Here is a 70477-nt window from a genome sequence, read left to right as displayed (position 1 = left end):
CGGGCGCGTCTGTTGCGGGAGATGGGCGGTCGACGCCTGCGGTCTCGACCAGCAAGGCGCCGGTGGGCCCGACCCCTTCGTCCGGGCAGCAGGGCCAAACGGGTGATCAGCCCGAGCAGTTAGGCCGATAGGGTAGTCTGTAGGAATAGACTAGCGTCTGCCCGTCAGGATATTTATTGTAAACTTTGTATATAAAGTTTGTAATAAAGTTTGCTTTGTCATGACTGTTATTTTGAGCGCTGTATAATTATCTGAGTGACGTGTCACCGTATTTGACTTGGTAGTCGCTAAGAGCTTCCGTTGCAGAAGGTTTGCCAAGAGTTCTGCGTGCAACAAAGTATAGGCAAAAAATAGAAAACTTTAATATTGACAATTATAAGATATTTACAAGCGAAAGTTATTAGAACTTATGGGTAAAATCGTCGCAGTTTGTCTATGTGCCAAGAGTTAGGCACGCGTGTCCCGTCTGGGTATGCCAATCTGTAGGACGTGGGTCGTGTGACTTCGGCGACCACGAAGGGTCCTTCCCAGGGAGTGGAGAGCTTGTGCATTCCCTCTTGGCTTGTTCTCCACCTAAGTACCAGGTCGCCGACCACGAAGGAACGGTCCTTGACGTTCCTGTTGTGGTATCGCCTGACTGCCGTGAGATATTTTACTGTTCGGAGACAAGAATTCAAACGCTTTTCCTCCATGCAGTTGATTTCGAGTTCTCTGGCGTTGTCGGCTGTCGCCTGGTCGAAGTGTTCAATCCTAGGAGATCCGAAGGTTATGTCAGACGGCAGGACTGCCTCGGAGCCGTAAACCATGAAGTAGGGAGATACTCCTGTGTTTCGACTGGTCTGAGTACGGAGGCCCCAAACCACGGCAGGTAACTCTTTCATCCATCGACCGGGTGCTCTGTCGTTCTCGTTGTACAGCCTTTTCTTTAGGGCGTCAATGATCATTCCGTTTGCGCGTTCAACTTGACTATTGGCCCGTGGATGAGTCACTGACACATATTTTATGACTATGCCCCTGTCATCGCAGAAGTCCCAAAATGTGGTGCCAGTAAACTGAGTACCCAGGTCGGTGATTATGCTGTTCGGGATGCCGAATCTGTGTATGATTTGATTGAGGAACTCCACAGCCTTCTCGGAGGTTGCTTTGACCAGAGGCATGTATTCGATCCACTTGGAGAACTTGTCGATTAACACGAAAACAAACTTGAAGTTGCCGGGAGCTGGTTTAAATGGCCCGATCATGTCAAGCCCCCAGCAAGCGAAGGGCCAGGACGACGGGATGGTTTGAATTTCGTGAGCGGGTACGTGGGTCCTCTTAGCGAAAAACTGACATCCCTCGCAGTGTCGAACCAGTTTTTCTGCGTCGTTGACCGCGGTTGGCCAATAAAAACCTGCCTGGAAGGCTTTTCCGACCAACGTTCTGGATGCGGTGTGATTGCCGTAGGATCCAGCATGTATGTCTTCTAGGAGCTTGGTACCATCATCCTGGGATATGCACTTGAGCAATACTTCAGAGCTTGCATTTTTTCGCATGAGTTTACCGTCGACCAGGATGTAGTTCTTTAACCGTCGAATGAGGCGCTCGTTCTCTGTTTTGTCCTGAAAGCCTGTCCCGTCCGATATATACTTGATGAACGGTGTACGCCAATCACGACCACCGGTTGTCGGAGTGGCATCGTCTATGAGCATTGCCTCGGTAGGTTGCTTTTCGACCAGGGTGGAGCCTATGCTAGGCTCGTGGATGTCCTGGACGAAAATACCCCGTGGGATCTAGGCCCGAGATGACCCTAACTTCGACAACGCATCTGCTGCCTGGTTCTTATCTCGGACCACGTGGATGTACTCTATGCCGTAGAAGTTGGTTTCCCATTTGCGAATTTCTTTGCAGTAGAGATCCATCTTCTCGTGGGTTGCGTCCCACTCCTTGTTGAGCTGGTTGATAACCAAAGCGGAGTCGCCATAGACATAAAGGCGTTTGACTCCCAGCTCAACGGCGAGCCTTATGCCGTGCAGGCATGCTTCGTATTCGGCGACATTGTTTGACGCTGGAAATAGGATCCTAAGGACGTAACGCAGTTTGTCCTTGTTAGGTGACACGAACAGTATCCCAGCGCCGGCACCGTTGATGTTTAAGGATCCGTCGAAGAACATTGACCAGTGGTCGGAGACATCGGGAACGGGAGGCTCGTTGAGATCCGTCCATTCAGCAATGAAATCGACCAGGGCCTGAGACTTGACTGTGGTGCGGCTCTGGAACTCTAGGGAAAATGGGCATAATTCCATCGCCCATTTCACGATTCTGCCGTTGGCGTCTTTATTGCGCAGAATGTCCCCGAGAGGGAAACTGGTGGTTACCAAGACTCGATGGCCGTCGAAGTAGTGCTTCAGCTTTCTTGATGTTATTAGAATGGCGTATATGAGCTTCTGTATTTGTGGGTACCTGGCCTTGGACTCGTTTAAGACTTCACTTATGAAGTAAACGGGTCTCTGGACTTTATAGGCATGACCTGGTTCATCTCGCTCGACCACTATTGCTGTGGAAACAACCCTGTCGGTTGCAGCAATGTAAAGGAGTAGGTCTTCATCGGGCGGAGGCGCTGTAAGGACAGGTGGTGAAGTGAGGAAAGCCTTAAGCTGAGTGAACGCGGCGTCGGCTTCTTCTGTCCAAGAGAATTTTTCCGACGCTTTCAAGAGTTTGAAGAAAGGGAGGCCTTTTTCTCCTAGCCTTGAGATGAAGCAACTGAGGGCGGCCATACATCCGGTAAGCTTCTGAATATCCTTGACGTTCTTGGGTGGTCGCATGTCGAGTACTGCTTTTACTTTTGAAGGGTTTGGTCGTATGACGTCGCGACTGACAACGTTGCCGAGCAGTAGACCGGAAGGAACACCGAAGATGCACTTTTTGGGGTTGAGCTTCCACTTGTACCTATTAAGCGCCTTGAAAGTTCGGTCTAAGTTGTCGATTAGGGTGCTCGCGTCCCTTGTTTTTACGACCACGTCGTCTACATAGGCCTCGACGAGGTCATCACGAATCTCGTCGTGGAGGCACTGCTGGATGGCCCGTTGATAAGTGGCTCCAGCGTTTTTGAGTCCGAATGACATGGTCGTGTAGCAGTATGCGCCGAAAGGGGTAATGAAAGATGTTTTGATCTGATCGCCTTCCTTTAGCGAAATCTGGTGGTAACCAGAGTAGCAGTCTAGAAAAGAGAGGAGTTCGCATCCGGCCGTTGAGTCGACCACCTCGTCGATGCGAGGGAGACCAAAAGGATCTTTAGGACAGTGTTTATTGAGATCTGTGTAATCAACGCACATTCTCCATTCATTATTCTTTTTGCGTACAAGAACCGGATTGGCGAGCCAATCGGGGTGATACACTTCTTTTATGAATCCGGCTGCTAGAAGCCGTGTTATTTCTGTCCTAATAGCCTCCTTTTTGTCACGAGCGAACCGTCGCAGCTTTTGCTTGATTGGTCTTGCGGTCTTCGAGACGTTTAAGGAGTGCTCGATCAGGTTTCGTGGGACGCCGGGCATGTCTGCGGGTTTCCATGCGAAAACGCTGACGTTGTCCCTTAGAAACCTGACGAGCGCGTCTTCCTATTTTGGATCCAGATTGGCCCCGATGAGGGCCGTCTTCTCGGAGCTGCCGTCGACCAGCTGCACTTCTTTGTACTCCTTGGATTTTGAATTCTTCCTGGCTGTCTCTTGTTCGGGCAATCGGAGCTGGTCGGGAGGTAGCTGCGCGGCTTGGGTTGCTGTTTCTGCCATGCGGATTGAGAGGTCGATTGCTTCGGTGATCTTGAAGCTCTCTTCTTCGCAGGTATACGCGGTGTAGACATTGCCTCTGACGGTTAGGACACCCTTCTCCGTAGGCATCTTAAGGACCAGGTATGAGTAGTGCGGGACTGCCATGAACTTTGTCAGCGATGGTCGGCCCAGTATAGCGTGGTAGGTCCCGTCGAAGTCCGTGACCACGAAGTTGATGAACTCCGTCCGAAAGTGTTCGGGTGTGCCGAATTGGACAGGCAATGTTATCTGTCTGAGGGGCACTGAACTCTGACCTGGCAAAACCCCCCAGAATTGGGCATCGTAAGGTTTTAGTTGTGCCGGAGATATCTTGAGAGCGGGCAGGCTGTTGCGGAAGAGGATGTCGATGGAGCTTCCTCCGTCCACGAGCACGCGCTCGAATCTGATGCTGTTGATGCAAGGGTCCAGGATCAGAGGGAAACGACCTGGCTCTGGGATGGCGGCCCACTGGTCCTTCCTGCTGAATGAGATCTCTCTGTGCGACCACGTTGGAAATTTCGGGTCTGCGATCAGCCCGTCCGTGCTGTCTATGTTGAGGCAGGCTCTCTTCAATAGCTTTCTTTCCCGCTTAGATTCGATGGAGACCTTGCCCCCGAAGATGGAGTGGACCACGTCAGTGGGGCTGACGTATTGGTGTCGGAGGTCCCTATCTTGGTCCTCATCCTCGTCTTCGTGGTCGTGCCCGTCTCGCTTGCCGTTTTTCTTAGCGGAGTCGTCTTGGGCGGCCCGCCGTGTATAGATGCTTTTGAGGATGCGGCATTCCTCCATGGTATGATTAGACTTTGGATGTAGTTAGCACGGTCCCTTCAACGTTTTGTTGTAGTCTTCTTGGTAGTCCCGCCGCCCGTTGGGGCGCTTGACCGTATTTACTTCGTGGTCGTAGTCGTGGGGGCGCTTTCCTCTGAAATCGTCGCGGTTGTCGCGCCGCCGATCCCAACCTTCTCTGTGATCGCGGTTGTCGGGGCGGCGGTGGTTCCTGTTGTCGTAGCGACCGCGACCGTCGTCTCGCCGGGGAGGCGGGTCGGGACCTCTCGCATCGTCTCGGATTAGTTTTTCTGCGTCGTCAGCATCGGCGTAATTTTTGGCCGTGGCGAGGAGCTCCGCCACCGTTGTTGGCCGTTTACGCAACAGCTTGTTCCTCAGCGCTTCATGGAAACGCAGGCCCTTGATGAAGGCAGAGATGGCCTCGTCGTGGGAAATCTTTGGGATCTTAAGGCGCATATCCGAGAATCGTCGGATGTAGTCGCGCAGAGGTTCGTTCTTCCTGTCCCTTATCCTTTCGAGGTCATACTTGTTTCCAGGCTGCTCGCATGTGGCGATGAAGTTGTCGATGAAAGCCTGGCGTAGCTCTTCCCAAGAGTCGAAGGAGTCCTCGGGCAAGCCAAGGAGCCACTGATGACCAGCCTGGTCGAGGACTACGGGGAAGTAGTTGGCCATGACGTGCTCATCTCCCGCTGCTGATCGGACGGCGATTTCATAGAGAGTGATCCAGTTCTCTGGATTTTCCTTGCCATCGTATTTTTTAAGTTTTTCGAGCTTGAAATTGCGGGGCCACACGACCTGGCGGAGGTGTGAGAAGAATTGTCTTAGGCCCGGGGGGCCGTGTGGTGCATCGTACTCAATACGGCGCAGGTTTTCGTGGACTGCTCTTTCTGTGGCACGCCTGTTAATGCGGTCCCGGGCATCTTTGGGAGGAATGTTGTGCCGGAGATCCCTGTGTTGGTTTACTTCTTGACTGCGTCTGCGGTTCTGCTCACGGTGACCGTCAGTGTCCCGACCACCATCGTCGCGCCGTGAATCTTTTCGATGGTTGTCGGGAGAGCGGCTACGGCGACGCCTGCTGGGAGGTGGTGAGGTCCGGCTACGATTAGTCTGGTCGGAGGTGGCTTCTGTGTAAGAGACGTCCTGGACTCTCTTGAGCAGAGTGGCTGTCTGTCCCATTGCGGCGATCATGTGTGCTCGGATGCTGGTCCGGACTCCTTGGCACTCAGGGGTATCAGGGAGCCGATCTAGATTAGCCATGGCGACAGCCACGTTGGCGATTGGCGTCTTGTAGACTGGCTGGTCCCCGACCATGTCAAAAGCGTCGTTGAGATTATGCGGTGGAATTTGTTGTTGCTCGTCCGCACGTCGTCGGGCGCGATCGGCGTTGCGCTGCTCGCGGAGTTGCCTCTGCTCATCCGTTTCTCCATCGACGACCGGTTCGTCGGCGCTGACGTTGAAGACAATATCTCCTCGCCGAGGGGGGAATACCGGGAAACGAGGGAAATCCGGAGGGTGCGAAGGCAAATCCAGGTCGTAGTCCTCGTCTTCGGTGTTTATAACTTCGGTGGTGACGGAACCGGTGCTCGAGTTCGTGCTGGAAGCCTGGCCGTCCCGTAGTTCTCGGATTGCCACCACGTTGACGTAGTGACGACCGTTCCTTTTCGGCGGCCAACCCGCCTTGCTGAAAACGGATTGGATGTGCCGTGAGTAAAGAGAGGCTGAGTTGTTCAGGCCGCAAGGATGATCTCCCTTCTTGAGCTTGACGGATCGTCCTGAGGGGGTTGAGGTTATCGTCAGAGACGTTCCCAGCCGTTCGTGTGTAACGACACGAGTTGGCCGGCGGGATTTGAAAAAATCCGTTGGAGCAGCTTGATCAGGCTGACGTAGGACTCCGTCTACTAGTTGGGAGGCTTCAAGTAGCTTGGAGTCAGCGCGATCAAGCGCTTGGAGAAGGTCCGAGCAGTCAATCTTCTTTCCCTTGTAGAGCGGGAACGGTGGTCGGGCGCTCGGTGCCGCCACGCGAGTGGTCGGAGACGGCGTGATCTCAGATCGGATCTGAGTTTCTTTCGAAACCGTGGTCGTGAGGCCGCCGCTGCACGTCGTCCACGTGATCTGGCTGACGGTGAACGTGAGGCCTTCAGGCACGGTCGCGGAAGCTGGGATCGTAACCATCTTGTTCGCCGGAGAAGTTGCACGCACACCCCCTACCTGGCGCGCCACTGTCGACGAAAGCTAGTCGGCAGTCTACCTTGGGGTATACCCACGGTAGTAGTTTATCGGTAGACGGTGCGCAAACTACGAACTTGATGGTGACGCAAGACACGGACAAGCTTTTTATCCAGGTTCGGCCGCCGAGTTGGCGTAATACCTACGTCCTGCGTCTGGTCGTATTGATTTGTGTTGAGAGAATATGATGTCCTAGGGGGGTCCCTTGCCTCTCCTTATATAGTCCGGAGGACAGGGTTACAGATCTGGAAACTAATCCTAGTCGGTTACAATTGCCATAGATAGTTTGATATCAATTTCTATTCTAACCGACTAGAATCCTTCTTGATCTCCACGTCTTGTTTCCTTGCGCGAAACTCCAAGCTGTCGGACCAAACCTTGAGCTTGTCTTGTAATGGGCCAAGCCTTCTGGCCCAAGTCTAGCCGTAAGGGTATAGGGGTTTATACCCCCACAGCTGGTGCTTCACCCTGCGGCTCTTCCTCATCAGCGAAGAACTGATTCATAACACTTCTTCTGTACCTGTGCTTCTTGACGAGGAACCGTCTATGCCTCATGTACACCATCTTGTGATATCCCTGGAGATAAGTGTAGTAGGTCCCGTCGATGCACACTACGCAGCCGGTCTTCCCTTTGATCTGCCCTGATAGTGAGAAGAGACCGGGGTAATCGGTGATGCTGACAATGATGATGGCTTTTAGGGTAAACTTCTCTTTGCGGGATGCATCAATCATCTCTACCCCAACATCAAATAACTCCTGCATTTCCTCCATCAACGGCTCTAGGAAGACATCGATATCGTTACCAGGCTGCTTCGGTCCTGAGATAAGCATGGTCAGCATAAGATACCTTCGCCTTTGACACAGATGGGAAGGTAGGTTGTAGACGGTGAGTACAACCGGCCAGGTGCTGTGCGAGCTGCTAAGCTCACCAAAAGGGTTCATCCCATCAGTACTCAGCGCGAGCCGAACGTTCCTAGGATCCTTACCAAATTCCGGGTATGCCTTGTCAAAATCTTTCCACTGTTGGCCATTGGATGGGTGCCGCAGCATGCCATCATCCTTCTTGCGGTCAGCTGATGCATGCCAGGACATGAGCTTGGCATCCTCTGGGTTCCCGAATAGTGCACGCAAGCGGTCGGTCACAGGCAGGTACCACAACGATAGTGCTGGACTTTTCCTCCGCGTGTAACCCTCTTCTTCCTCATCTTGCTGAGATGAGATGCGATTGGCGGCGGCACTGCTATTCTTGGCTCCCTTCTTCCTCTTCGGACGACCCCGTAAGGCCACATCGTCGTCTTCGTCCACACGACATCCAGCATTCCTCTTGTAGCGACTGGCGCCGCAGTGCGGACAACTCGTCATATTCTCATACTCCTTGCCTCGATACAGGATGCAGTGGTTGGGGCAGGCATCAAACTTTCTAAGTTTCATCGCAACTGGACGAATCAACTTCTTCGCATGATAGGTATTTGCGGGGACCTTGTTACCCGTCGGGTACGTGGTAGCAAGGTAACTTAACAGCTCATTGAAGCTAGTATCAGACCAGCCATGCCGGGCCTTCATCATCAACATGTGGAGGTTGAACCGGAGCACCGTACACTCCTTTGGACAATTACCGCCGTCCTTATACAGTGGATCAAGTGCAGTCTGCTTCATCTCCCTAAAATTTTCCAACCACTTAGGGGAGCCATACACAACGTCGTCTTCATCGATGTGGCTGACTAAACCCTCGATCACCTCGATATCCTCCGGTTCCTGCATGGTAGCCGCCTCGCCATCTGCAACAACATCTGCCATCTCCCCGAGTATATCCTCCACTCTGTCTGAATCAATGTTGTCGTTGTTGCCAAAGGTTGGCCCTGCAGTCGTTGGAGATGAGATGGGCGCTCTAGGTTCTTGGTTCATGGTCGTCGACGTCGAGCTCAAACCGGATGCATCACCACTGGGGTCCACTCTTTCACCGTGATGAGTCCAGACTGTGTAACCCTCCATGAAACCAAACCGAATCAAGTGAGACTGCACCGTACCTTCTTTCGTGAAGGCTGTGAGGTTCTTGCAGTGAGAACATGGACATATGGTTGTCGTCCGCTTCGATCTCTCACGGTGAGCTTTCGCCGTGGCAATAAACTTCCTCACTTCGACAAGGTACCGCGGGTCAAGCACCCGATTCATCCCATACATCCATTCCGACCTATCCATCTCGTGCCTGCGAACCGTTACACATCGAACAAAGAAGGTTTCATATGGATCCATTAAGAATCTAGAAAAAAAATATAGCTTTCCTGTGGCCGGGCCTATACGCGTGCGGTTGAATAACCGTGGCGGGCAAAAACTGTGCCCGTCACGGAGGTGGAAATGGTCTCGTTGCGGTTAATCAATCCTGTAGTAGTGTGTGCCACCGCCTTGATCAAAGTTTCTTTGTCGGCCTTTGATAGCAACTTTTCCTTCCAACCCTGTATCCGTTTCCAAACACACTTGCTTTTGATCTCCCCATATATACTGGCAAACCCAAGTACCTTTCATTCATTGACTCTTGTGCAAGATCAAGAATTTCCATGAATCTCCATTTTGCCTGTGGCTGGGTGTTCTTACTAAACACAATAGAGGATTTCTCTTTGTTAATTTTCTGCCCCGAGCATATCTCATAAATTTGTAGAACATGTCGCAGATGTGCTGCATTCCCATCATTTGCTTTTAAGAGAAGCAACGAATCATCTGCAAACAAAAGGTGAGTTATGCTAGGAGCTCCAGAACATATCGAGACCCCCTGACTTCTTCCATTCATCTCGGCATCATTTAGCAAGGATGAAAAAACCTTCCGCACACAGCAAGAATAAATACGGGGAAATTGGATCCCCCTGCCTAGACCCTCTAGAATAAATGATTTGTTCAGTCAAACCACTATTCACCTGTATGCGATAAGTGACTGTTGTAATACATGTCATAATCAGTATTATCCATCTTTCATGAAAACCCAGCCTCTTCTCATAATCTTCTCTATAAAAGGCCACTCCACTCTATCATAAGCCTTACTCATATCCAATTTCAGCGCAGCATATACCCTTCCTCTCCACTTCTTTTATTTTGCATGAATGGTTCATCTCATCGGCTATAGTGCAAAATAACTTGCATGCGTGCATTTATAGGACTGAGTGTGTGCTCGTGTATGTGAGCGTCTGCCGCAAAGAAAAGTAGCACCATATGTGGCTAAGGTTACACACGAGTAAAGGTAAACGGATTGTGCCATATTGTCACCCATGTATTTGGAAAATGCCAAGAGGATCATTGTATTTTGTGGAGATTGTCTTGCCGACATATAAAGTATAACCCAACAAAGTTACATTGTCTTGCCGACGTATAAAGTATATAACCCAACAAAGTGGCCACTAAATATCAAAACCAACTAGATACCACGTCATCTCTAGATTATCTTACTATTTTTTTTGGCAAAAATCCAAAATAAGTCTTGTTGGAAAATGAAAACAAACTATTCATTCTAAACGAAAATATGAAAAAAAAAGTAAATGGAAAATTTAAAAACTAAACAAAAATATGAAAAAAAAAACATGTCGGTAGTTCTTACCGTCTCTACGACATTGGTTATTGGCCTTAATAATATTAACTTTTCTCACCCATATATATAGCTAAGGCCCCCAAAATGTCGGGATGGGCGCTGCATAGTGGTACAAGAGCGAAAGATACGTAGACAACATGCACAGGTGCTGGCCGAGTGGTTTCGTCAGCTCCATCTCCAGCTCCTGCCTTGCCTCTGCCCACTCCTGGTCGACGCTTTCCTGCCATTCTTTGGGATCCGAGAAGAGCATGTCCTCGTGGATCATCACGCAGCCGTCGTTCTCGATCACGTCGCCGACCCAGGCCCGGAACTCGTCGAACTCGTCGTACGCGACCTGCAAGCAGCCGATGACGGTGCAGATGGTGTCCTTGGCCTCGGCGACCTCCTCCTGCGTGTAGTCCTCCAGCGTAGGCACGCGGTAGTCCTCCTTGTCCTGCGCCATCACCCACCGGAGAAACTCCACCGGCATCTCCGCCATCTTTACCATCGCCACGGCGGCTCCATCGTCGTCTGTAGCCGCCGCTCCGGCCATCGCGTCAGCAGCTGCCATCCGGCGTACGTGCCCGATCGATAGAATTGCCGCGATGCTTCTTGTTGCTTTTGGCAAGGGAGAACGTGTACTGCAACTAGCTATATGGCTGCTGAAAACTAGCTTCCTATCTTGCGGTTGTAAATTAATCCCACGGCGTGCATCGTCTGGTTATATACTACTCCTAAGGATTTGCATAGTTCGAGTTGATCGTCTAGCTAATCCGGTTAGAATCCACGGAGTCTGCTCTTCCTTTTCGGAATCGATCGATCAGTTGTCTCGAGCAGCCGAGCTGGAGTCCTCGTTGATCAGGGATTGGACATGGGAACGGGAACCAGTAGGTAAAGAACTACGGTTTATACTTTATACTCTGTGTTACACTGTTACATTTACATCAAAAACCACTACAAATTTGGACGAAGGTGGTATACATCTGCGTGTACGTCGAGGACACGATGACGCTGGTCACCCAGATGGGGCAGCAGGCGCAGCAGGAAGGCTAGCGCGATGCAGGCCGTGGCGATGCCGAAGCCGAGGCCCCCAGCTAACGTTGCACACGATGAGGAGACCGGCCGGACACGATGGGGCCGAAGTCGACGCAGAGGTAGAACCAGCTGAAGAAAGATGGGCGTGAGGTATATATAGGCTTATAGCTGGTGCCGTACCACGTGGTGAGGAGGCATGCATGCACTGCCATGGTTGCTGCCATGGAGGACGGTCTCCATGTATACCACCAGATTCGTCGAGATGCCATTGAACGTTGTGCTCTTGATAGTGCAATTTTTGTTGTCAAGATTTATTTAAAACATTTTTCAAAGTTACACAAGCTTTTGATTTTAGACAAAAAATAAAGTGAATTCTAATCCAGAAAAGGGAGTGTGTGGGAGTGGCCAAAGATAGTAATAAGCATTCCAATTTCTTATATTATATGTGTGTGCATGCATTTTATACGTACTGGGACTTCAATTCACTACCGGAATTTGGCTCTTTTCCGAGTGTTTTGTTTATACTCGGCAAAGAAGCCTCTTTGTTGAGTGTTTTTTTTTTAACACTAGGCAAAGACTTTCTTTGCCGAGTGTTCTTTTACACTCGGCAAAGAAGCCTCTTTGTCAAGTGTTTTTTTTTCTAACACTTGGTGAAGACCTTCTTTGCCGAGTGTAAAAAAAAATACTCGGTAAAGAAAATTTCAAATCGAATTTTGAAGCCCTAAACGAATTTAAATCAAAAAGTTTTCAATTACAAAGTTGTATAACTTCTCAAGATCTACAACCTTTATTTTTCTCATTTTATCATTTGACAAAGTGAAAAAAATAAATTTATTCACAAATTTTACATATCTTTCTTATAGTTTATGAAACTGCAAGAGAGATATATAAGTTTTGTGAAAAATGTTAGAATCACCATGTTGGTTGAACAAATGATCAAACAACTATAATAAACATTGTAGATCTTAAGAAGTTATGAAATTTTGTAGTTGACAACTTTTCCATTTGAGTTCATCTTCTCATGCAAAACTATGTATTTATTTAAAAATTTTAAAATTCAAATTTTTGAAATGACCTCAGATGGGAAAACTCTCTAAATAAACTTTGTAGATATCGGCAAGTTATGAAACTTTGTAGTTATCAACTTTTTCATTTGAGTTCATCTTGTCATGCAAAACTGCGTCTTTATTTGAAAATTGAAAATTTGAATTTTTCAAATGACCTCGGATGAAAAAACTCCCTAAGTAACCTTTGTAGATATCAAAAAGTTATGAAACTTTGTAGTTGACAAATTTTTCATTTGAAAACATCTTATCATGCAAAAACTACGTTTGAATTTCTCAAATTTGAAATTCAAATTTTGTAAACGATCTCGGATGGAGAAACTCCCTAAATAAAAATTATAGATCTCTAAAAGTTATAAAACTTTATAGTTGACTTGACAACTTTTTGATTTCAAATTGTTTAGAGTCTCAAACCATCAATCTACATATAATTTGGTAATATACGAGGAACCGAAATACAATATAGACACTGCACTATAGCCGGTGGAGGTCTCCTCAAATTTAAAAAGAAGTTACTGTATATACTTCAACCATGATGAGTACGATCTACAATGCTACAACAAAGTCCGTTGATAAAGGCATTGTGTAATATCCCGAATTTTTCAAAACAAAATTAATAAGTTGACCGAACGGACACTATGAGATGATCAAATTTTGAGTATTTGAACCGGGAATCTTATGGACGATCGGACACCGTGCGTGGTTGTGTGGATCTCGTCGAAGCGAATTCATTTTACTACTAACATGTTTTGTCTGGAGGTTGGATGAATTTAGGAGGAACCACCGTTAAATTTAGATCATAAAAAGAAAGGCATCCTTGCTTCTGTATCTCAGTTGCTACTTTAGTTATTGTTTTCCCGTGAGTTGCTTTCATCTAATCTTGGTGCTGCTAAGTACGTGAAGCTGCTGGGAAGTAGCAAGGCTAGCTAGCTACTGCTGGCGCGTAGATCCTGGGAGGCCACTGTCGTCGCGGAGGCAAAGGGAAATAGCAGAAAGAGAATACCAAGAAGACACCATCGCATAGAAGAAGTGTAGCTGTGTTTTACGTTTTCAATTCTAGTGTATGACTTGTGGGCCCAAGGCCAACTCTGTATCTGGCACATAAGTGCCCAACCCGTGGAGGGGAACAATCATCCAGACATTGAAAAATAGAACACGCAAGGCAGAGGAAGATTCCTCGCCGGCGTTCCTCGCCCGATCTGTATCTCTTAATCGCTCACGTCGACGGCGTAAGCGTTGGCGGCGAGGGGTGTGACAGGCAAGAAAGAGGAGGAATAGAAAACGTTAGACTAATGGGGATCTATTTTCGAGGTATTCAGAGACAGAATTGGTCCTGGATTTCTAAACCAAATTATAGAAAATTTTCTGTACATGTCTGACATGTATTTATTTGCTGAATTTGGATAACAGAATTGAGAGTTATGGTCAAAGCAGCGAGGAACTCAAATTTTATTGGGTCTTCTAAAAATATGAGAATTCACATATTAGGGTTCGACTGAGAGGTTTAATTGAGTTTCTAAGGCAGTTTGCTCCTCAGGTTTGGGAAGCGCTGTTACCGAGGGTGGCAAGAATGCTGGATTCTCGCCAAACTTAACAAGCCCTTAAGGAAAGTGCATGAGGAACCTATGGATGGGCTTATGCCTATTGTTGAGTTTTCAATTGATTTAGTTGTTTCACGTGTGCTATGTAATTCAAGTTTCGATTGTTCCTTTAAATTCAATTCCTGTTCCGGTGGATCCACATGTGCAATTTGCTTTTTATATTCAAGTTCAAGTTTCTTGATTTCTTTTACATTCAATTCTGGTGCCTGTTTATCCGGAGGTGCAATTTGGTTCTTATGTTGGCCCCACTTGCTTGGCTTTACCGGTAAATGCTAAGGTTTCAAGTTAATCTATTTCACACATAAACTATTGTCTATGGATATTCTGATATTTTGTTCATGGACAACGTTGAATTTCTTCTTTCGGTTCTAATTGCACTTACCAAGTGTTTTTACTCACCCTTGTGTTTATTTGGTTTTTAGGTACCAAATGACAACAGCATGCATGGGAACCGGGAGTAGCACCTTCATGATACAAACACCTAGTTTACATATGTTTAGCTTAACAAGAGGTTGCTTAATGGTTGGTTAGGATGCTTAACAAGATATTGTTGGGTGATTATATCGTCATTGTAACGTGATTTACCTGTTTAGATGCCCAAAATACTAGGGAAACTCTGCCAAAATTTTAAATGATTTGCAAACATAATAAAATTTAGATGTTGTTGGAAGCCTTCGGCGGTAGTGTTCCTATCCAGGGCATTACACTTTGATTCACATGAGCAAGTCATAACTTTACATGCTTATCATGTTTATAAAGTAGAACAAATATGATGCAGCTAAGGCTTTGTCATGCATAAAAGTGAAGTCATCATGTATGTCATTCCTCATGTATCTAGAGAACTCCTATAGAAAAGGGCACTTTTTCACAGCACATAGTCGACACTATCTTGCCAACACATACCATATAATCCAACAAAATAGATAACTAAGCACCGAAGTTGACTAGGTGCCATGTCATTTGAAGCTCATCCATTTTTTTAGTAAACTCCGAGATCTGAATAGATATGCATTAACTCTCACTTGTATAAATAGGCCCAAATCCATATCTAATCCACCACCCATATCATTGAGAGCAATCAGAAACAAGCCAAGTGAAACGCACTAGCAACATCATAGAAACAATGGCTCCCAAGATATTTGCCCTCCTTGCACTCCTTGCTCTCCTAGTGAGTGCTACAAGTGCGTTCATCATTCCGCAGTGCTCACCGGTTACTGCTGCGGGGTATGAACACCCAATTGTGCAGGCCTATCGGCAACAACAGGTGCTCACGGCGAGCATCTTACAACAACCAATTGTCCAATTGCAACAGCAATCCTCGGCTCAACTACTAGTACAGACCATTGTAGCGCAACTACAACAACAACAGTTCCTACCAGCGTTTAGTCAACTAGCTATTCCAAACCCTACCGCCTACTTGCAGCTGCAACAACTACTTCCTACAAACCCATTGGCTGCGTCGAATGCCATTGCATACCTACCACAACAACAACAGTTACAACAGATCCTGCCAGCGCTCAGTCAACTAGTCGTGGCAAACCCTGCCGCCTACTTACAACAGCAACAGCTACTTCCATTCAACCAACTAGCTGTGCCGAACACCGCTGCATACCTGCAACAGCCACAACCGCTTCCATTTGCCCAGTCGGCTGTTGCAACCGCTGCCACCTACCACCAGCAACAGCAGCTGCTACCGGTTAACCCATTGGCACTGGCTAACCCATTGGCTGCCGCCTTCCTGCAGCAACAACAATTGCTGCCATTCAACCAGATGTCTTTTAAGAACCCTTCCTTGTTGTGGCAGCAACCCATCGTTGGAGGTGCCATCTTCTAGAATACAAAAGAGTTGTACTTGATAACAATATTCTTGTATCAGCGTGTGCAACTTCTCGGAAATAATCAATACATTGATTGAGATTTATCTGAGTCTATTCCATAATTTTCTTCTTTGTATATAATCAATTAAAAATGAACCATAATTACAGCCAAATGCTTTATTAATACGTACACAATACGACATTACATTGTCAATATCAAGATGTGCCAGCCAAACCTTGAATGTTCTCATTTGGTTCTGTGCGTGGGTGTTTGTGAGATATATAGATGTGACTGTATGTGCATGGAGTTGAGTACTTGCATCTATAGTATCTTGTTTTAAGAAAATCATGGCCACATATGCTTTGACCATTATCTTTGAAGTCAGATACATGTACACAAAGGAAAGCATAATAGAAATTCATGAGTAAACATATATATGCGTGCAAAGTTGATATGCAAAGTCATACCTCTTAATTATTGTTTCTAGTAAATATTTGGTGCATATGTTTTTATCTTGGAGCAAAATTGTGCAAGACGCCATAATATTGTAGAAAAATAAGGAAATAATTGGAGCCCACGAACTTGACAAGGCCAAGGGCACTAAATACACTACACCTTATCATTAACAATTAGCAACAAAGTATTAAACTTGATGCCAAAATAATTTATCATGAACGTGAAGTTTAATATCCCACGAATATGCCAGAGACAATTTTACAGAGGGACACCAAACCTGCGTCAAATTGACTGCTCAACACTGTAGCTCACATTTTTGCTAGGTAGCATTATGAAAGATGGGATCTTTTCTGATGGACACCGTACCCAGTAAAATATGATTTAGAGTGGAGCTATCAAAACCCAAAAGTAATGTCCTGAGATTAAAGTACCAACCATCCACCGCTGTTCTACAGAGAGAACCCGCATAGAGTGCCACTATGAAACCTAGATTAGTTCAATGGATTGCAGTTTGCATCTTGGTGTTTGTTGGTATTTCTTATGCACAGTTAAAATATGAAGGATTCTGCAAGCGCGCAGAAAACCATTGTAGCATTTTACTAGGAGTATTCCAGGTATCGTTATTTATATCTTACCACTGGGAAACAATGAATAAAGATATTGATAGTTCACCATCATGTATCTACTAACTAATACACCAACTAGACTTAAGTAGGGGTAAGTAACCGATGATAGGAATTATGCATATATGACACACACCCGAGAATTCTTATGATAAAAGAGTAGATAGCTAAAGTGATAGAACAACGGGAGAGTTTAAGGTTCCCAAATACTTCTCTATTACTAGGGTTCTATAATAACTAATTCATGGTAGGTAAAGCAATCACACAATAACACTTCGGGACATCAGAGCACTTAGCCACAGACAGATGAGAAGGGGGCTAGGATGATCTGACTACGGTCCTACAACACCAATCCAAATGTGGTGGAATACGTTGGCCGTCAGGGCTGTCACCACCTGGGGCTACCACAACTATCCGTAGAACTGGGTGCAATCTCAGGTAACCTATAGTCTAGACACCATGTCTCTACTACAAACTACTACTCTAGTCACAATTAATAATTAGAGCACCCGATGCGAGCGGAGATCCTATGCTAAAGTATAACAACTATACTAACCAATCAAATGTAATGCATAAAAGTAAATAGAGAAGAAAAAATATATTAAAGCAAGGATACAAAGATATACCAGAACTCTGATGACTCCTCCGAAGACTCCTCCAGAACCCGGGCGTAGCGCCGCTCTCGCTAACTCTCAACTAGAACTAATCTACTACATTGGAAAGTCTAGCCCTAATTCTCTAGAGGTGAGAGGTCATCCATTCGAGGGACGCCTCTACATCTCCATAATGTGGTGCCCTCAGGGAGGGGGGTCTGCCACTTTATTTATATCCCGGTTGGATCGACGTGCGCCGCAGGATCAAACCGATTTAACCAAAGGCCAAGATGACTCATCGTAGGCCCTGGAGGAAGCTTCCAGAAGGGGGGCCGAAACCCTTGTAGAGGGCACCGGCCGGCGCTAGGGTGGGGCCGGCCGGCCCCACCTGGCGGCCTCTGCCCCCCTGGCTCTTTGGGTGTCTTCCAGAGTCTTCCCACGTCCCGTTTGCGATGTTGCCGTGGTGGATAAGTTTCGTGTTTATTTTGCACTAGAATCCCTCTTTTCGGCTTTCATGAAATTCACCCTAGAAAATACAGAATATGCGAAACTCGTGGAAATTGTCAGTTAAAACCCTAGACTGGTGTGTTTTCATGTTTTCTTTTGGGTTTAAAGTTCTAATGAAAGTTGACGTTAACCACCATCAACAGTGTTGAATGTGAAAACGTTCATGTTCTAAAATGTTAAAACTAAACAAATGAACAAGTTTACCTACAAGATAATTTACTAGGGGTAGTTTGTAACACTATCATCAATGTAACCTTAACTCGCATGTCATATAAAAGTTGAAAAAATATCTTATCATATTTATGTGAGCACCCATAGAGCAAATTATTGTAGTATCATGAAATATATACCTTTATAAATGAACAAGGAATAGTAAATCAAGCCATGAAGATTTTATTGGTCTCACTCTAATTTTGTGTCAATAGAAGTTATTATTTTTAAATGTCTTCAGCCATTTTAGATTTCCTTAGCCTAAACTTATTGTCTAGTCCTAGCGATTACGGTTATTATCCCAATGTTCCCCAAATTCTTTCGGACGAGATTCTACTCATGTGAAACAAAATCTAAAATATATTTGAGTCAACTCCAAGGAATTAATTATGTGTACCAATGTGCTCATTGTTCTAGTGAAAACGAATATGAAGGAGTGTGTTTTCATGAAACTTCCAAGTCCAGATGTTATAGTGTTTCTCCTAAAAAATCAACACAACACCCATCTCAGTCTCCTTTATCTTGAGTTTTTGTAGCATAGCTGAGCAAGGTTTATGTCAATGGCCATGTTGTTTTTATTCTTGAATGGATCTATGCCTTTGAGCACAAAGAGATATTTGTTTCGAATAGCTACGAGGTTGGCTATTATCCTCTTCACCTGTATATTGAAGGCAGATTCATATCATAGGTGGTGGAAGGAACAAAAGCCGCATCAAATTTATCATTCTCCTTACTATATGGAAATAATTTAAGTTTGACTTTAGTGAAAATTAGATGCACATCTATTTGAGTCAAGAGGTAGAGTTCAACATATACCCCCTCCGCTCCAATTTATTACTTGCTCTAGCTTTTCCCTAAGGTAAACTTACCTAGCTTTGACATATTTCATAGAAATTTACCAAAAACCTTGAACATCAAGTTTGTTTCATTGAATTCTTCATTGTATATGTCTTGATAGTGCATTTTTGTTGTTAAAACAAATTTAAAACTATTTCAAAGTTAGACAAGCTTGCTTTTACACAAAAATAAACTAAATTGTTCTCTAGAACAAAGGGAGTGTGTGGCAGTGGCCAAGATAGTAATGAGCATGCAAATTTTTTACATTCTTTGCATGTGCATGCATTTTGGACGTACTGAGACTTCAATGAGCCATGGCCTTGCAACATTAATGTTCATTCGCTGTTGGACAACTTCTCACATAATTACAACGTATACTTCAACCATAACTATGATGCTACAACAAAGTCTATTGATAAAGGCTTCGATTCACATGAGCAAGTCATAACTTTACATACTTATCATGTTTATAAAGTCTAACAAATATGATGTGGCTAAGGCTTTGTCATGCTTAAAAGTGAAGTCATCATGTATGTCATTCCTCGTGTATCTAGAGAACTCCTATAGAAAAGGGCACTTTTTCACAGCACATAGTCGACACTATCTTGCCAACACATACCATATAATCCAACAAAATAGATAACTAAGCACCGAAGTTGACTAGGTGCCATGTCATCTGAAGCTAATCCGCTTTTTAGTAAACTCTGAGATCTGAATAGATATGCATGAACTCTCACTTATATAAATAGGACCAAATCAATATCTAATCCACAACCCATATCATTGAGAGCAATCAGAAACAAGCCAAGTGAAACGCACTAGCAAATAATGGCTGCCAAGATATTTGCCCTCCTTGCACTCCTTGCTCTCTTAGTGAGTGCTACAACTGCGTTCATCATTCCGCAGTGCTCACCGATTACTGCTACGGGGTATGAACACCCAGTTGTGCAGGCCTATCGGCTACAACAGGTGCTCGCGGCGAGCATCTTACAACAACCAATTGCCCAATTGCAACAGCAATCCTCGGCTCACCTACTAGAACAGACCATTGTAGCGCAACGACAACAACGACAGTTCCTACCAGTGCTCAGTCAACTAGCTATTCCGAACCCTACCGCCTACTTGCAGCTGCAACAACTACTTCCTACAAACCCATTGGCTGCGTCGAATGCCATTGCATACCTACCACAACAACAACAGTTACAACAGATCCTGCCAGCGCTCAGTCAACTAGTCGTGGCAAACCCTGCCGCCTACTTACAACAGCAACAGCTACTTCCATTCAACCAACTAGCTGTGCCGAACACCGCTGCATACCTGCAACAGCCACAACCGCTTCCATTTGCCCAGTCGGCTGTTGCAACCGCTGCCACCTACCACCAGCAACAGCAGCTGCTACCGGTTAACCCATTGGCACTGGCTAACCCATTGGCTGCCGCCTTCCTGCAGCAACAACAATTGCTGCCATTCAACCAGATGTCTTTTAAGAACCCTTCCTTGTTGTGGCAGCAACCCATCGTTGGAGGTGCCATCTTCTAGAATACAAAAGAGTTGTACTTGATAACAATGTTCTTGTATCAGCGTGTGCAACTTCTCACAAATAATCAATACATTGATTGAGATTTATCTGAGTCTATTCCGTAATTTTCTTCTTTGTATATAATCAATTAAAAAATGAACCATAATTACAGCCAAATGCTTGATTAATACGTAGACAATACGACATTACATTGTCAATATCAAGATGTGCCAGCCAACCCCCTTGAATTTTCTCATTTGGTACTGTGTGTGGGTGTTTGTGAGATATATAGATGTGACTGTATGTGCGTGGAGTTGAGTACTTGCGTGGAGTTGAGTACTTGCGTGGAGTTGAGTACTTGCATCTACAATATCTTGTTTTAAGAAAGTCATGGCCACATATGCTTTGACGAATATCTTTGAAGTCAGATACATGTACACAAAGGAAAACATAATAGAAATTCATGAGTAAACGTATATATGCGTGCAAAGTTGATATGCAAAGTCACACCTCTTAATTATTGTTTCTAGTAAATATTTGGTGCATATGTTTTTATCTTGGAGCAAAATTATGCAAGACTCCATAATATTGTAGAAAAATAAGGAAATAATTGGAGCCCACGAACTTGACAAGGCCAAGGGCATTAAATCAACTAGACCCTATCATTAACAATTAACAACAAAGTATAATACTTGATGCCAAAAAAAATTATCATGAACGTGAAGTTTAATATCCCAAGAATATGCCAGAGACAATTTTACAGAGGGACATCAAACCTACGTCAAATTGACTGCTCAACATTGTAGCTCACATTTTTGCTAGGTAGCATTATGAAAGATAGGATCTTTTCTGATGGACACCGTACCTAGTAAAATATGATTTAGAGTGGAGCTATCAAAACCCAAAAGTAATGTCCCGAGATTAAAGTACCAACCATCCACCGTCATTCTGCTGTTCTGCAGAGAGAACCCACATAGAGTGCCATTATGACACCTAGATTAGTTCAATGGATTGCAGTTTGCATCTATGTGTTGAATGTGAAAACGTTCATGTTCTAAAATGTTAAAACTAAACAAATGAACAAGTTTATTACCTACAAGATAGTTTACTAGAGGTAGTTTGTAACACTGTCATCAATGTAACCTTAACTCGCATGTCATATAAAAGTTGAAAAGATATCTTATCATATCTATGTGAGCACCCATAAAGCAAATTATTGTAGAAACATGAAATACATTCCTTTATAAATGAACAAGGAATAGTAAATCAAGCCATGAAGATTTTATTGGTCTCACTCTAATTTTGTGTCAATAGAAGTTATTATTTTTAAATGTCTTCAGCCATTTTAGATTTCCTTAGCCTAAACTTGTTGTCTAGTCCTAGCGATTACGGTTATTATCCCAATGTTCCCCAAATTCTTTCGGACGAGATTCTACTCATGTGAAACAAAATCTAAAATATATTTGAGTCAACTCCAAGGAATTAATTATGTGTACCAATGTGCTCATTGTTCTAGTGAAAACGAATATGAAGGAGTGTGTTTTCATGAAACTTCCAAGTCCAGATGTTATAGTGTTTCTCCTAAAAAATCAACACAACACCCATCTCAGTCTCCTTTATCTTGAGTTTTTGTAGCATAGCTGAGCAAGGTTTATGTCAATGGCCATGTTGTTTTTATTCTTGAATGGATCTATGCCTTTGAGCACAAAGAGATATTTGTTTCGAATAGCTACGAGGTTGGCTATTATCCTCTTCACCTGTATATTGAAGGCAGATTCATATCATAGGTGGTGGAAGGAACAAAAGCCGCATCAAATTTATCATTCTCCTTACTATATGGAAATAATTTAAGTTTGACTTTAGTGAAAATTAGATGCACATCTATTTGAGTCAAGAGGTAGAGTTCAACATATACCTCCTCCGCTCCAATTTATTACTTGCTCTATCTTTTCCCTAAGGTAATCTTACCTAACTTTGACATATTTCATAGAAATTTACCAAAAACCTTGAACATCACTTTGTTTCGTTGCATATGTCATTATGTCTTGATAGTGCATTTTTGTTGTTAAAACTAATGTAAAACTTTTTCAAAGTTAGACAAGCTTGCTTTTACACAAAAATAAACTAAATTGTGCTCCAGAACAAAGGGAGTATGTGGTAGTGGCCAAGATAGTAATGAGCATGCGCATGCCAATTTTTTAGATTCTTTGCATGCGCATGCATTTTAGACATACTGAGACTTCAATGAGTCGTGGCCTTGCAGCATTATTGATCATTCGCTGGTTGATAACTTCTCACATAATTACATTGTATACTTCAACCATAAGGACGATGCTACAACAAACTCTGTTGATAAAGGCTTCGATTCACATGAGCAAATCATAATTTTACATACTCATCATGTTTATAAAGTCTAACAAATATGATGTGGCTAAGGCTTTGTCATGCATAAAGGTGAAGTTATCATGTATGCCATTCCTCGTGTATCTAGAGAACTCCTATAGAAAAGGGCACTTTTTCCTAGCACATAATCGACACTATCTTGCCAACACATACCATATAATCCAACAAAATAGATAACTAAGCACCGAAGTTGACTAGGTGCCATGTCATCTCATGCTCATCTATTTTTTAGTAAACTCCGAGATCTGAATAGATATGCATGAACTCTCACTTGTATAAATTGGCCCAAATCGATAGCTAATCCACCACCCATATCATTGAGAGCAATTAGAAAGTTGCCAAGTGAAACGCACTAGCAACATCTTAGAAACAATGGCTGCCAAGATATTTGCCCTCCTTGCACTCCTTGCTCTCACGGTGAGTGCTACAAGTGCGTTCATCATTCCGCAGTGCTCACCAGTTACTGCTGTTGGGTATGAACACCCAGTTGTGCAGGCCTATCGGCTACAACAAGTGCTCGCGGCGAGCATCTTACAACAATCAATTGCCCAATTGCAACAGCAATCCTCGGCTCACCTACTAGTACAGACCATTGTAGCGCAACTACAACAACAACAGTTCCTACCAGCGCTCAGTCAACTAGCTATTCCAAACCCTGCCACCTACTTGCAGCTGCAACAGCTACTTCCTACAAACCCACTGGCTGCGGTGAATGCCATTGCATACCTACAACAACAACAACAGTTACAACAGTCCGTGGTGAACCCTATCGCCTACTTTCAACAGCAACAGCTACTTCCATTCAACCAACTAGCTGTGTCGAACGCCGCTGCATACCTACAACAGCCACAGTCACTTCCATTTGCTCAGTCGGCTGTTGCAACCGCTGCCACCTACCACCAGCAACAACAGCTGCTACAGGTTAACCCATTGGCACTGGCTAACCCATTGGCGGCCACCTTCCTACAGCAACAACAATTGCTGCCATTCAACCAGATGTCTTTCATGAACCCTTCCTTGTTGTGGCAGCAACCCATCATTGGAGGTGCCATCTTCTAGAATACAGAAGAGTTGTACTTGATAATAATGTTCTTGTATCAGTGTGTGCAACTTCCCAAAAATAATCAATACATTGATTGAGGTTTATCTGAGTCTATTTTGTAATTTTCTTCTTTGCATATAATCAATTAAAAAATGAACCATAACTACATCCAAATACTTGATTAATACGTAGATAATACCACATTACATTGTCAATATCAAGATGTGCCAGCCGACCTCTTGAATGTTCTCATTTTGTTCCGTGGGTGGGCGTTTGTAAGATATATAGATGTGACTGTATGTGCGTGAAGTTGAGTACTTGCATCTATAGTATCTTGTTTTAAGAAAGTCATGGTTACCATATGCTTTGTCCAGCACCTATGGCGCGCAAGAGCACCTCGCCTCGTCGGCCCCTACCATGGCTAGGACGGGCTCGCATAGCGCTCTGCTCCGGGGATGGTTTTAAAGCACCCAAACCGTTCTAGCATGGATTTGTCGTCCATGTCGTCCCCCCCCCCCCCCCCCTAATCTTCCCTACCGCGTCGATTTGTTGAGGAACTGTGTCGGCCGGATCTGCGTTGAAGCTGCTGCTGCCTTTCCCGATGTTCAAGTCCGAGAGCACACTTCCTTCATCCTTGGCACAACAGTGCACCCTGTGGCCCTCCTCAACGCTGCCTCCCTAGCGAGCACCGCCGTGACCCTACTACCGAACTTTGACCACAAGCACTTCAAGCCACCACTGCGAAGCCAGCAGCTGCGGCCACAAACTCTGCCACTTGTGTGTTCTGGTAGGCCCGAGTAGAGCACGGCAGCGGGTGGCCAGCACGCTTCCGCATCAGAGCCCAAACTGACAGCCTCCTGCACGCACAGGAGGAGAGACGAGAGCTTAGGAGTGAGATAGAGAGATGGAGCCTTGCAAAGTGGGCAACAGGCCCGAGTCTCCAGAGTCTTGTCTTCATAGTGGCATGTCCACGTCAGCTCACGACGCGCACGTGGCATGGTTTGGATCATTGGTGCGAAAGATAGATTGTTTCAGGTCCCAGATGATATCTTTTTTAGTTCGAGGACCTAGATGGGAGTTCATCGAAAGTTTAAGGACCTATAGTGCAATTTACTCAAAGCTAAATCATGCACATGAGTTTGTAGTGCTATGCAGATTACAGTAGTTGGCCAATATAATGTGCACCAGCAGATTAGAGTGCTATTCAAAAACAGGGGGGGGGGATAAGACTAGTTATGAAACAGGAGCCCCAATCACAAAACTCAGTAGTGTATATTTGTAGACAGCTCTAAGTCCACAAGCACAACCGTGGGTGACTGTAGAGGGTCACTCGAATTTTGGGGAGATCACCTCAAGTCCACCCATATAGGGTCTTAGTGGCTCTGGAACCACAATCGACCCATCGTCCTGCTGAAAATTCTCTAGAATGCAGACTATCAGACGAGGCACCGCCACTGCTGTTGCGTTGAGCGTGTGAACAAACTGTGTAGGGCCTGAGCCAGCTCCCTTCCCTTTCTTGGTGTTCGTTGACGGAGGCTCCGAGGGTGATGGACGGTAACGGATGCCAAGTCGCCTACTTTGGTAGTCTGTACAATTTGATGCACTGGAGATCTGCAAAGTTTGATCAGGAATCATCAGCATGATTCAAGGAAATGTTGAGAAGACGTATACAAGCTTGGTAAACTTGCCCCTTACCTCACCGTATCGCTCTAGGCCTGGCATCCATGCCTCGATGTCAAATTTTCGGTAGGCTGGTGCGCCCAGATCCCCGGTTGCCATATCCAGAGTTCTATAAAAGGGGAACGTTGGCACTGGCATTAGTACAGCTGTGGCATGGAATTTCGTCTCAAAAATGGGCATGGCACAGAAATTAAAAGGAATAGGAAGCACTTGAAATGGAGTCCGAGTGATGCATAAAGATCCTCTTCGATTGTAATAAGTTCTTCATGCAATTTGTCACTTTCATCTGGCCGACAGAATATGAACATTTCAACCTTGCTAAATTGATGTACCCGATAGAGGCCCCTGTTCATAATAAAATGATAAATTTAGCAACTTAACAAACACACTGTAAAATTAATCGCAATGCAGAGGATGTGAAAATTTGCTTTTATCACAGTTTTGAAGCATCCGAAAAATAGAAGCAAATATACACTCGTACAATGGTAAATCTTCATCATAAATCAATAAGCAAAACAGTAACCTAAGGTAAAAGGAGAACAGACCAACCTAGTGGCAGCACCTGCTGCACCAGCTTCCGTGCGAAAACAGTGTGAATATGCTACATATTTTAAAGGCAAAGCAGATTCAGCAAGTATTGAGTCCATGTGGATGCCTCCAACAGGAATTTCAGCAGTGCCTATGAGACACTGATCACTGTCCTCAATTGAGTAGACCTGCAGAGCAAAGTGCAAGCAATCATGTTAGTACACGTCAAACAATAACACCTAAAAATGTATCTGGAACCTAGAAGGAACTGAAATGGTTAAATGGAACAGCATATAATACCACAGCAACGTATCACGGGCAATCAAATATTTTAGTCAGGCAAGGTTGAAATTTTTGGGTCGCATGTGGTCAAATTTTCTAAAATTTGGGTATGATATCTTTTTGGATTATATGAATATATTTATCTCAAATGGTAATTTCATTTTCATAATAATATAACTTCACCGTCATTTTTAATACATATATTAAAATAGAAATAGTGGCTAGCATTATGTTTCAACGACTCCATCAATGCCCAAAACAGAAACTATGTTGTGATTCCAGGGTCTAATCCAAAATACCAAATAGCTGATAATGCAAACATAATGTAAGAATAAAAACAAGTCACTAGACCAAAGAATGTGTTAAAATGGCTATTATCATGTATTTTATGATACAAAATAACTAAATGTTAAATACCATCCTTACCAGGAGAGTTCATACCTGAGTGTTTTGAGCCCTTGGCTGGAAGCCACATTTCTCAACAACAGATGATCTTACAATCTCTGGAGTTATGAGTGGTGTGAAACCCTTCTTGGAGACCTCTGAAATAGCCCAATTCACTAGGGCCATCTCCAACAAAACAGCTTCATTCTTTAAGTAGTAGAACTTCGAACCACTGACCTGTGCAACACAGTACAAACATTTATTACAAATACTAAATAACAAATCTACTTATATAGAAACTTAAAAGCAAAAAATCGATACATGAGGGAAACCCCCACGGCATTGCATTAAGAACAAACATAGGTGTAAAAACACCCCAAAGGTCGGCTGCCTTGGACATGCCACTGAGCGCCCAGGACACATGTCTGTGGCCATTTTGTATCTCACTGAAAACGACTCAAATGGTTACACATATAGCTCAGGAACACAGCCAACAAAGGGTATTTCTAACCCAAGCCTGTTTAAATTCACTCCCACAGGGGAGTCACACCCAGGTTACTAAGGTTATTGTGCCACTAGACTACAGACCCTTTCACTAAGACAAGGCAAATTTACTTAGATAAGTTTTCAGAGAATTTTAGATCTATTTAATTGACGTCATCCATGGTCGAGTTTTTTATTTACTTGACATCATGCAGTTTGAATTTTTAGGTGTATCCGAAATATCTTACTGAACAACTTGCTGCAGTGTGTTGCCAAACATAAAATGTATATAGTGTTAGTGAAAGTTGTCGCAATTAATACCTCGGCTGCTGCATCAAAGTCAAACAAATCAAGTTCCTTCCCCAGCTGAAGATGATCTTTGATTGTAAAATTAAAGCTCCTCTGACTGCCTACCTACACAGTTCAATCAAAATAAATTATCAAATGTACAAAGTAGAAAGGCAGCAGGAAGTATAAAACAACACTTACCTCTTTCCTGAGGACAGAGCTTTCCTCACCCCCAACAGGAACATCGGGATGGGTAGTGTTAGGAATACTTTGAGCTTCAAGTTGAAGCTTATCTGTCAGCTGAACAAGATCCTCCTCAAGTGCTATAAGCCCCTCTTTCAGGTTCTTACCTGTAGTAACTCAAAATGGTTAAAACAAATATAGTGGTAAATCCTTATCTCCATGCTTGAATAAACTACTCATTCTACCTTCTTCGACAAGGGCTTGGCGTACAGATGGGTCTAGTTTCCCTTTCATCTTGTTAGCAACTGCATTTCTTTCAGCTCGGAGCCGTTCAACCTCCTGCCATCTGTCATAATTAGGAATTGTTGCCATCGTTCTGTTACCACCATATTACATTCTGGAACTGAATAAATTGTGTTCATCAAGTGCATATATAGACAGCTACTGTATCTAACTATCGCACATGTCTTAAGCAGTTTAGAATGAACCATTTAAAGGGGCAGGTGTGCACCACATGAACAAGAATCATAAGGATCATAAAAAATTTGCAACTTAGCTTTGTTATCATGAATGATAAATTGCTAAGAGCACAGTCTGAAAACAGTTAAAGGCCAACCAAAACCAACTAAAGATTGAAAGAATATATACACGTTCACTGCAATTCAATAGTTGCCGAATGTAATGCAGAACAAGGTATATCTGAAAGAGAGCTCCATAAAAAGTACAGGGTCTGTATGAATTCGTAGATTTGACTTTCATGGGCAATTGATTTCTTCAAATGTACTGTAAGTCATTTTTTGTGAACATTGGATCTGCATGCAACTCAGGTGTTGTATGATTGAATGGAAATTCAATGGACAAAAGAACCTGAATCATATTACAAATATCCTATCCTGAATTCCTGATCCATGTTCAGCCTTTTGAGTTCTGTTTCAAACTTCTGTTGCCAAGACAAATACAGGAGACGCAACAGCCACGCCAACTAGATACTTAATGAAATAAAACCGTGCCAGTTCATCAGTCATATTATAGGACATCTAAAACTACAGTTCAAATATAAGCTCAGAGGAAAATCCTAGCAAAGAGCAACCATCTAGTACATACCCCTGGGCCGCACAAGTCAAAATCCACGCACTAGAACCTGACCCTATACAGCGCAAGCTTATCATCAACGAATCTAGCGCAGCACAGTCAGACAGCAAAAACAGCTTCAACAAAAAGCTCCGGCATTGGCAAGCCCCAGACCTTCTGCAGTGCGAGGTATTGGTCGTAGAGCTCGAGGACGAGGTCCAGATTGGCGGTGGAGTTCCGGCTCCGGATATTGTCGGCCACGGCGTCCCTGTTATCCCGGATCCATTTGAAATCAATCGCCGCCTTCCACTGCGGCCTCACCGCAGCAGCAGCACCTCCCGCGCCACCGCCGCCTGAAAGGAAAAACGGAAGCTTAGATAACTGTACGTCGTTGAGATGAAGAGTGAAGGTTAAATCTATTACCTTTGGTGTCGGGTTCGACGGCGGTGGCGGCGGCGGCGGCGGCGGAGGCAGAGGAGAGGAGGCGGGGAGCGGGGCGGCGAAGGAGGGAGCGGGTGAGAGTCCGAAACGGCGAGAAGGATGCGGTGCTGGTAGCAGCGGAGGAGGAGATGAAGCGGCCGCAGGTCAGCATCTCGCCGGTGAGGGGGGGTGTGGAGGTGGTGGCCGGCGGGCGGCCGTTGCGGCGGATAAGAGAAGGGTGAGGTTTTGTTTGGGGGCGGCCGGGCCGTATGGACTTTTGCGATTGCAACAGTGAATGTCAACCGTCCGATCTGACTAGTTGGATGAAATTAACGTCAAACTATTGTCGTGCAAAATAAATTTTCAAAGCAAGAACTTTTTCACGCACAAATCATGTACACATGCACTTTCTTACGTTTATAAGTATTTATTACTAGTAAATATGTATGTACATTGTAATAAATCCATATACCCTTTTTTAATGCCGTCAAAAGCATTGGCATATCATGAAGGCTCAAAGTACTAGTGAGAATGAAAAAAAAACTGTTTACCGAGCGCACGCGCTGCCCACGATCATGCCACTTGGTTCAAGCTTGTTCGTTTGTTTGAAAAGTCATTACTGAAAGTGTTGTTCGCTGATTTATTATAAGAGAAAAATACTGCTGAATGGCTGGCAGATTCAGCAGATAAGCTCAAGCAAACAGAGTGGCACAAGTGCATTTTGCGAATAAAAACGAGTTTGAAAAATTCTCCACACATTAATTTAGATAGAGGTCTCATACGTAGAAGCCTTGGCCCTTTCAGTTTCCTAAAAAAAAAAAGATGTACTCATACATTTACCATACAAATACATCTATTATAAGCCTAATGATAAACATATGGTCCATGTCCTAGTGTCCCTACAAAGGATGAGGAGGGACTCTATGATAACGGTGGAGGTAGAGGTCAAGAAAAGAGGAAATGCCCAACATAATAGACAACAGACGAGGACCAACAACGTGACTAGGAGCCCGACCATGCAAATAGGTAAAAACGAGGTGAACATCTCCACGACAAAAGAAAGATGTCTTCACCGATCACCATAGACACAATGCGGCAACCATCAACTATAGACATTTATGAGGATAAGCTGGGATTAGTCAATCAATATCACTTGCGCCCCTGGACTTAGGATGGCAATGGGAGCGGTGGCTATGGCGGTCCCCATTTTGTGGAGGTGTGTGGGAGCAAGAGTGGCAATGGTGCAAGAGCACCTACAGGGTGCAGAAGTGGTAGGCAAGACAAGGCTAAAATGTGTCAACTTGTAAAATCTCTCATCTTTGTGCAGTCAAATTTCAACAATTTATGCTTCTTGCCGTAGCATAAGAAAAAAAGTTATATTTTATGAAAAAATAAATGAGAGAGAGATTAAACATTGATGAAGTAACATGAATGTGTGGTGCACTACTTAATAATAAAATAGGTGATTTATAGAGAATCTGTACACCTCACCAGTATACATGACAGGTTGATGATCCTAGTACATTATAATTTTTTTTTATTACAACAAAACTCGATTATACGAATCATACCGTCCCTTCTTACATTTTTTTTTATAGTTTTGACCAAAAGATCCTCGATTATACGGCCCAACTTTGAAGCGAAGAAAACCCATCTCTTCTCGAGGTCAAGTGGTCAACCCACCCAAACGGAACTTTACACAGCCGCGTTAATATTCCCGTCACCAGCCACGCTCTCCCCTCCACCGTCCGCCGCGCGTCCCCACCGGCGGCCACCGCGACTGCGACCGCCACCGGCCCACCTCCCCTCCGGCACCCGGGCGCTCCTCACCCCCACCTTTCTCCGCGCGATGGCGACTCGCGGCGGCGGCGGTAGCCAGTCCTACGGCTTCCCGATCTACTGCGCCGCCTGGCTCCCGCTCGCCCACATCCTCAAGCCCGACCCTCCCGCCGCCGAGGCGGACGCGGACGCGGACGCGGATGCTGCCTCCTCCTCCCCCTCCTCTCCCCCGCCCCCTATGGCTGTCCTCGGGGGCGGCGGCGGGGAGGGCCGGAGCGGGGTGCCGAACAAGCTCGTGGTGGCGGCCCTCGCCGCCGGGGAAGAGGCCGCCGCGCCGGCCGCCCTTTCCCCCGAGACGGTGAGCGATCCGTCCTCCCAGATCCCGCTCCGATCTAGGGTGGGGCTCAGTGTCTCGTGCTGATTTCGGCATTCCGTGGTGGTGGGCAGGTGCTTGAGGTGAAGACCCAAGAGGAGGTGCCGTACAGAATGGCTGTACACCCGCGCGGCGATGGCGTGTTCTGCGCTTTCCCCAACGGCTGCAGGTATGCACCCTCACCCCCTCGGATCATATCCTTTGGGTTTGTACCCTGCGCTGCGTGCTAATGTATTGGTTGGTTCTGTATTCTGATATGCACAAATGATCCGAATGTCATTTGTCGCCTCCATTCATTGTCTAGTCTAGATAATGGGTGGTATTCAATATAAACTACTCCATCTGCGAAGATAACATCTAATGTGGAATCTTGCTAGTAACAAGTGACATGACCTGAAGCGAAGGTATTTGTGAATTGTCTTGTATATAGTAGCCGAAGCCATGATATTCAAGAAGATAGCTTATCTACTGTTGATACTTGCTAGTAAAAGGTGGTATTTTGGGCGTGCTTGATTATTTTCTGTTTCCTTAGTAGGAGTAATTAAATCCCTTACAATCTGGTTTTTGTGGTCTAACATGAAGTATACTTTGAGATTTCTTAGTTGTTACTTGTTAGTATAGATGTGTTTCTGGTTCAGAAAGTATCAGCTACAAAATGTACCTTATATGCTTTGCCATCATCTTATATTCTACAACAAGATAATGCTGCATTGTTTTGTATTCCTGTGAACAATAAATAATTGAACTTGGCTGAAAAGTTTGTTTTTTTTCATAATTTTTAACTACGAAAACACTCATGTAGGTTGTACCGATGGGAATCACAGGAAGGAGAGGGACCACAGAACCTGGCCTTGGAGCCAGACCAGGAAGCTTTAGCGGAGCTGAAAGATGTTGGTTTGCAGTTGGCCGTATCCTTCAGTGGAGAAGGTTCAATACTTGCCATTGGTGGTGAGGTAAGTTAACATATGGCGTACTTTTCCATTGCATTTTACTTTTTGTAACTCTCGGTAGGTTTAGTATTTACCTTCTTTTTATTTCCTTTCCTATTTGACATTTTCCATAGGGAAAACTATAGGCACTTCGAGTACCTAGTTTGGAATGCATTTAAGTAACTTTCAACTTTATTTGTTCTTCTGAGTCTGACATCATAAATGGAAAAAAATGCCTTAGAAAGATATGTTAGCTTAGTAATTTCTAGGTGTACTAAAAATATTATCTTTCATTGCTTCATGCAGAAAAATTGTATAGACTATGGTCATCATAAGCAACATTTGTTAGTACCGACTAATGTAGCCAAACAATTTGCTCATTTTGTCAACTTAATAATCATTTGCTACAATATTATGTATGGGGGATTCTGATACTGAGTACCTAAGGTTGGTGTATATTGTTTATGTTGGGCAAAGGGATTCTTGTTTCATGGTCGACATGGTACAGAAATCTTTGGCTAGAAAGTACAGCCAGTGTAGTTTTGAATGAAATTATTTTTTACTTTATGTCTTTACATATGGAGATATCAAACAACATTAAGTAGTTCTTTTTCCCCCTTGAATTACGTGCGAGAGCTGCATGCCATTTCATTAAGAAGAATAAAATGACACAAGGGAGGGAAGTAAGAAACCCCCTCCCAGGCATCCCCACGGGGTTTAGAAAAAACAACACTCTAGAAAATATACTGGGGAAACACGACCAGCCGCCTCAGACAACCAAGGACATAGGGATCTAGGACCAGCTATCCACATTAAGTAGTTCTTGAGATGCACTTTTTATGATATGTTCTTGTTTTATACATGTTTGTGCCATCACCTTAATTTACCGTTAAAACCAAAGATGTGCTTATCAGTTTCAATAGGTTTTATCCATTGTTGACTTCTTAATAGTCATTTCCTTCTGGCAGAACAGTCTTTGAGCACTTATATTTATTCTTGCTTTACATTATAATAAAAAGACAAATCTGGTTTGCCTCCATTTAAGTAGATAACTTTTCAGTATGGTCTTGCATTTGTGCTTTGAGGTTTTGTCATGGTTCATATGTGATTTTCCTGGTTCTCTTGGTCTTTCTGTTATGGCACTGAAATCTTATGGTTATTGACATGTTCATTTCTTTCTTTCCTTTTGTAGGATGGGCATTTAAGAGTCTTCAAGTGGCCTGCTATGGGGTCTGTTCTCACAGAAACTGATACTAAAACATCGATTAAGGATCTTACCATCAGGTAAATAAATGATCACTAAACTCTTCCCACTTGAATATTGTTTGCACGATACTGATGGGTTCCTCTGCTTTGGTCCATGCTTTCAGTTCCGATGAGAAGTTTCTTGCTGTGAATAGGAGCAGCGGGCCATGTAGAGTTTGGGATCTGCAGTCATCTGAAGTTGTAGCCAGTCTGTCAAGAGAAGCAGTGAGTTCCTTTCTTGGACGAAATGCATTATTTTAATGATTTTGTCTTGTTTCAAGAGAGTTTTGATCTGTACATTTTCAGGGGGAAATATTTGGATTCTGCAGATTCTGTAATAAGACTGACAACAGTCATGTCCTATTTATAACAGTGATGCAAGGTTGGCATTAAGATGAACTTGAGTACTTGACCTAGTTACAAATTGAACTAGACAGCAAGCTTAAGGTCTGACAATACCTGAATAATATTGCTTTTTAGGTGATTATGGAAAAATAGTATCTTGGAATACTACCTCATGGACGAGAATCGGTTCAAAGAAAATAACTCGTGAGGCCATTTCAGCTTTTGCTGTGTCACCCAACGGCGCTCTTCTTGGAATGTGAGATTGGAAAGATCCCCTTGGTCTTATTTCTTAATAATCTTGTAGAGATACCATTGCTTATTTTCTTGAAAATTTTATTTGTCTGCCTTCGGTTTCTAGTGGAACAATTGAAGGAAGCATCATCATACTGAGCTCAAAAGACATGCGGACACTTGTAACAGTTAAAAAGGCTCATCTTGGTATTGTTACTACACTGGCCTTCTCCCAGGATTCAAGGTTATTATCTTGAACTTCGAGTTGACGAATCTAAAGAAAAAAAAATGCAATTTCTCAATGTAGTTGCTTTATATCATTTCAGAACATTGCTGTCAACTTCCTTTGACTCTTCTGCAAGGGTGACATCTGTTGGGTCCCCGAAGAGTAATGGTATGTTGCATCTTTAATTCATAGATTTGTTTTTTCCAGCCACTAACCGCAAGCCCTATACTAAAAATGGATGGTTGTGTCATGACAGGAACAAGCATATGGCCCATGCTACTAGTTATTATTCTTGCAATTTTGGTGTACTACTGTATGCAGCACAAAGAAGACATCTTGGCAATGTTGCCGCGTTGAGATAGATTTATGTTCAGCCCTGACTGATCAACTCTACTGCAATTTTGCTTCAGAGATTGAAAAATTTTTGGACTTCTAGGTCGACTTCATTATTTTCTCAAGGACAACTATACAGCAAAAGGCATTGAGCCCTGTCATGTCTGTAGTAAAAAGGGTATGTTGTCAAAGTTTTGTAAGTTGATGGCCGCAAGTGATAGTCATCTGTAACAATGTTTCTTCATGCTGCACTTATGAATTGCAAGGAGATTGTCTCAAGAGTCCAATATAGAGAGTTCAGAAACAATTTATTTTGTATGCGAAAACAATTCAATATGTATGTGTATTAAATCTGTACAAAAAATATTTGAAAAATGCAGATATCTTTTGTGTTGTGAGTTGTGACACTATGCTCGGTTTGTGTCGCTTTCTTGTTCTACGATGATATGTTTGCTGAACTCAAAGGTGTCACCTTTGTTCGCTACCCCTACGCTCAGACAGACGATACATTTGAATGATCTGAAGCAGTGAGACCAAAAGGTTGCTTCAAGAACGGACATCTCAAAAGGGTCAAGATGTGCGGTGTGCCGGTGTGCATGACCTTATCCTGATATGAACCTAGGCCAGTTTAGTTTCCACCGAAATTTAAAAAGTTTTCAAGATTTTTCATCACATCGAATTTTGCGGTACATGCATGAAGCATTAAATATAGATGAAAACAAAAATTAATTACACAGTTTGCTTTTAAATCACGAGATGAATCTTTTGAGCCTAGTTAGTCTATAATTGAATAATATTTGTCAAATAAAAACGAAAATACTACAGTACCGAAATCTTTTCGGAACTAAACAAGGCCCTACAAGAATCGTCAGAGGTATACCAAAAAAAAAGAGAATGTCATTTCTGCACCCCCGACGCCAAAAAGTTCAAGGTGATTACTCTATCCTGGAAGCTTCACACACAGACAGCAGCAGAGGCACACTGCAGTATCCACATCGCATTTGATGACCAACAACGACCTGCAACAACCGCCCGGTCCAAACAATTGATGTCACACTGCCTTGAGAGGCGACCGGGCAGAACTGCCAACCCTGCCTACTTTAACCTCACACCATTAGCGTTTCAAACAGAAGCATCGTTTTTAATGAGGTGTTAGTGCCCTGACAGAGACATGGCAAGCAAGGGCAGGTGAGATGGCTTGTCCAGAATCCTGACCTCGGCAGGCAAATTTAACAAGGCCTTCAGGTGCAAGGCAATGCTCGGGTTTTACTTTTGGTGAATGGGGTTGGGATTTGGGATAGCAAGCATCCATTCATTCTGGATTGGGATGGGAACAGAACAAATTCCTTAGCTGGCAATTGGCATGATCCACAAGTTATTCACTCCTTCAAAGTTTATGTGGCCAATTGTGTGTGAAGACTCTTCACCTGAATCTCAACTATATTGAGAATTTGAGACTGATGTTTGGTCCTTATTCCTGCAGGCAGCAGCAGCTTAAAGATCATAGACATACAAGACTTTAAATAAAGGTCATTGTGGGTCATGATGGATACAGAGAAACTAGAGATCAGGCGGCCAAATTTTAGCAACAAATGTCTCATTGTTCGCTTGAACTTATCAGCCGAATTAATCAGTCATTCAACAGTATTCTTTTCTCACAACAAATCAGTCTTATCAGCCAAACGAACAAGTACTGAACGAACAGAAGTGATATGTTATATCTTACACATGTATGCGTACTGTGATTTCGCATACAAAACTTAAACTTGTTTGTCAGGAATTCTTATTTACAATTTCTGACGCTCCCAAGTATATGCACAAACTCACGAGTTACTTGTGATTGATTATACACGAAACTTGGAAAGATGACACTTTTATCTTCCCATCATGTGGCACACAAAACTTTCGCAAAAAACCAAACACCAACCTTCACCCCTCCAAGCTCCCAACTCCCAAAGCTGCAATTTTTACCCAATCGCCTCATCGTCGGCAACTCGGCATCAACGAGTTCACTGTGACGTCTCGTCAGCGCTGACGCCGGCGGCGGCGGCCGAGGGCCCCGACCTTGTCGGCAAGCGCTGGCAGCTCCCGGCGCCAAACGAGACCGACCGCTCGACCCCGATTCCGGCCATCTCCAGCGCGTCCGAGAACTTGAGAAGCCGGCTGATCTTGCCGAGCCCCGTCATGTCCTCCTCGCGGCCGCTGCTCGACGCCGGCGCCCGCAGCGAGACGTCCGGCCACGCCCGCCGCGGCAGCGCCACCATGGACGCGGCCCGCCTGACGGCGCGGTCTGGCACGCCGCCGCGCGCGGTCTCCTCTGTCGCCTGAACGGCACCGACGGCGGCGCCAACAAGATTCCTCTCCTGCCGCTGTCGGCCCCCCGACGTGGCCGTGGGCGCGCCCGGCGCGGCGTTAGGATTGTCGGCAGCGGCGGCGAGGGAGACCTGGACGGGCGCGCGGCAGAGCGGGCAGTTGACGTGGGCGCGGAGCCAGGTGTCGATGCACCCGCGGTGGAACGCGTGGCCGCACCGCGGCAGCAGGCGCAGCGTCTCGCCGTCCCGGAACTCCGCGAGGCACACCGCGCAGCTGCCGCCGTCGCCGTCGCCGTCGGTCCCTCCGTGGCCGCCGAGGCCGAGGGCGCCGCGCTGCTTGGCGTCGTACACCACCGCGGCGATGGCCGCTATAGCGCGCTCGTCGAGGCCCTTGGTCCGTATATACCACACGTGGTGCACGCCGCCGCCGCCGCCGTCGGCCTCCTCCTCGTCCTCCTCCTCGCCGCCGCCGCCCGCCACCGCGCCAGCCAGCACCTGGTGGCCACCACCCTCCTCGCCGTGACCGTGGTGAGCCACCAGCGCCGCGTTCCGCGCCCGCCTCCGCCGAGCCACGAGGCGGTGGACGAGCAGCGCGAGCAGGAGGACCGCGGAGACGGCGAGGAGCGACGCCGAGAGCGCGATGAGCGGTGTCGGCAGCCGGCTCGAGCGGAGGTGCAAGGTGGTCCCGCGCGACGACGATGCGGGAGGCGGCGGCTGGCAGTGCGGTAAGTACGCGCATGCGCCGGAGCAGGTGTCGGCGCAGAGGAGGTCCGCCGGCGGGGACGTGGCGACGACGCCGCTGCCGGGGTCCCCGACCCCGTCCCGCTGAGGCAACGGCCCTACTGGCTTGGGCTTCGGCGGCTCTGGCTCGGGATCGTCCGGCCCCTTCGGCTTGGGCTTCGGCGGCTTTGGCTCTGGCGGCTTTGGCAGCGGCAGCGGCAGCGGCAGCGGTTCCTCCGGCGGCGTCGCCATGGGTTCGCCTTGACGCAGCTCAATGGCTCAACCGTGTGAGAGCAAGGACGGTGTGTGGTTGCACTACTCAGCTCGGCCTGTAACTAGTGTGGTGATGTGGTACAAGGGTGACCTATGAAAAGTGGCAGTGGTTAGTGTAATATGGAAATTTGTCTCTGAAAAAGAATTGATTTTGATGGAGATTGTGACACTGCTGGACCTATACTATGCATGATGTGGCTCTGTATGTATGTATCTGTGTGTGTGGGTGGTAGTGACTAGTGAGCTATTACTGGAGTAGTAGATAGATTAAAATAAAGCAAGGGTTGTGAAGGACCTTTCATGAAATATCTTGCTTCCGACTCCAACTGACAGTGGGGTCATTGTTTTGTTACGCACGAGTTCTTTTGCATTGTTTATCTATCTCGGGGGTGTACAAACGTGTGGGTTCGCAAAGCAAGAGAGGTGAGATGTCATTATCAATATTGACCGTGCCAACCAATTTCTTTTTTTTTTGCCTTGTTTAGTTCCAAAATTTTTTCAAAATTCTCTGTCACATCGAGTCTTTGAACCCGTACATAAAATATTAAATATAGATAAAAAATAACTAATTGTACAGTTTGTCTGTAATTTGCGAGACGATTTTTTGAACCTAGTTAGTCAATAGTTGGACAATAATTATCAAATACAACCGAAAGTGGCAGTATCAAAATCCAAAAAAATTTACCTACTAAACAAGGATGTCACTTTCATGTAAAAATATACTAACTTGTATTAGGGCCAACGTAATGCATTTTCTTTTTTGTTTGGGACATACTAGGAGAGATTGTATGTCTTTTTCCAATTGGCATGTGTGGAACTTTGAATGTATGGTACAATTGGAATGAAGGGTAAGGGTAGGTCACTTCTTGCAGTGGAAGCTTCGGCCTTGTTTAGTTTGCAAAAATTTCAGTTTTTGGCTACTGTAGCACTTTCGGTTTTTATTTAACAAACATTGTCCAATTATGGAGTAACTAGGCTCAAAAGATTCATCTCACAAATTACAGGTAAACTGTGCAATTAGTTTTTATTTTCGTCTATATTTAATGCTCAATGCATACGATCAAAGATTTGATGTGACGGAGAATCTTGAAATTTTTTTCGAACTAGGCCTTGTTTAGTTCTCAAAAAAATTTGCAAAATTTTTCAGATTCCCCGTCACATCGAATCTTTAGACACATGCATGAAGTACTAAATATAGATAAAAATAAAAACTAATTGCACAGTTTGGTCGGAATTGACGAGACAAATCTTTTGAGCCTAGTTAGTCCATGATTGGACAATATTTGTCAAATACAAACGAAAAAGCTACAGTGTCCATTTTGCAAAATATTTTGGAACTAAACAAGGCCTAAACAATGCCTCATCAAGGCAAGGCAACACGGGAAAACATTTCGCGTGTTTCAACATTCAAATGCACGATCGACGACTAGTGGCAGACAAATCAAGGTTCGTTTGCAGTTTTCCCCGTGCATTTGTGATTCATTCACCTGATCGTTTCCAAAGGAACTAGGGACTCCAAAATTCCTCCGAAAATTCTTTGTTCCAAACAGGTCATCAGTGGTGACAGTGACAGATGTGGGCATGTGGCTGTATATCACTGTGAGGTTTAAGGGCTTGTTATTCATCTAAAAACCAAAAACTTTTTAAGATTTCTCTTCACATCAAATCTCACAGCATATGCATGAAACATTAAATATAGATGAAAAATAAAAACTAATTACACAATTTATCTGTAAATCGCGAGACGAATCGTTTAAGCCTAGTTACTGCTTTATGATTGAATAATGTTTGTCAAATAAAAACAAAAGTGCTATAGTGTGAAAATTCAAAAAACTTTTAAGATCTAAACAAGACCTAAATTCAAATAAATTTTTCATGGAGCAGGATGTGGACACAGGCGTGTGACGCGGGATGATGCAAATAGTAACGACAGCAGTAGATTAAATATGGTTTGGTGTTGGGTGGCTGTTGCCATTACACAACACACAACTGCACATCCTTGCCGTGCAGCCGTCGGTAGCTCCCAGCTGAATTTACACTCGGGCCCTTATGTATTATCGGTTTTGGACTCGTACGCTTTCCGATAGCACGTGTCGTGCATGTGCGCAGTGTAGTACGTCCAATTTTCTTGGACCGTTGTTGCAGAGTCTACTACAGTAGTACGTACGATTCTCGGTGTGTAGGCATACTACGTGATACGTACGTGCCGTGTTGCACAAGGCACATTCCGGTGGCGATTTCCGTAGGCCTTGTTTAGTTCAAAAAATTCGGGTTTTGGAGCATTATATAGCACTTTTGTTTTTATTTAGTAATTATTATCCAATTATGAATTAACTAGGCTCAAAAAATTTATCTCGTGATTTACAAACAAACTATGCAATTAGTTTTTATTTTTATCTATATTTAATATTTTATACATGTATCGCAAGATTCGATTTAACAAAGAATCTTAAATTTTGTTTGGTTTTTATGATAAATTTAACAAGGAAATGTTTGAACGCTAGCCGTACCCTGCCACAAGAGCGGAGCCCGCACGCGCCACATTGTGTGGTGAGCATTTTAGCCGCCACACCAGCCCCGGAACGGTGCATATTGTAGAAACTGTGGTGGCTGCGTCACGAGGCGAGCAACTATACAACAGGCTTTTGTCTGTGGCTGACAAATTTTAGCTGCCGGAGTGACCCTTAGCCTTGTTTAGTTTACCAAAAAAACCAAAAACATTTTAAGATTCCTCGTCATATCGAATCTTGCGGCGCATGTATGGAGCATTAAATATAGACGAAAATAAAAACTAATTAAACAATTTGCCTATAAATCACGAGACGAATCTTTTGATCTAAATTACTCTATGATTAGACAATATTTACCACAAACAAACGAAAGTAGTATATTGTCAAAATCCGAAAAATTTTCACAACTAAACGAGGCCTGAACAGGAACACGAAAGTAGACAGTCATGTCGTCGTGTGGTCAACATTGTGACCGCAATGGTACGTGTCCCGTTGCCGACGCCACGCCGCGTGCGAATATCATCAACAAACCAACCGGTGGTCAACGAAGTTGGTTGGGAGCAAAGGAAGCAGGATGAAACGGCGACCCACACCACAGAGTCCCATGTCGGTCGACGCTAGCACAGCCTGATGGAATACGTAACGACTCTGTTCGCTTGAGCTATCGAAACTGTCAACCACCGTACATTCACGATGGACGACTGGCCTACTATGTACGTAGTGGTGATCTCTTAGTATTTTTCTAGCTAGACCTTGTTTAGTTCACTCTAAAAATCAAAAAGTTTTCAAGATTCCTCGTCACATCGAATCTTGTGGCACATGCATGAAACATTAAATATAGACGAAAACAAAAACTAATTACACAGTTTAGCTGTAAATCACGAGACGAATCTTTTGATCCTAGTTAATTCATAATTCGATAATATTTGTCACAAACAAACGAAAGTGCTACAGTATCGAAAATTTTTTACTTTTCGGAACTAAACAAGGCCCTAGTCTCGTATAGCAGTGTTGTGCTCGTTCTAACCCCGTTTTTTCTTTTACTCCAATCTATTTAGAGTTTAAGGGCATTTCGCCCTAACAACCTTTCAAATAAAGCCTTGTTTACTTCTCAAGAAATAATTTGCAAAATTTTTTAAGATTTTCCGTCATATTAAATCTTACGACATATGCATTGAACATTAAACATAGATAATAAAATTTACCTATAATTTATAAGACGGATCTTTTAGACTTAGTTAGTCCATGATTAAAAAATATTGTTTAAATATAAACAAAAATACTATAGTGTTTATTTTGTAAAAAAAAAATACCACTAAACAAGGCACAATATCGAAAGACCATAAATCCTTATGGCACATCAGTTTAACAAGCCAAAAGGTGTCCACCAGGACGATGCATCTAGCCAAGAAAAAGTTTGGTCTTCATGATACATGGGCATCCAAATCGACTCGTCAACCTCACTTCTGTGAAACTTCAGGCCGGTTCACAAAAGGGAGCCAGAGGGTCTTGCCTGCCGCCTGCATATTTGATCTTGTGGATATACTACTCCATCAGTAAATCCTTCTTGTTGGTAGGGCACAACACCATCCATTTTAGTAAAAGTCTAGTAATCCTCAAAAGAAGCATTTCCATGCATACTCCAATCTATTTAATTAAGGCTAACATAGTTTTCGTAAAAAAAAAAAGGGGGGGCTAACATAGGATAGTCTTCTTCTTTTCTGCGAGGAATAACATAGCGCATAGTCTGCTCTGCAAGTCTCCAAAATTCGTGGTGATTTCGACGCAATGAAACTCACAAAGCTCAAGTGTGCCGCACCGCATATACCACCGCACGTGCATGAAAAATTATAAGTCTCTCGCTCCCATGTTTATTGCAAAGACAGTTGGTCTGTATTATGCGAACAAATTGTGTACTTAATATATGTACTAGGTAGCGTGTCCGTACGTTGCTACGGGATAACTAACATTTTATACTAAAAACACACGGGTCGCACGATAAAATAACAATATTGTGAAAGAAAGTTTTAAAAAAAATACTGTGAAAGAAATATCTTATATGCATTATAGCTTCGATTAAGCAGTGTCATGGGTAACTGAAATACTTTGTATGGTCAAATGTCTTGCAAGTACAACTTATACTTCACTTTACTAAGCACCACCTTAGAAACCAATGATTAAAAATCTACCATCAACACGTAAGGTTGTTTAGAGATATGTCATTCAGTTCACCTTCGAATTAATACAATATATGAGGCAATCTAAGATGCACAGTCATAAACGTACATGGTCAAGTAAGTCTAGTTTGTAAGTTTGAGAGGGCATCATCAGACTTGTTTTAAGTGGGCTCTAAGGCCAATGACATCTGAAATTGAACCATCCTACAAGGAAAGAAAAAACTTCATGAGATATTAAGCACAGGAAAAGGCTTGAAAAATTCTCATTGATGGTTTACAATCATCAAGGTATGTATTTATAACATAAAACATCTAACATATATTAACATAGGAGTCGGGTCATACTACAAATTCTAAATAGGACCAAAATATCAGAAGGCAATAGGTCTATTTTTCGTGACACCAATGCATCATTAGAGCCTATGACACAAAGATGCAGGAGCATCACAATGCTGGACACCAGCTGGGTGGATGTGTTAGTTAAAAAATCTAGCTATTTCTTATTGCCATAGATATACAATCCATCAACACAATTTTGAAAAGAAAAATATTTGCTAGTACTTCGAGAGCAGCATAAGCATCAAAATTCTCATTGATGGTTTACAATCATCAAGGTATGTATTTATAACATAAAACATCTAACATATATTAACATAGGAGTCGGGTCATACTACAAATTCTAAATAGGACCAAAATATCAGAAGGCAATAGGTCTATTTTTCGTGACACCAATGCATCATTAGAGCCTATGACACAAAGATGCAGGAGCATCACAATGCTGGACACCAGCTGGGTGGATGTGTTAGTTAAAAAATCTAGCTATTTCTTATTGCCATAGATATACAATCCATCAACACAATTTTGAAAAGAAAAATATTTGCTAGTACTTCGAGAGCAGCATAAGCAACACATTGCCATGGCTAAAAGTGCAGATTCCACCATGGCCATGGGAGAAAAAGGCAAAGACAGGAGGGTACATGAACTTACCAGCAGTCGACTCGGCAGCGTGAGGACTGAGGAAGCACCCCTAGCTTCCTGGTTGTTGGTTGTCCCCTCGCACCGATGCCTCATTGTTGTTCTGCTCCTCTGTCTAATCCAATGTGCAGCTCTAAAACTGCAATTAGATAGACTAAAATATTGAAAGGCAAAAGGTACAAAATCTTAGTAAGAATAGCCATGATTATTGCTCAGAAAATACACATTGTGTGATTTTCCAAGAACCTATCATGCTAACAAAAATCTATTAGCTTGCATCAGATTATCGGAACTTAGTCAAGAATGTACAGATCTTAATTGCTTGGCTAAATTCAAACACAACTATAGACAAAATAACAAGAACCCAATCTAAACTCCATCTGCTATGAAATAAACAACAACAAAAATTGCAAGGTCGTACTGAAACACTGAACATGAGAGATGATTTTGCACATCCATAGCTAGATTTTGGGGCAATGTCAATGGACTGGAGCAGACAACACTCAATCAGCCCAGGACACCACCACAACAGTTGGCAGACACACCTTTCTTCTTGTTGTCCTCGGCCTAAGAGCGGCAGGCCAACGTGACCATTGCCACTCAATCAGGCCAGGACGCTGCCAGGCAATCAAGATCTGAAGTCACCGAGGAGTAGGGTGGCACTGTCAACATAGGAGGTGGACACCTAAAAGATAGTTTTAGTATTCTCTGTAGTCAGATAGGTTCATTTCAGATTGAAAAAAAAGATAAATGGAAAATCAATGTTGTATGCATGAATTGCTTACCTTTACTCGTACATGTGTGTTGTGTGTCTTTACTGAAATTGCAATCTGTACAAAATGGAAATACGCAATTAGTTTGCGGGAATTCAATACATCTAGCAAATAGTCCCATGAGAATAAGGGTACCTTTGATTTGGCTTTTGGGAGTAGCTTTTGCTCTCCAGAATTCAAGATATATGATATTTTTCTGTCAATATATAAGTAATAATTTAATTTTCTAAACATGCAAGAATAGCATATAAATGACTTAAAACTAAAATTCCAATCTGAAATGCAAGGCGACAATTTTAGTTTTTAAGGCAATTATAATTTTCTCAAGGGGCTATTTCGGCACCCTTGTCTGTTCGGCCCCCCATAATTTTTTCTCTTATTTTCTTTCAATACCTATAGCTTTTATTTGGCCAATCCACAACACATACACCACATGCACATGTGTGCAACACATCTTACTAAATTAAATCCCCTTGCTGCTGCACCACCACTGCTTCTATCCTGGACGAACAGGTCGTTGATCAGCTACAAATACTTAAGGAATTAAGTGTTCTATTATTATTAAAAAATCATATCAATAGTCTCACATGCAACATAGGAGTGCATAAGTAAATATATGGTAGCATCATCTGATCAGCTATGTTTAGATAAATGCAAACCTGAACCTATGAACTCTTAACATCAGTAAAGCTATATATTGTACAGGATATGTGGAAAGAGACAAAGAAGAGCACTGAATGCATGAATTCGAAGGACTTCAAATTGTTAAATCTTCAGGGAATTGCGCTGAAGCAAAAATAATCTAAATTCCTTAAAAAATATTGAATATAGCTGATACTGAACTACCAATATAGCTTAGGCGAGTGAAAATAACTGATAAATAAAGGAACACATGTTTAGAACTATTAGCTTGCAGTAGTAGCATGGTTACCTAAAAAAAGATAGTTTTAATTCATGTTATTGGAGTTTTGGTTAATAACACTAAGCTACCAATTCACAGACATTCTCTTTTCCTTTCACTCGTAACTAAAGTTAGGTTTGGGTACCTTTTATTCAGGAGAAAAAATACAGTCCGTACAGGATAGCGATCGTCCACAGCACAAAGGCTATCACGTTATGTTCGCTTAGCTACTACATTCTAGAGATGCAAGTGTAAACTCAGTTGCCACATTAAGAAATTGCAGGTTTAATGTACTGATTGCTACTGCCTATAGTAGTTGTCTGCTAAAAAACAACCACAGTGAGAAGATCCATCAGAATTGAATAACATGATAGGTAGAAAGGTACGGGCACACAATGTTTAACTACAACACTTTATTACCAAGAGATCATGGCATTTGATGTTTTCAAGTGTATTTCGACAGACTATTTGTTTTGGCCAATTATTAGTAACTATAGTCTAAGCTGTGAAACACTAAAATATCTATGAATCAATATTGTCTCGACAAAGACACAAAGATTTCTATAGCGATCATAACCAGGATGTAACATCTTATGTCTCTACTGAATTAGTAAATAAGTTTAGGTCTCTACTGATTTGAGTGCTTCTTATCTTCTACCATCAACAATCACAAAGAAACAAAAGTGAGATTATATTCAGCCCAACCTGGTATCAGGAACGGTTGAGCGGATGTGGCATTGGTCCTCGATGGCGGCGTGGTAGTGGACCTTGGTGGCGGCGTTCCAGCTCTCTGGTAGTATGGTCAGGCCTGAAAAGATACTACAATAATGTGAAGCACATAATAGCTATACTGCTTGTTTTAGAATTAACATATTTCAAGTAGCCATTCAGTCAAAAAAGAAAAGGAAAATAAATGTATATACATTACTGCTATTATTTCACCAATGCATGCATGAGAAAGCAACACATCCAAGATCCATCATATTGAATTTGTAGGATTCACACCTCCAATAATTTTTCTTCAGGTTCAGCCTCTTGAACTACAGAAAACAAGACCATCAGCAAAATGGACTGCAATGAAAATACTGTAGCAACGCATGAAGGTGGTCATTCCTTTTAGAAAGAATAGAATTTTTTTTCCAAAAACAAAAGCATTATACGTTAAGGGTTCCTACATACAACACTATGTTGAGATTCAAGCCTATACAAAGAACTTTGCAGTAGTAGGAAAAGATTGAGTTTGGTATTAACTAAATCAAAAGAAATGCATTAGACTGAGCTACAGTATAGCTTCTCTTTTTTTGAGTAACCATCTACTGATTTGCACAATCAGGGAAGCAAGTACCAGGGTAGGTTGAGTTAGAACAAGACCATACTTAACTTAATAGCCTAGCACTTAACTTTTATCATCTCATTCCCCATCAGTCAAGATGAACTTAGCTTTTTTCATAAATTGAGTTAGCTTTTTTCTATCAAAATTTCCAAAAGTAACTTATTTTCTATCAATTAATTTCTTGTTTTTTCCTAAAAAACAATTTGTTACTGATTATCTCTCTTTCTTGATGGTAATGGTAACCAGAGTTAAAATTAAAATGCTCAATTCTAGAAAAGGTAGATAACCTAGATACACATTAGACATGCTACCTATTATTGCAGGCGTCTGGAATTTGGCCATGGGCTTCACCGTAGTGGCTCACCGGTTGGCTCTGCGTGGAGGATTCGTCGAGGAGGATCTGGGAGCGGGGCGCCGAGGAGAAATCGTCGAGGAGGCGGGCGCCGAGGAGAATTTGGGAGCGGGGCGCCGAGGAGGATGATATGGGGCTCTGCGTGGAGGAGGATCTGGGAGGGGGCGTCGAGGATCGTCGAGGAGGCGGGCGCCGAGGAGGATTCGTCGAGGAGGATCTGGGAGGGAGCGCCGAGGAGGATTCGTCGAGGAGGATGGAGGCGGGCGCTCTGCGTGGGGGCTCTGCGTGGAGGATTCGTCGAGGGCGGGCGCTCTGCGTGGAGGAGGAGGCGGGCGAGGGGGCGCCGAGGAGGAGGCGTGCGTGGAGGAGGAGGCGGACGAGGGGGAGGCGAGCGCTCTGCGTCTGCGTGGAGGAGGAGGCCGCAGGAGGAGGCGCGTCGCAGGAGGGGGCGCCGAGGAGGAGGCGTGCGTGGAGGAGGAGGCGGGCGAGGGGGAGGCGGGCGCTCTGCGTCTGCGTGGAGGAGGAGGCGCGTCGCAGGAGGAGGCAGGACGAAAACCCGTCGGCCGAATGTCGCACGAAACGGGTGTCGATCTTTTACTCTTTTTAGTTGTAAAGAGATCCATAGATATATATCATTTCTAAAGGTATTTTAAGTACTTTTTTGTGTTTAACTAATTTTATGTAAAATAGTGGCAACATTTACGATAATAACTCTATAAGTTGAGTTATTCAATAATTGAGTGAGTATTGTATTGGCACATAATTTGTTTGTATCACGACGATTGAGGGCCTTCATTACTTGGGGCTCTTTTTTTTAAAAAAAAACTATTTCTACGTGCATAATAATAATAAGGCCAATCTCAATGTAGATTTCATATACACTAAATGAAGTGTCACATTAGCAGAAAATAGAGCTTTTGCATATATCGAGAAAGAGATAAAAGGGAAATGTTTCATATATAGGGACGAAACGAGTGAAAGTTGTTTCCAAAATATTGGAAACCACATGAAACCTCCACTGAGAATCTTTAGTTCGTTTTATCTCGTGCACGTGAGAACCACAAAAGTTTTAAAAACCCAATGGAACTTGAAAGGCTAAAAATAAGCCCATGAAATTGTGCTAATAAAACTATGCGCTGAGAGAGATCTATTTCATGTTAAGTTTTACGTTTTGGAAACTAATAGGTGAAATTGCTACTAAGGCCTTGTTTAGTTTCAAAAAAATTCAAGATTCTTCATCACATCGAATCTTGCGGCACATGTATGGAGCATTAAATATAGATGAAAATAAAAACTAATTATACAGTTTGTCTGTAAATTGAGAGATGAATCTTTTAAACTTATTTAGTCCATAATTGAATAATATTTATCAAATAAAAATAAAAGTGCTACAATACCTAAATACCTAAAATTTTGGGAACTGAACAAGGCGTAAACATGGGCATGTTTTCTTCCAAATTATCAGGCGACGTGTGCTTGCTTTGTTCGTCCTTCCGCCAGCTCAGCAGCAAAGCAGTAGACCCTGTTCTGAACTTGTGAGCTTAGACAATATTTTTTTTAAGGGAAGAAGATGCAATAAATAAATAATGTAGTTGTACTAAAACCAGATGATGGGCTTTTTTGGGAGAAGAATAGTTGTACCTTCCGGGAGGAAAAAATGGAGACGTACATGGCGCTGCAAATGTATCGTCCCTTCACTACTTCTGTGGGCCGTTTCAGGGAGAATGATAACAAAAGCCCAAAAGCAATACTGATGTGGGCCGGATGGATTCAGGTGGAATGCTAAACGAAAGAGAAAAATAAGGAAATGGAAAGATTTTGCTCCAAAAGAAAAAGAGGAAATGGAAAGACTAAGACCTTGTTTAGTTCTAAAAAAATTTTCAAGATTCCCCATCACATCGAATATTCAGATGCATACATGAAGTATTAAATATAGATAAAAAATAACTAATTTAACACTTTGTCTATAATTTATGAGATAAACTTTTTAAGCATAGTTAGTACATAGTCAATAATTATCAAATATAAATAAAAATGCTACAGTAGTTAAACCCAAAAATTTTTGCAAACTAAATAAGGCCTAAGAAGAGTATTGCTGTGGGCCGTCACTTTCACTACTCCTGCATGGGCTGGATAAAAAACTATCAATTCGCTGCATGAAATGACGGGCCGGTTGGGCTGGATAAAAAGCTTGGGCTGGACAGAAAAACGACAAAAGGGCCGGATGGACTGGATAAAAAGTTTGGGCAAGACAGAAAAACGAAAAATAATTAGATGGAGATGCGGGGTATCGATCCCCGTACCTCTCGCATGCTAAGCGAGCGCTCTACCATCTGAGCTACATCCCCATTTGTGAAACTCCGACAAATGAAAAGCTCCAAACTTGCTATATGCTGCAGCTGGCGGTGGCGCGCTTCGTCGCGGCCGACCCGCCTTCGTCGTTACGCGCGGGGCTCCCGTGGTGGCCGGCGGCGCGTTCCTGGACATGTGCGTGGAGCTCTTCTACGCCAGCCCGCTCCGCGCCGTCCTCACCGGCGGCGGCGGGGTCGACGACGACCACCACTTTTTTTTTTTTTTGTTGGAGAAACCAGGATTTTTATTACTTCACATAAAAGTTTTGGTGGTTATAGCCCAAATCTTACAAGAACATCCTTGAAAGAAAAGAAAATTACAACTCAGTTCTTGTAGACAACTCCTGGTTTGCCTCGCCGCCGGCGGCCAGAGCACATTGCTTGAGGCCAACCTCCTCTCCGGCGAAGAATCACAGTTTTTTGTTGCCGTCTTGTGTAGCACGTTGATCCCGACATGCTTTGTAACCGCTGAACGACCCGGCTGGAAAAGATGGCCGTCGACCATCACATCGTCGGACACCGAGGAATCTGACGCCACAAGGACCAGAGCCCTCAGCTCACCGAACGACGACGACGAACCCCGAAGGGGAGCGGCACCACCAAAGAAGGTGGGAACCAAAACCCAACCCGGTTTCTCATCGAGTTGGTAATCAAATCCACTAGAACCCCACCGTACATTTGACATCATGTCGTAGCTTGCGAGACCAGCGTCACCATTGATGGCATGGGCTCCGACGGCACAAAGAAGCATCCAGAGGAATCGGTTACCAACGCATAAGAAGAAAACTATGGCATACCCGTCGGTACTGAATCCTCCGCAAAGGAAGCCATCGCCAAGCACCATGCACATCCCAGCCAGGGGAAGGGCTCTCGGCAAAGGAGCCATCAGCTTGGAAAAATATCCAGCTTTGCCGAGAGCTCTCCTGGAGGCTCTCGGTAAAGACTTTTTTTTTAAAAAAAATTATCTCTTTGTCGAGAACACTCTCGGAGGCTCTCGGCAAAGACCTTTTTTTAAAAAAAAAATTATCTCTTTGTAGAGAGCCCTCCTGGAGGCTCTCGGCAACGACTTTTTCAAAAAAAAAAATTCTTTTTGCCGAGAGCTTGGCCAGACAGCTCTCGGCAAAGTCGCCATCAGCCGTAACGGTTACTTTTCTTTGCCGAGAGCTGGGTTTTGGCTCTCGGCAAACCCTTTGCCGAGAGCCCGATGGATAGCTCTCGGCAAATACCTCTTTACCGATAAAAGATGTGCCGAAGGGCCTTTGCCGAAAGTCGCTCTCGGCAAAGCCTTTGTCGAGAGCTAAACTACCTTTGCCGAGCGTCCCACGCTCTGGGCAAAGCCCCTAAATACAGTAGTGCACCTCTTTACATAGCCAAGGGGCTCTGTTTATACAGCAGGGTGACTATCTTACTCCCAACCTTCCATTACTCTACAAATTACAGACAAGTACTTAGGCTTTACTATAACTTAGACCTTTTTTTACAGGAGGGCCTTTGACTAGATCGAGCCTAACCCTCAATGTCATTACGTCTATTTCATCAGGCAAATAAAGGCTAGTGGAGTATATGTTTCAAAAAAAAGGCTAGTTGAGTATAGCTGTATAGGATTTCCTGATGACAAAGCAGGGTTCGTTCTAGGTCACCATATCATGCTAATACCTGTTGTCGCAAATTTAAAAACAAAATCGGTGTAGTTTAGTTTGATAATTGCGGCATGTATGTTCCCTTGCTTTCAACACCTAGGCTCTGTTTGGTTCCACCAACTAAATTTTAGCTAGCTAAACTTTAGTCAGTTTAGTAGCTAAAGTTCCAAACACATTGACTAAAAGGAGCTAAAATAGTTTAGTTCTATTAGTCACCCAAGAGTAACTAAAATAATTTTTAGCTAGCTAAAATTTAGCAAGAGAAACCAAACAAGCCCTTAGTTGTGCAACTGAATAATTTAGGATCCATTTGTCTAATAATAGGCCGGATGGCCGGCACTGGGAACTGACAGGGTCCTGGAGGATGGACTGATAATTTCGTCTGATGCTTCTGGATGTTGTCCATGTATATATGGGGATCGCATTCCACGAATCAACACGATAAGTGAATAATACATATAGTAGGGAACACACTTTATTCAAAGTTCAAGCTGTACAACGTAACAACAACGCGTAAAGGCTACACAAATACAAAGGTTGTGTCCCTTCGTGTCCAAACACTAGGATACATGTCGACAAGGGCATCTGAGTTTTCATACAGAACGAATAAATGAATGAGCCTGCCTAGCTAGATTACTTGCAGGCCATGCATGCATACATATATACATATACATATTCTAAGTGGTAAGTGATAGCACATCGATAGTGATTCACTTTTTTATGACTTTCTCAAGATCCGTTGGCTAGTCTAGCATAAATTAGGCAATGCCATACCCTGGTACACAGTGAGTCCCGCAATCTTAGTGTTCGTTTCGCTGCTGATTTGCTGTGACAGAAAAATACTGTTTCTTCGCTAGCGTGATTGACTAATACTCCTATCATTGCCACACTGCATGTGCACTTCCTAGGACTCGAACCTGTGACCTATTATTGCCTCAAACTTCTCATCATTTCACTACACTATACACACTCTGTGTCTTGGAATAGGATACATCTTTTTATCTTAGCTTTTAGGAATCTAAATATTGAATATTTCGGTTCCTAAACTATTTTAAATGAAAAAGGTTATAACTAGGAAGTTTAGATCGTCAACCATAACAAGTTTGGTGTAGGATGTGCCTCCATGAGAAATCGTTTGAAAATTATGAAAAATTGTATCTAAAAATTCAATAAAATCAAAATGAGTATTTTGGGATCTAATTGTTTACAAATAAAAAACTTGTCAACTATATAGCTGTATCACAACTACAACTTATAAAGTTATCTGAAAATTCTAAATTCTAAATTTCAAAATATAAGAATATAAAACTAATATTTAAGACTCTAATGACTTCCCATAAAAAAATTAACAACTACAGAGTTAGAGGTTACATTTGATAAATCTAACTTCTATATAAACCATGTCAACATCCTAGGTCGTTAGAGAATTCTAAATTTTAAATGTCAAAACCTAATAACTTAAAATAAAATTTTGGTGCTCTAATAATTTTAAATTAGAACTTTATCAACTACAAAGTTTTCCATCTCATTCATCTCTACAATTTTAAATAAACTGTCTTTATCCGACTTCACATGCAAAAGTTAGGAGTTGTTCTAAAATTTTATTTAGATATAAATTTTGTAAAAATTGCCTCCATAAATGGATCACACCTTTGAAGTTTAGCAGGCATGCATTTGGTCTATGGACAACATGGAATGTGATGTTCTCGTCCAGGAGATGTGATCATCCCACTCTTTGTTAGATTTGAAGGATATGATCATCCTGTTTTTTGTTTGGTCGAGCAATGACGTGGGATAGAATTGTCCCATCGATTGTTCGGTTTGAGGGATGGGGATATAGGACTCTTTGATGTGGTTAAAGAAATTCTCCAACATATCACCAACAATACAACCAAATAAGTTGATTGGGATACACCAATATATCTTTTAGATTTATTGGACATGTTTTTGCATATCACCAACAGTAGTTGATGGAACAGAGGGGTTACCAGGGAGGTTCATCTTCGCCTTAATTGTTAGGGAACCAGCTTTTGTGAAAATCTGTGTAAATCACGGTAAAAAATTCGTCTAAATTCACCAAAAAATCACATATATAGATGATATGATAATACACAACATTATAAAATATATTATCCAAACTCGAATTCGTTTGTGAGCTATAAAAATAACAAATTTCTAACAAATCCTATGGACAACTTTTTGGCTTAAAATTTGTTATTTTATATCTCACAAATGAATTTGATTTTAGACAAGATATTTTACAAGGTTGTGTATCATCATATCATCTATGTGTGATTTTTTTTGATGAATTTAGACGACTTAAGGTTGTGGTTTCCACCAGATACGTTCAGTGTTGTAGGTGTTTTTGTCAAAAAAAATTGTTGTAGGTGATGTTACCTTCCTCATTTTAATTTTTCTTCTCATTATATTTTCTACACATTTCTTGGGCCAAATTAACCTTTACTATGACTGCCATGTGGGCCTGAATTTCGTCAGCTTCCTTCTAAAATTCTCAAATCCTGGACATGGAATGCTCTCCCGTCCAGACTTCAGCGCCGCCACCTGCTGCTTCGCCGGTCGCCAGCCGCCTGCTTCATGCCGTGGCGCACTGCTGCTCTTCCATTCCAGCTGCCGCTCCGCTCGCGCCACCGTCGCCGCTCGGCCGCGGCGCCCGCTCGCCAGCTCTACAAGGGGAGGGATGAAATGGACGGCGCCTGCCTCGTGTTGCCGCATCAAGTGGAGGGGGGGGGGGGGGGGGGGGGGGGGGGGGGGGGCAATTACCCTGTCCTTCGGATTTGGAGGAACAGAGCCTGGGATCATCTGTCTCTTATATGTCTCCAATCAAAATGCCCTGTAAAAGAGGGACCAACAGAATTAAAGTTGTATCTGTAGTAACGAGTTCCAAATTGTGAGACCTAATTCAAATTTCTTTAGCTTTGATGTTTCATAGCTTCATACACAAATGTGTTAATATTTGGAAAGCCAAAAACTATTTTGATGTGGTAGATATTAAACAATTCTCCTATATACTTAGTCATAGCTATACTAGTTTGGCATATGTAGGACAAAAACAAAACTAACATGACCTACAGTTTGAAATAGAGGGGGTATTTACTATATCATAAGGAATATTATTATGCACCATCTCCATTTTAATGCTACTTCTCTGCCTCTGCTACTTTGGTCCCTGCCTGTCGACATTCAAATATAGGTAGCATGCACTTGTGTGTCGTGGAGCGTGTCTGAAGTTCTGAACGTCTGCATCCACCTCCTATTTTAACAAAACACCACCCTCACATTTGGCACTACCAAATTTTTTTTGTAGGGGGTCTGGTACGCAACAAGCATAGCTTGCTTCCACCATGCATATATAGTAGCAAACAATAACAAAAGACAGGAGAAGCGATTGAGCAAGAGCACAAGAAACAAAAAAGGATCAAATAAACAAGATATTAAACAAAGGAATTTGAAGAGGTCTATTTTGCTGGGGCTCTATGTATTGAGGAGGACAGGAGGAGGGTGGATACGATGAGGATGGGGAGCAACCTGGATGGGAGCTTGCTGCGGACATCATCATCATGGTGGGCGTCAAGAGGAAGCAATGCATTCCGGTCGTCAGCGAGGGAGGAGGACGACGAGGAGGTGCTGCGATGGGCGGCCATAGAGAAGCTTCCCACCTACGACCGCATGAGGAAAGGCATCCTCACAGCAGTGGGTGGCGGCATACAGGAGGTGGACATCCAAGGGCTCAGCATGCAGGAAAGGCAATGCCTCATCCAGCGCCTCATCCGTATCCCTGAGGAGGACAATGAGAGGTTCCTTCTGAAACTGCGTGAACGGATGGAGCGGTGATCACTCATAACTAGCTCCACTTCATTCTTCCTAAGTCATTGATCACAATCTTTTGAAAACTTCAGAAGCACCTGAAGAATGACATGCACAAGCATGAGAAAACTGTTTGATTATGCACCTAATTTGATTTTTGAGCATATGCACTCAAGTCATCTTGATTTCCATGGTTAATTTCTAAGGATGTTTTTTTTTTGTAGAGTTGGGATTGAGAACCCAACGATAGAAGTGCGGTTTGAGCACTTGACCATCAACACGGAGGTCTATGTTGGCAAACAGGGAGTCCCAACATTCACCAACTTCTTCTCCAACAAAGTCATGGTATGCATTTGTAGTGGCATAAATATTTCATGCTTCCTAGCCGTGGGAAAAAGGGTTGTCAAATTTCTTCAGCAGTTCAGCTCCTGACTGTTGTGAGCTGTTCCTATCTCAGGATGCGCTGACTGCTTTGCACATTATCTCCAGTGGGAAGAGACCTATCTCCATCCTTCATGACATAAGTGGAATTGTAAGACCGAATAGGTAACAAACCAAGAGCTTCAGAACAGAATATAGAAATGATTTTGCTTTAGGTTGGAGTTTAGTCACCACGTGGAATTTGTTCAGAATGTCTTTGTTGCTAGGTGCTCCTGGATCTGGGAAAACGAGTCTACTTCTAGCTTTGGCAGGGAAACTTGATTCAACCCTAAAGGTATCACAGCGTGCACGCTTCTTGAGTTTGAGTTGTTATTAACTTAAGGTAGAAGACTACTTCAAAGAAAATTAAACTAGATAAGGTTCTAACATGGCTTCTTCGATGAACTTTGTAATGGAATTATTCAGGTATCAGGAAGGGTGACTTATAATGGACATGACATGGACGAATTTGTCCCTCAAAGCACATCGGCATACATCGGGCAGCATGATGTTCACATAGGTGAAATGACGGTCCGTGAAACATTGGCATTTGCTGCAAGATGTCAAGGAGTTGGAACACGTTATGGTATGTATTGCTATGTAACAAGTCATATGAAAGGAAGGGCCTTTTGTTTAGTGACTTCTATGCATGGTGTTCTACATCGTAGATATGCTTACTGAACTCTCAAGAAGGGAGAAACAAGCCAAAATTAGGCCTGATCTTGACATTGATGTTTACATGAAGGTAGAATTGTCAATAAATTTGAATCAAACCCTTATTTGAAAAAGAAGTATGGGGATCTTCAAAGTATTTGTGCTATTCTGTGCAAACAGGCCATCTCCCAGGAAGGACAAGAGAACCTCATTACTGATTACATCCTCAAAGTGAGTTAAAAAAGAGCACACTACACGAAGAAGGTACAGGGGAAATGGATATGACCCTTCGCCCCCAACAGTAATGGTATTCATTTATTTTGCAGATTTTGGGTCTGGATATCTGTGCAGATATAATGGTTGGAGACTCTATGATCAGAGGTATCTCAGGGGGACAAAAGAAGCGTGTCACAATTGGTATGTAATCTGCAGCTAAGAAGAACTATCCATACATAAAACCTGAAGCATAACAGAAATATCTGACTTCTCAACCTGTTTGATTTGCATAGGTGAGATGCTTGTTGGGCCAGCTAAAACACTATTCATGGATGAAATCTCCACTGGTCTGGACAGCTCCACGACCTATCAGATCATCAACTCTCTAAGGCAGTCGGTCCACATCCTTGGTGGCACTGCACTCATCTCATTGCTTCAGCCTGCACCTGAAACATACGAACTATTCGATGATATTGTTCTCCTTGCCGAGGGACAAATCGTGTACCAGGGTCCTCGAGAAAATGTCATCGAGTTTTTTGAGGCCATGGGTTTCAGATGTCCTGATAGGAAAGGTGTTGCAGACTTCTTGCAAGAAGTGAGTGATCTGGGAGAATGCCATTTACTGTAACGTTCAGAATTTCGAGAATCCAATTTGACATTGTTCTATTTCAATCGACAGGTTACTTCTAGGAAGGATCAATACCAGTACTGGTGTAGAAGAGATGAGCCATATCTGTACGTCTCAGTAAATGACTTCGTAGAGGCCTTCAAAGTATTTCATGTTGGGAATGCATTGGGATTGGAGCTCGAAGTGCCCTTCGATCGAACCAAGAACCACCCTGCTGCCCTCACAACATCAAAGTTTGGTATTAGCAGGATGGAGCTTCTCAAGGCATGCTTTTCTAGGGAGTGGCTGCTGATGAAGAGGAACTCATTCGTTTACATCATCAAAGTAGTGCAGGTAAGAAACATGCATTTTGTTTCCTTAAATCTTCTCTATTTTGAAATTCAGATAGTTATAGATTTGGATGGTTGGTACATACCTGTACCAGCTCATTATCCTAGGAACCATTGCAATGACGGTCTTCCTGCGCACAAAAATGCATCGACATGATGTCGAAGATGGAGTCATCTTTCTAGGCGCGATGTTCCTCGGCCTAGTTACACATTTGTTCAATGGTTTTGTTGAGGTTGCCATGAGCATTGCAAAGCTGCCAATATTTTATAAGCAGAGAGATCATCTCTTCTATCCATCATGGGCATATGCATTGCCTACATGGTTGCTCAAGATCCCAATATCATTCTTGGAATGTGCTGTGTGGACTGGCATGACTTACTATGTCATTGGTTTTGATCCAAGCATTGAAAGATTCTTCCGTCATTACCTACTGCTTGTACTAATAAGCCAAATGGCATCTGGTCTTTTCCGGCTTCTTGCTGCAGTAGGAAGAGACATGGTTGTTGCAGAGACATTTGGCTCATTTGCTCAGATTGTCCTGCTAATTCTTGGTGGATTCTTGATAGCAAGAAGTATGTAATGTATTCATTCAGTCATCATTTAGTGTCCAGTGTGTGGGACTTAGTTCTCTTTCTGCAGATAACATCAAGAAATCGTGGATTTGGGGTTACTGGTCCTCCCCTCTGATGTATGCCCAGAATGCCATAGCGGTGAATGAGTTCCTTGGCAATAGTTGGCAGGTGGTGATCCAACCAACGCAAGCTTGATGTCTCTGAAGTTCAGATTGACAATTGAAGTGACAAATGACATGAAGTTTTGTGCAGGTCGATAGGACAGAAAATAATGACACACTCGGTGTCCAAATCCTAAAGGCACGTGGCATTTTTGTAGACCGAAACTGGTACTGGATTGGTGTTGGAGCATTGCTTGGATACATCATGATCTTCAATTTACTCTTTGTACTGTTCCTTGACTGGCTTGGCCGTGAGTACTCTCCAGTTCAAAGATAGATTGATTCACACACTTAAAAAATCTTATGTTTGTCTTTTAGAACAAAACCATCTTATGTTTGTCCTTTTGAAAAGAATCCATCTTATGTTTGGCATCATGTCATTCCTTTTATAACAGCACTTAGAAAAGGCCAAACTATTGTTTCTGACAAGGGACTGAGAGAGAAGCAACAAAACCGTACTGGTGAGAATGTTGAACTGCTGCCTCTTGGAACAGACTGCCAGAATTCACCATCTGATGGTCTGTCATAAATATTCTCTGTTGTAACATCCGCTTAACAGTACGTGTCAGTCTTGCATCCTTTAAAGAATCCACTAACTACAATTGCAGGAAGTGGAGAAATCACCCGAGCAGACACCAAGAAGAGAGGAATGGTACTTCCATTTACGCCATTGACAATCACCTTTGACAATATCAAATACTCCGTGGACATGCCTCAGGTAAGCAATATTTGTCATTTGTTTTTAATGAACATCACAGGAGAATTTTGAGCATTTCATTAAAGAAAAAAAATACATACAACACAATCCTATGCTAGCACCGGCCAAAAACGAAAGAAAAACAACACAGGCACAAAATAGAACAAGAATTATTTACAAACAGAGACAGTAAAGTAGATTTTTATTTTTACGCATACAAAAACTGCTACTAGTAAATAGTAAGTACTAATTATACTCCACATATCTCAATCTATTTATCTTCTATAGGAAATGAAAAACAAAGGTATTACTGAAGACCGGCTACTACTACTGAAGGGTGTAAGTGGAGCCTTCAGACCTGGAGCCCTTACGGCATTGATGGGAGTCAGCGGAGCGGGTAAGACAACTCTGTTGGATGTGTTGGCAGGAAGGAAAACTAGTGGCTACACTGAAGGAGACATTTATGTATCTGGATACCCAAAGAAGCAAGAGACCTTTGCTCGGATCGCTGGTTACTGTGAGCAAAGTGATATCCACTCTCCACATGTCACTGTTTATGAATCCCTCCTATTCTCAGCATGGCTCCGGCTGCCCCCTGAAGTTGACTTGGAAGCAAGAAAGGTAGATCGAATATAATGACCTTCATTCTGATAGCTCATGAAAAACGGGTGTATTCACCCGATCGAGAAAAAAAATTCTGATAGCTCATAAGTAACTCATTGACCTTTTCTTTTGGAATTGCAATGGATTACAAGAGCACTTGGTGTGATTGAATAACTTTTTATGAACACAGATGTTTGTGGAGGAGGTTGCTGAACTTGTCGAGCTAATGCCACTGAGGGGAGCATTAGTGGGGCTGCCAGGAGTGGATGGTTTATCTACCGAACAGAGGAAGAGGCTCACTATAGCAGTTGAGCTTGTTGCCAACCCATCCATCATATTCATGGATGAACCAACTTCGGGACTAGATGCAAGGGCAGCTGCAATTGTGATGAGGACAGTCAGAAACACGGTCGATACTGGACGAACAGTCGTCTGCACAATCCATCAGCCCAGCATCGACATCTTTGAAGCTTTTGATGAGGTAAGTAGCATAAATGATGAGAAAATTGTATAAGTAATTCTTGAACCAATGTTCAGTTGTCAACGGCTACATGTGGTTCTTGAACTTTTGAAGTTGTTCTTGCTAAAATGGGGAGGTGAAGAAATATACGTTGGCCCCTTGGGAGACAAGTCATGCCACCTAATTAAGTACTTTGAGGTGAGGTTCGTTACTCACCTACTGAGCGAAACATCTATCGTTTGACCTATGCCAGGCATGGTAAGTAGTAACCGGTAACTATGTTTGGTGCTACAAATGTATAGGGAGTACGAGGTGTGAAGAAAATCAAGGACGGTTACAATCCTGCAACATGGATGTTGGAAGTGACCACCCTAGCTCAAGAAGACGTTCTTGGGTGCAACTTTGCTGAAGTATATAGGAATTCAGATTTATACCGGTATGTTCGGTGACACCAATTAGTTTTCTTGCTTTTATCTGTGCTCCATTTTTATGTTGACGGTTGGGTTGCACCATTGTAGGAAGAACAAAAATTTGGTCAGTGAATTAAGCACACCTCCACCTGGATCCAAAGACTTGTACTTTCCAACACAGTACTCACAGTCCTCCATCATACAGTGCATGGCTTGCCTATGGAAGCAGCACAAGTCATACTGGAGAAACCCGTCATACACTGCAACTAGAATCTTCTTCACCACACTTATTGGCTTTGTATTTGGAACCATCTTCTTAAGCTTAGGCAAGAAAGTGTAAGTAACACTTATTGCCAATTAAGGCTTGACATGTTGTGAGTTGTGACAAAGAAACCTACTTGTGCTTCACCTATTCTTTTCAGTGTCAAGAGACAGGACCTGTTTGACGCTTTGGGATCCATGTATGCTGCGGTTCTTTTAATTGGAGTTCAGAATGGCCTATCCGTACAACCGATAGTAGAAGTTGAGAGAACAGTATTCTATCGAGAAAAGGCTGCTGGAATGTACTCGGCTCTACCCTATGCTTTTGCACAGGTAAATGGTCGTAACAAAATATTTGAATAATATTCGTACTATATTTGTCCCAAGTCACAACTGACTGCTGGATTCTAACAATTTAACTCTTCAACAGGTTGTAATTGAGATCCCACACATCTTCCTCCAGACCGTTGTCTATGGTCTCATCATATATGCCTTGATAGACTTTGACTGGACAGTCCAAAAGTTCTTTTGGTACATGTTTTTCATGTACTTCACGTTCATGTACTTCACATTCTACGGGATGATGTTAGTTGCCATGACACCAAACAGTGACATCGCCGCCCTAGCTTCAACTGCATGCTATGCAATATGGAATATCTTTGCTGGCTTCATTATCCCCAGACCAGTAAGTCTCTAAGAGTAACTCCATGTACATTTGCAATATGTTTGAATTTTCCTTGCAATGCTGAAGCATACATGCATGACCGTTCTGCAGAGGATACCAATATGGTGGAGATGGTACTCGTGGGCATGCCCAGTGGCTTGGACACTATATGGACTTGTGGCTTCCCAATTTGGAGATATTATAGATGTTGAGCTGGAAGATGGGGAAATAGTAAAAGATTTCATCAACAGATTCTTTGGGTTTACGCATGATCACTTGGGTTACGCAGCCACTGCTGTTGTTGGTTTCACTGTTTGCTTTAGTTTCATGTTTGCCTTCTGCATCAAAGTATTCAACTTCCAGATAAGATAAGAACACATCTCAAACAGATTCAGCTATGAATAAGCTCACTTTTAATATAGGCACAAAATAAATGTAAGATAATAGTAGCGCGTGTGTAGAACAGAGTTGGTTACTTAAATGTTATTTTCGCTTAATTTTCCAAACACTTTAACCTATATGTAAATTGTAGATTGTGAATATCTGAGTTCGTTGTTACTGAAATTGCCTTTACAATGGTACATCACAATGATTTTTTTTTGAGGGAACATCACAATGGATTTTGGTAAAAGTAACTGGTAACTATATATTATTGTACCGTCACGATCAGTTTAGTGGTAATGCAGCCAGACCACAAACTGATTGTGATGGTAACTATTAGAACCGGTTCGTATTACAGACCAGTTGCGATGTCTTTCGTAATTGTCACATGTTAGATTAATTTATTTGGGAGGCTCACCCTTTTTATCCAATTAAATTATTAAATAAACCGTAAAATCCATAGTTAGTACTAGGTACAATAAAATCTGAATTTTAAATAGAAAATTAACTCAACTTAAATAAATAGCTATTGTGGTAGTTTGAGCGAAGTGGAAGTTGATTCAACAACAGCTCCTAGACGACCTAGCTAATTAGCAAACGACGGGTGGGCTGGAATCCAGGGGTCGATCCCACCAGCGTCATGATTCCTTTTTATGAAAAAAGATATTTTTGTAAATTTCTCTTTTTTTTTGGAAAATTATAAAGTTATGCTTACAACTTTTAGGAACCAAGAGGAGCCACCGCCGCCCCTTCTCCCACCACCGCTGGTCCCTCTCCCATCTCCTCTAGCGTCTCACCGAAGGTTGAATGGAGTGGAAATTCATTGTTTTTGAAAAGTTTTCTAGTAGATCGAGTCTTTAGGGTTAGAGTCTCTTCATGCCAAATTTTTTCGTATTGGGTATTTATTTTCTCCTCATCTCCGGCAACAACAAAGGGGAAGAGTGGAATTGTTTTCTCTATGACGACTATGTTGAAGATGAGGGCGACAATTACGGCGTCATAACGACATGAAGACCTTTCTTTCCGGAGTGTGACATCAAGGCAGAGATGATGTCGCTGTCATGGAATAATTTTCTCCGGTTTCTTCTTTGTTTTGTCGTGGTTGGATCTGGCCACGATGAAGGACTAGGGAGAATAATTTTCAGATTAGCTTTTCTCAATCTTCGGCGATAGAAAGAAGAAGACAAAAGAGAGAAGATGTTTCTCAACTCCGCCTACAGAAATGTTGGCCGTCGTTCGTTGGGCATCTATTCTCAGATCTTTTGCTGAGTGTTTGCCTATGCGGTCATCCATATGAAACGTCATACAAGTTTGGTTTTGAGATTTGGAGCTATTCACAGCTTGAGTATAATTTAGATGAAAATCAAGAGTGCTAACGGATATATGTATTTTATTCAAGAGTGCTAACGGACTGATGTACCCAACTATTATATAATATAATTCTTCTTTCGACTAAAAAACTTATGCGCATAAATTTTATTATCTCACTTTTTTATGTAACTTATTCTAGACAAACTTCTTAATCTAAAATATATGTTTACTGTGAAGCCAAATGAACAACACTTGAATTACTGTGAAGCCAAATGAACAACACTTGAATTACAATTTTTCCAGATCCATCTGTAGGCTTAAAGATAAAGTTGTACATTAGCTTGTCCACTGAGCTATTTATATGCTTTCCTTAAAGAGAAAACATTGGATCCCCAAATGTAAGTCCAACCATCTTGAAAATCATTTAGTAGAAGTGAATCCAGGGAACCATGTAATTCAAGTATTGTTGACCAAAGACCTTTTCAGATACTGTGAAGAGGAATATTATTTTTTCACTTGAGATAATGATAGGGTAGAAGTGATGTAGCACCTCAGCCTATTAGTAGCATGTAGTAGTTGTGAAGTTGACCCATGTGGCTCAAGTGGCACATGTGTGATTGTGGTTGGTGGATTTACTACTATCTTGGAAGTTTAAGAGCATGGGGCAGCTTATAATCCTTGGCGTTCCAACGGTAGCACCTCTGGATCATCAACCCTTGTTGTATGTGTGTTTGTGAAGGGGAACTAAAGGGTGGTCCTAGACATATATGCAAGAGAGGTGCTACGTGCATATAGACCTGTTCCACATGTGGATCTAAGGCCATATAAGCAGATTTGTGACATGGGGGTGTTACAAGTGATTCTCTATACACTACTATAAAAAAAATCTTTTGCGAGGCCTTTTGAAAAGAGGCTTGAAGGCGGGCAACCTTTTAAACCGCTTCGGTTAATGCTTCAGATTAAATGAGGCAGTTATTTTTTATTAACTAAGGTGGTAAAAAAACCGCTTCATAAATTTGATTTACGGAGGCAGTCAACCTAACCTGTCCGACATTCTAATGCAACCACCTTAGAAAGTCATTAACCGAGGTGGGCATTCTAATTCAACCGCCTCTGTAAATCAAGTCCAACCCACTAGCCCATACCAGCCCACTACCATCTCCAACATATATATGAATTCATGATGAACCCTAACTCTCACTCCTACCAGTCCCATCCGTTCCCTTCCCGTCCCCTTTCCTCTCCGTCCCACTGTTCCCCTCCCCGGCAACCTCTCTGTAGGTTAACGGCGGCTTCCCAGTATGGGGCCACGACGGCGCGGCGCCGCCTCGACGAGGTGCCACGGCGGCGTGGGCCACCCCAAGGGGCCACAACAGCATGGGCCGCCCCGATGAGGAGTCATGACGGCGCGAGGCCACCCCGACAAGGTGCCACAGTGGTGCGTGCCGCCTCGACGAGGGGTCACGGCGGTGCTAGCCACCTCGATGAGGGCCACAGTGGCAAATCCAGAGAGGAGCAGCTCTCGGTCGCGGATCCGGCCACCAGAGAGCTGCGGATATGGCCACCGAACCTGCAGATCTGCCCCAGCAGCGGCGACGCACGCGGCGAAGGCGACACGGACACGAAGCACAACAACAGGCTCGATGGATTAGTGGCGGCGGCAGCACAGACTGCCCGTCTTCCTTTTTTTTGTAATATTCATTAACGGCAACGGGCGCTCTAAAATAACCACTTCCATTAATCAATTAATGGAGACGGGCAGGATAACCCTATTCGTAAATTCACGATTAATCGTGTCTTTACAATGGTGGCGGTTGCTTCTACCCGTCTTTAAAAATAAAAAACACCCGCCTCCAAAAAAATGTTATGTAGTAGTGATATATGATTTTCTATAGGAAAATTCTATGTGAAAAATGGTTCTTATATATACAGGAAGTAGTGAATATCGTGACCTAGTTTTTTGGGGGCTCTCACCTTCTAGTTTAGTTGAGAATCACTTTACAGAAATACTAGTGGGAACGCGCGCCCCTGCGCGCGATCGCTAATGTTTTTAGGTCAGTCTCAATGCATAGTTTCATGGCACAATTACCAACACTATAAACTAGGTAACCGAGCCACATGAGTTTCATGGGAATGAAACTCCTCTCTCATCTGATGAAACTCCTTCATTTAATGACCCTGCCAAATCAGCAATTTTGCTTATGAGGCACCCTATTTAATGTGCATGACACTCCTATGAAACATGCATTGAGACTGGCCTTAGTGATTTTATTTAGTTGTTGACACTGAAAAAGATGAGTTCATATATAGTGTACATATATTACATGATGAAATTCGTCTTAGATTTGAGTGACTACATAATTATGTTTGATCCATATAGAGGTGCCTAATACAATACTATTATACATGGGTAGCTTGGATGGACGCTAATTTTGGTTATCTGGTGTAGCGAGTTTAGTAGGTCCATCATTTTGAGTGTGCTTCGTGGGATTAATCTGCACATATATAATTATATGTTAGGTATTATTTTCATGTTGATTGTGGTCTGCTGGAATTATGTCATTGGGGCTAACGCAATCTGCTGAAGCTGTTAATATTTGTTTGAAATTAGTAGTGGCATGTAAAATGTGAATCTTATGTTGTAAAACTATAAGAAATACTGAGTATAGGCATACCTATTCTGTCATTCTCTTCTTCTTGCTGGATCTGCATGTAGATATTGTCATTTGGTGTCATGTCGAATGCATTTAGTGAAATTGACCAGATATGTAGAAGATGTTGTCCATTCTCGAGTTTTTTGACACCCAGATGAGCCACAAATGGTATTATATCGATGTTGTGTGTTTCTGCGGCAACATGGTATAGGCTGAGGATTTGTGAATGTGATCTGGCCTACTTTGCACATACTCTTTAGTAGTGTTTTGACAGTAGTCTCGTCGGATAAATGTGGCGGAATGCCTCGGATGTCTATCAGAACTTGTCTAAGAGGTTTGTTTATGCTTTGAGAAATTGTATTGTAATAAGGCAAACTTGTATGTTTGCGAGTTGTGTATCTGCTGGAATTTTGATGCAGCCGTATTCTGAGTGCCATGGGATGAGAATTGGACTGATTGGAGACATGGCTATGTATCTAGTGTGTAGCATTTCTGCAGATTTGCTGGGTGGATGTACAAACAGAAGGAAGTCAGAGCCTAATGCTGATATATTATGAGGGTACACTTGAGTATTGAACTGAAGTTCAACTGCTGTTTGGATATCCTGTATAGTGATGGAAGCTGTTTCATCTCTTGGAATCTTTGCAATTATGTATTGGCTGAGTATGTCAATCTTCATCCTGACATTTTCGTCTTCGTTAATGATGGTGAGGTTGGGATACTGGTATGGTTCCATGTGCTCTGTTCCAATGAAATAGAGAACTATCATATATTACTAAAAGGAAGAGAATGGAAGAGATAAATATAAAATGTAAGTGTACAGATATAAAATATCGCAGAATCAATCATTATATATTTTTTTGTGCTGTTTTGTCAGTTTTTTTTATTTATTAATAAGGATTTTTTTTCTTTATTCGAGTTAATCGAAGAAGGATGGAGAAGGGCTTGGATCTGTGTTATTGTAAAATATTAGGACCTGTTATAATCATGGTAATTCAGAAATAGTACCTGATTTCAATGGATCTGACTTCCACCAAGATGTAGGGCGAGTTGTTGTTGGTGATTTGCTGAAATGGTGTCTCCTGTTGGTCTGCACCTCAGATTACTGCTATCGAGTTGATGAGAAGCTACATAGAATAACTAACGAATACCTTTAAGAGCATTTATATATTCATCACTGAAGTGACCACAGTTTTTATCTGCTGTACTATGAGAGGGAGCAGTGCTGCCTGCATGGAATTGTTTAACACAAATTTGTTTTGACGATAATAAGGGATTTAGATGAGGCTAAACACCAGTACACAACACTGAAAATATATGGTTCATACGACATAATGGTCATATACCTTTCCATGCTAAACGATGTTGATTCAGTAATTTTCTCCTTTTTTGCCGATTTTCTGCAGGACTACTACTTGCAGGGGCATAATGAGCGCTGACATCTGGTATTTTGTAATGTCTCCGTAAGGACATAATATTAAATAATGTAAAGCTTCGACTCAAGGCCTTGTTTAGTTCCGAAAAGATTTCGAATTTCGATACTGTAGCACTTTCGTTTGTTTGTGATAAATATTATCTAATTATGGACTAACTAGGATTAAAAGATTCGTCTCGCGATTTCCAGTTAAACTGTGTAATTAGTTTTTGCTTTCGTCTATATTTAATGCTTCATGCATGTGCCGCAAGATTCGATGTGACGGAGAATCTTGAAAACTTTTTGCTTTTTGGGGTGAACTAAACAAGGCCTCAATGGTGGAGAACTTTTCGTGTGGTACAGATGAGGTTCTTATATTCCTTGGCGCAGATGCACTTTGCGGAATTGAAAACCCTGCTTCAGACCCCTGACACAGGTACTGGAGCATAATATATTATATTATACAAATATATGTACCAAGTATTATTTTTTTTGACGAAAAAAAAGAGAGATAAAGAAAGACCAATATATATATATATATATATATATATATATATATATATATAGACGTAATGTCTTCAGCAGATATATCCATGGCGCACCATTGGAAGAATCACTCCGAGTATACTCCCACAATAATGGGAACAAAAGAGACGCACGACAACAAAAAAAGGTAGCGAGGGATCTCAGAATTGCCGAATATACAAAAATATAACGACAAACACAATGATTCGTACTTTATGAACATTTATAAGTTTGTGCAGAATGAATTAATATATGACAACAAACAAAGGGAGTATCATCGCACCCAGAATATTTAGAATAAAAAAGGCAACTAAAAACAGAAGGACTCTAAATTTATGGATATGTATGAGTCAGGAGCACATTGTGCATTTAACAATTTAACTTAAATCTGGAAATCATCGCAGGATGGAAGTTTGAATTTCCAAATTCAAGGTATCTAAATTTATGGACATGTATGAGTCATGAGCACATTCTGCGTTTAAGTTAAAATTGGAAATCATCACAGGATGGAAGCTTAAAATTCCAAATTCAAGGTATCAACATGTATCACTGTTATTCAATTATTTTTATACAAGGGAAAAAACATTATGTAGCACTAACGAGGATAATAATATAGATTAGAAGTAGTACCTTAATTTGCAAAATCAATCAGAGGCGTAAGCATCACAACAACTATCTGAAGCGCAGTCGTCAGAATATGCAAGCAACGCTTTTTCAGAATGGATCCAAGCACAACAGTCGGAGTAATTTCCTGAAGCATATGAAACAGATTTTAAAAGCGTTAACACACATGAATATTTACGTGCTGAAAAATTAATCGAAAGGGGGAAAATCTTTTAAAAAGGGGGTGGGAAGAACAGAAGGGAAAACACGGACAAAGAGCAAGAAAAATAGTACCTGAATTTCAGAACTTTTTCTCTGAAGTAACTGGGTCTGAAGGAGCAGCAAACTCTTTCTCAGAATCCAGCCGATGCTCAGCAGTCAGAGTAGTGTCCTGAAGCACATTAAACAGATTTGATTAGGGTCAAAAGTACGTTTGGGATTTGGGGGGGGGGGGGGAGAGGAAACGAAGAAGAAAGAGCAGGCACCTGCGCTTCTCCCAATCTGACTATGGCATTGCACCCCCAAGCGACGGACCCGGCGATTTTCAGAGTACGATTGGGATTGGGGGGGGGGGGGGGAGAGGAAATGAAGAAGAGCTGGCACCTGCGCTTCTCCCAATCTGACTATGGCATTGCACCCCCAAGCGATGGACCCGGCGATTTTCAGTGGTTACGGCTTGGATGCAGTGCTCAGCAACGCCGCCGGCGATTTTTACTGTCTACGGCTAAGATGGGGCACAAGTAAGGATGAAAACGGTCGGAAACGGTCGAAGAACACCTAAATTGTTTTCTACTTTTACATTTGAAATACGAAAACGAAAACGAAAACGAAAACGGTAAAGTCGGACACGAAAACGAACACGAACTTACGAAATATCGAGAATTTCGAAAACGAACCAATTCGATCGGATTTATGTCGAACACGGTCGATATACGAAAACTCAATACGAAATACCGATATATAGTACCAAGTGCATGACTAAAAGTATATATAGGATAAAGTTCAAGTGCATATAATAATAAAAAAGTGCATGCTCCTTAGTCTTAGGTATTTAATACAATAGCCCACACATAAATACAAGTCTAGAATAAGCAATTAATAGCTAACAGGAACACAACTAGCCACTAGTAGAAAGAACGCAGATGCATGGTGAATAGTCTGTAATTGGGCTGTGTGACCCTAAAGTTGACTAAATTCGGTTTATTTAAAAGTAGAAAAGTAGAAAACGGTCGAAAAATATCAAAACCGTTTTCTACTTTTATATTTGAAATACGAAACATCTAAAATACGAAAACGAAAACGATAAAGTCGGACAAAAAAATACGAATTTGATCGGATCAAATATAGAAAGCGGTTCGGTTCGGTTCGGGATGTTTCCGTTCCGGCACAAGGGACTGAAGCCAGAGAGGAAGACTGTGGAGGCGACAAGAACGAAGCGGAAGGCAAAGCGACGGAACTGAGGAATGAGGAAGGCGAAGTGGAAGTCGAGGGGTCATCACTATAGAAGGGAAAAAAACAAGCATTTTTTTTTCCACTTCAGCCGTCGGCAACATATAGGAAGCAAGCACGTGTACCATAGTACAGTTAACCACTTACAGGAGCACTACAGTCGTCTGATACGGATCAAACAGCCTAAATCATTTTTGCTGTCGTGGCCACCGTGAACGTTGAGGAACGAGTTCCGAATTAAAGAGGTGAAAGTATAAGTATATAATTATTTATATGCAACTTGTATTTAGCAGGGGTCTTAAAAGATTATTCAGCATGACTACGTAATTTCTAAAGGCGTGCCTCTCCTGCTGCTTCCAGGGAATAGCAGCAGGTCTTGAATTCATCCACGTTGTGGCTGAAGAGAGACACATAGGCATCGACGCTGCCGTCGTTGCAGAACGACGGCACGACGACCACCAGGCCCTCCACGGGGACGTAACTGGGCATGAAGAAGAAGGGCTGGCCGCCGTGGCCGCCGGCGCCGGCGCCGCCGAAGTCGATCTCATGGAACGGGGACCCCAGCACGCTGTAAACCGCGACGTGTGGGCTCTTCGCCGTCTCCGAAGCATCAGCCGTCGGCACCAGCTGCTCGTTCTCCACCGCGCCGCCGGAGCTCGCGAAGTCGATGAACGACCGGAAGTAGCCGTCGTCGATCCGGGAAACCCCCTGGCGTATGAGCTCCACGACGTGACGCAGCGGCATGGCCACCAGATCCCCCGCCGTGGCGGTCGGCCGCGCCCACAGCACGGCGTTTCCGGTGTACCCGTCCGGCACCGGCGGACGGCGCATGCGCGCGCGCCCGTTCACGGCGATGTGCAACTCGGTGGCCGTGCTGTCTGTGCTGATCCGGCGTGCCTTGGTGATGCACTGCCACAGGTGCGCCACCACGCACTGCAGCGTCGTGTATGGGTATGGCCGGAATCTGACTCCGGCGGCTGACGATGATGCCCGTGATCTGAGCTCCAAGATCATCTCGCGGCTGAAGTGCGCTCTGTGCACCACCACAACCTGACCACCGGCGGCGGGGCTGCTGTCGCTTGTACGT

The 70477-nt window shown here is 43.1% G+C and overlaps 8 protein-coding genes, 1 long non-coding RNA gene and 1 other non-coding gene across 35 annotated transcripts in view; 5 read left to right on the top strand and 5 right to left on the bottom strand.

The window, feature by feature from the left end:
* On the top strand, positions 15097 to 15973 carry LOC8074401 (kafirin PSKR2-like). The gene has a single exon (XM_021461157.1). The coding sequence runs from the start codon at positions 15171 to 15173 to the stop codon at positions 15879 to 15881; it is 711 nt and encodes a 236-aa protein (XP_021316832.1). The 5' UTR covers positions 15097 to 15170; the 3' UTR covers positions 15882 to 15973.
* LOC110435706 (kafirin PSKR2-like) lies at positions 19867 to 20722 on the top strand. The gene has a single exon (XM_021461651.1). The coding sequence runs from the start codon at positions 19920 to 19922 to the stop codon at positions 20628 to 20630; it is 711 nt and encodes a 236-aa protein (XP_021317326.1). The 5' UTR covers positions 19867 to 19919; the 3' UTR covers positions 20631 to 20722.
* Positions 23302 to 24164, top strand: LOC8066721 (kafirin PSKR2-like). Its single transcript, XM_002451068.2, has one exon. It carries the CDS (start codon positions 23386 to 23388, stop codon positions 24070 to 24072), a length of 687 nt encoding a protein of 228 aa, XP_002451113.1. The 5' UTR covers positions 23302 to 23385; the 3' UTR covers positions 24073 to 24164.
* LOC8074400 (serine--tRNA ligase, chloroplastic/mitochondrial) lies at positions 25140 to 29638 on the bottom strand. Of its 2 annotated transcripts, XM_002449796.2 has the most exons (10): positions 29378 to 29638; positions 29129 to 29307; positions 28129 to 28222; positions 27902 to 28050; positions 27734 to 27826; positions 26987 to 27166; positions 26285 to 26451; positions 25946 to 26080; positions 25751 to 25844; positions 25140 to 25666 (listed from the first exon to the last, which is right to left on the bottom strand). In XM_002449796.2, exons 1-10 carry the CDS (start codon positions 29544 to 29546, stop codon positions 25382 to 25384), a joined length of 1545 nt encoding a protein of 514 aa, XP_002449841.1. In that variant the 5' UTR covers positions 29547 to 29638; the 3' UTR covers positions 25140 to 25381. The 2 variants fall into 2 exon arrangements, with proteins under 2 accessions (XP_002449841.1, XP_021317886.1); XM_021462211.1 differs by lacking the exon at positions 29378 to 29638 and having other exon boundaries at positions 28129 to 28229; positions 29129 to 29258.
* LOC8066720 (SEC12-like protein 2) lies at positions 31045 to 35238 on the top strand. Its single transcript, XM_002451067.2, has 10 exons — positions 31045 to 31511; positions 31601 to 31695; positions 32329 to 32479; positions 33648 to 33739; positions 33826 to 33925; positions 34007 to 34082; positions 34181 to 34301; positions 34404 to 34520; positions 34603 to 34670; positions 34759 to 35238. Exons 1-10 carry the CDS (start codon positions 31224 to 31226, stop codon positions 34857 to 34859), a joined length of 1209 nt encoding a protein of 402 aa, XP_002451112.1. The 5' UTR covers positions 31045 to 31223; the 3' UTR covers positions 34860 to 35238.
* Positions 36526 to 38488, bottom strand: LOC8074399 (RING-H2 finger protein ATL51). The gene has a single exon (XM_002449795.2). The coding sequence runs from the start codon at positions 38117 to 38119 to the stop codon at positions 36845 to 36847; it is 1275 nt and encodes a 424-aa protein (XP_002449840.1). The 5' UTR covers positions 38120 to 38488; the 3' UTR covers positions 36526 to 36844.
* On the bottom strand, positions 42709 to 47527 carry LOC110435306. Of its 25 annotated transcripts, XR_002452952.1 has the most exons (9): positions 47121 to 47527; positions 46400 to 46516; positions 46182 to 46284; positions 45035 to 45076; positions 44711 to 44771; positions 44588 to 44632; positions 44348 to 44487; positions 43815 to 43956; positions 42709 to 43031 (listed from the first exon to the last, which is right to left on the bottom strand). It is a non-coding gene; the product is annotated as an uncharacterized LOC110435306 (long non-coding RNA). The 25 variants fall into 25 exon arrangements; XR_002452948.1 differs by having other exon boundaries at positions 43815 to 44487; positions 45035 to 45100; positions 46482 to 46516; XR_002452940.1 differs by having other exon boundaries at positions 43815 to 44487; positions 46482 to 46516.
* Positions 49437 to 49509, bottom strand: TRNAA-AGC. Its single transcript has one exon. It is a non-coding gene; the product is annotated as a tRNA-Ala (tRNA).
* LOC8066719 (ABC transporter G family member 39) lies at positions 54840 to 61550 on the top strand. Its single transcript, XM_021461777.1, is given in 22 exon segments — positions 54840 to 55000; positions 55202 to 55322; positions 55435 to 55523; positions 55760 to 55983; positions 56066 to 56142; positions 56232 to 56282; positions 56378 to 56468; positions 56561 to 56862; positions 56947 to 57228; positions 57320 to 57797; positions 57865 to 57968; positions 58050 to 58209; positions 58354 to 58476; positions 58567 to 58676; positions 58944 to 59276; positions 59449 to 59739; positions 59833 to 59941; positions 60025 to 60154; positions 60237 to 60464; positions 60551 to 60722; positions 60820 to 61074; positions 61165 to 61550. Coding segments are annotated over 22 exon segments (4152 nt in total). The 3' UTR covers positions 61426 to 61550.
* LOC8066718 (agmatine coumaroyltransferase-2) overlaps positions 69721 to 70477 on the bottom strand; it is a 1434-nt gene continuing 677 nt past the window's right edge. Inside the window, exon 1 of the mRNA XM_002449794.1 lies at positions 69721 to 70477. This exon is cut by the window's right edge and continues 677 nt beyond it. Within this exon, the coding sequence (XP_002449839.1) occupies positions 69721 to 70477 (757 nt within the window).

This window comes from Sorghum bicolor, chromosome 5 (genome assembly GCF_000003195.3).
Source record: "Sorghum bicolor cultivar BTx623 chromosome 5, Sorghum_bicolor_NCBIv3, whole genome shotgun sequence".
NCBI lineage: Eukaryota > Viridiplantae > Streptophyta > Magnoliopsida > Poales > Poaceae > Sorghum > Sorghum bicolor.
This window is presented reverse-complemented; position numbering and strand designations above follow the sequence as displayed.

Excerpts from the sequence above, each read along its gene's own strand:
- LOC8074401 (XM_021461157.1), top strand. The coding sequence starts at position 15,171 with ATGGCTCCCAAGATATTTGCCCTCCTTGCACTCCTTGCTCTCCTAGTG.
- LOC110435706 (XM_021461651.1), top strand. The coding sequence starts at position 19,920 with ATGGCTGCCAAGATATTTGCCCTCCTTGCACTCCTTGCTCTCTTAGTG.
- LOC8066721 (XM_002451068.2), top strand. The coding sequence starts at position 23,386 with ATGGCTGCCAAGATATTTGCCCTCCTTGCACTCCTTGCTCTCACGGTG.
- LOC8074400 (XM_002449796.2), bottom strand. The coding sequence starts at position 29,546 with ATGCTGACCTGCGGCCGCTTCATCTCCTCCTCCGCTGCTACCAGCACC. Across the intron at positions 27,167-27,733 it reads ACTTTGATGCAGCAGCCGAG|GTCAGTGGTTCGAAGTTCTA; the intron begins GTATTAATTGCG and ends TGTGTTGCACAG. Across the intron at positions 26,452-26,986 it reads CAAGGGCTCAAAACACTCAG|GTCTACTCAATTGAGGACAG; the intron begins GTATGAACTCTC and ends TTTGCTCTGCAG.
- LOC8066720 (XM_002451067.2), top strand. The coding sequence starts at position 31,224 with ATGGCGACTCGCGGCGGCGGCGGTAGCCAGTCCTACGGCTTCCCGATC. Across the intron at positions 31,696-32,328 it reads GCTTTCCCCAACGGCTGCAG|GTTGTACCGATGGGAATCAC; the intron begins GTATGCACCCTC and ends ACACTCATGTAG. Across the intron at positions 34,521-34,602 it reads GCCTTCTCCCAGGATTCAAG|AACATTGCTGTCAACTTCCT; the intron begins GTTATTATCTTG and ends ATATCATTTCAG.
- LOC8074399 (XM_002449795.2), bottom strand. The coding sequence starts at position 38,119 with ATGGCGACGCCGCCGGAGGAACCGCTGCCGCTGCCGCTGCCGCTGCCA.